Here is a 72,089-nt window from a genome sequence, read left to right on the forward strand (position 1 = left end):
ATGAAGATGATGTACAAGTCATTAACCAACCTTCTTCATCAAATGTACCACAAGATGGTGAAAAAGATGAGAGAGTAGAAAATGAAGATACTCATATCTCCCATGAGCAAATGGTGGTACAAGCACAAGATGTTGATGCTCCACAACCTCCTCCTCAAGTGGTCAATAGAAGAAATACACCTCTACTACAAGATCATCCACAAGATCTCATCATAGGGAGTCCATCAAAGGGTGTAATGACTCGATCTCAAAAACTTACTTCATTTATTGCTCATCACTCTTTTGTCTCTTGCTATGAGCCTACCAAGGTAGAAGAAGCTCTTAAAGATCCGGATTGGATCAATGCCATGCATGAAGAGTTGAACAACTTCACTCACAATGAAGTTTGGACTCTTAAAGAGCGACCAAAAGGTGCAAAAGTCATTGGAACGAAGTGGGTGTTCCGCAACAAGCAAGATGATCAAGGTGTTGTTGTGAGGAACAAGGCAAGACTAGTTGCAAAGGGGTTCTCTCAAGTTGAAGGCTTGGATTTTGGAGAGACTTTTGCACCGGTTGCAAGATTAGAAGCCATTCGTATCCTACTTGCATATGCATCACATCATGAAATGAAACTATATCAAATGGATGTGAAAAGTGCATTCTTAAATGGCTTTATTAATGAACTAGTCTATGTTGATCAACCTCCCGGGTTTGAAGACCCTAGATATCATAATCATGTTTATAGGTTATCCAAGGCACTATATGGGCTTAAGCAAGCCCCAAGAGCTTGGTATAAGCGCCTTCGGGACTTCCTCATTAAGAAGGGCTTCACCATTGGGAAGGTCGACACTACACTATTCACCAAGAAGCTTGATGGGCATATCTTCATTTGTCAAGTATATGTTGATGATATCATCTTCGGATCATCAAATGAAGACTCATGCAAAGAATTTGGTGAATTGATGTTGAAGGAGTTCGAGATGTCAATGATTGGTGAGCTTACATTCTTTCTTGGTTTTCAAGTCAAGCAAATGAAAGAAGGCATCTTCATCTCTCAAGAGAAATATACAAAAGATCTTCTCAAGAGATTCAAGATGGATAAATGTAAGCCAATCAAGATACCAATGCCTACAAATGGACATCTCGACCTAGATGAGGGAGGTAACCCGGTTGATTAAATTCTCTACCGTTCTATGATTGGTAGCTTGTTATATTTAACCGCATCTAGGCCCGACATCATGTTTAGTGTGTGTATGTATGCTAGATTTTAAGCTAGTCCTAAGAAAACTCATTTAATTACCGTAAAAAGAATCCTTAGGTATCTTAAACACACACCAAGCATTGGCCTTTGGTATCCTAAAGGAGCTTTATTTGAATTAATTGGCTATTCCGATTCGGATTACGCCGGATGCAAAGTTGATAGAAAGAGCACATCCGGAGGGTGCCACTTGCTTGGTAGATCACTTGTGTCTTGGTCCTCCAAGAAACAAAATAGTGTGGCTTTGTCCACCGCCGAAGCGGAATACATTGCCACGGGTGCTTGTTGTGCACAAATATTATACATGAAACAAACTTTGCTAGACTATGGAGTAGTTCTAGAGAAAGTACCTCTTTTGTGCGACAATGAAAGTGCGGTAAAACTTGCAAATAATCCGGTTCAATACTCTCGCACCAAGCATATAGATATCCGCCATCACTTTCTAAGAGATCATGTGGCTAAAAATGATATATCACTAGAAGGTGTTAGATCTGAAGATCAATTAGCAGATATCTTCACTAAACCGCTAGATGAGGCTTCATTTTGTAGATTGCGGAATAAGCTCAATGTACTTGATTTTAGTAACTTCACTAAAAATTGAGCTTGTGTTGTCCCTTGCATTCATTGTAAAATACAACATGCTTAATTTATGGCAATGCATATAGGGCTTGTCTAACATGGTTAAGATAACCGTCGAAAAGCGTGTGAAGAAGTTTAACCTTGGATCAAACTTGACAAGCAACTAGATTTACTTACAAGTATTGCATATGCATGAATGTTGTTTTGTCGTTTTGTTCCATTTGCCCTCTTGTTGCCTATTTTCTTAAAAAGAATTATAGCCTAAGGCAAAATATTTTGAAAATATGAGGGTTTGAGAGAGGTCACTCACATCAGTCCTAATTGGTGTTTATTTGGATCTTATTCAAGTTGGGACTTGATTGGGAATAGGCAGCGGGAAGGAAGTTTGAAGATTTGCTGGAAAAGGTGCACCGGACGCTGCACCGAACGCTGTTGTCCAGCGTCCGGTCAGTTCACAGGAGGTGAACTGCTGCCGATGGAGTGACCGGACGCTGCGTCTGTGCGTCCGGTCAGGAGGGGATCCAGTGTCCAGTCAATCGAAGGTTGCACAAGTTGTACTGACCGGACCCTGCCTGCGTCCGGTCATGGACCACCGGACGCGTCCGGTCCCAATTCCAGAGGATTTGGACCTCTCTAGAATCGACCGGACGCTGGGTGGTAGCGTCCGGTCGCTACCACCGGAGCGTCCGGTCAGTGGATCTCGCGTGTTTTCAGGACTCTTTTTCATTTCCTTCTCTGTCGCGTTCGGGACCCTCATTTAACCACGCCATCGGGCTTGTTTCTCTTTGACCTAATCCAAATAGCTCCCAGCGCCGCCGCATCCTGCCGTGCCCTAGCCTGAGCCGCCGCCAAATCGCGCCACTGTAGCCTCGCGGCGCCGCCGCCTAGCTAGCTCCGCCCGAGCCTTCCCGCGTGCCACCGCGCCAGCATAGCCTACGCCAACGCCGCCATCCAGCATGGCGCGCCGCCGTAGCCTAGCCCGCAGCCGAGCTCTGTGCCCCGGCCACGCACGCCACCGCGCTCAGCCCCCTCGCCAGCCGCGCGCCGCCGTAGCTCGCCAGAGTCGCCCTGTCCACGCCCCTGCTCTGCCTCTTGCCGGAGTCGTCTAGCCCTAACCCTTGGTAAGCCCTTTTTCTGCCGATTCATCAGGCTACTCATCTTTTGCGCTGCAACCTGAATTTCGTCATTGTCACTGATCCACAGCAAATTCCTCACAGTGCTTCGAATACACTAACCCTAGCTCGGTTCTGAGGATCCCCCACCTGACATCTCATCTTTTCTCGGATCGCTGTTCGTCAGGTAGAAAGCCATTCGATTCAAGTTCGCATCTACATTGCTTTCTCTATTAGGGTTTCGCATCTATTAGAAATATTGTATTTATTTGTATATCTATCTATTCTATTGTGCAGCGTGTCGTGCCACTGAGTTTCGTGTGTCAGTTGTCAGATAACTCAGGGCCAAGCTCGCGAGTACGGACCGAGGCCAAGCCTCGAAAGCGGCAGTTTGATAGTTGATCTTCATCAGCGGCAGTTCATCATCTTGTCAGTTCAGATGGCTCGCACCAAGAACGTTGGTGGTGGCCCAGGTGATGATGATCGGAGGCCCCCGCCTCGCTAGCCAGCCGGATCTAAGGGCAAGTCAACCAAGCAGGTGACATCCAAGAAGCGGAAGTACCCCGACGCAGAGACAACGAAAGCAGCAGCTGTTGTAGTGGCCGCAGAGCGTGCCGAGAGAGGTGGTGCCTGCAGTGGAGTTGTCATTGCAGATCAGCTGGTTTCACCAGCAGTCAGAGCTGCGATTGAGGAGGTTGAGCGTCGTCACGGTAGTCCAGCTGGGACTACCACGTTTGCAGGATGACGGGTTGCCATTGAGGAAGGCCCGTCAGCAGAGCAGGAGCCAGTTCAGCAGACTCAGGAGGGCGAGTAGGCACAGCAGACTCAGGAGGCCGAGGAGACAGAGCCAGCACCCTAGCTTCGCCGCTCTAGATGGACCCGTGTACCAGTCTTGCCGAGGCCGCCGACACAGCGGAGGGGATCTCATCCACCACCTAGACCACAGGGTCCACCTCTAGTGGTTCACCTTGACTTGAGGGCCGCCACAGCTAGATAGGTTCAGCAGCTGTGATTTGTAGAGTTTGAGCTTTGGTTTCCTCCAAGGAGGGATGCAAGAGCAGCTGAGGGTTTCTATATGCCACTGTAGGAAGATTTCTACAATGCTTATCTCAACAATGGGGCAGTGTTCAGATCTCAGAGAGTCTATCAGATAGAGTCTATTGTGGCAGCCGCCGGAGAGCACATTCGGCCTTACTTATCATATTTGCCAGGACTGACAGATTTGATTGGACGGATGGGGATATATGTACCATCTTGGGTTCGTCAATTTTATGCTTCACTCTTCATCGATCCACATCATAGATTCATTCACTTTGCTTTCAGAGGCAAAGACTATAGAGTGACGAGTGGCAGGGCCAGAGAGATACTGAGGCTACAGGAGCAGCCTATCAAGATGCATGAGGTTTGTTATGGACAGCAGGAGCCTCCCAGACATCCTCATGGAGGGCAGGTGCCCCCTACAGATTTAGTGCGATATTGCTTCAAGGAGCCCTTTGGTGAGGGGTCGAGCAGGAACCCCAGTGACTTGACTCCAACAAGCAAGAGTGCTAGAGGCCATCATCAGGAGGACACTGCTTCCCAGGTTGGGATACAGGGAGGGCCTGACTCGCTTACAGCTCTGGCTTCTTAATGCCCTGATGCAGCAGATAGTATTTGATATCTGGGACCTCCTTCTTTCAGAGATGGAGGATACTATAGCTGAGGGATTCAAGGGTCGCAAGCAGCTTCCCTATGCTCACTGGATCACATTCCTCATCCGCAGAGTAGTGCTTGATAAGCCCCCTAGTATGATGGATGAGTATACAGGTGCCACCACAGAGTTCCCAGCTTACAACCTGTCATAGAGGATCAGACACACCACTCCTTAGGCACCTAGACAGCCTAGCCGCCGTCCCGATGTTCCAGAGTCCGCTGCTCAGCAGGATGAGATCATCAGAGGGATTGCAGCCACTGAGGAGGAGCTAGAGGCACAGCAGGAGGTGAGCGAGTACAGTGATAGTTCTAACGACGACTACCTGCCTATTCCTCAGATGCCTCCACGCAGACATGATGCAGAGGCCGGTAGCTCTAGTTCTGCTCCACCTGCTCCGCAGACAGACCCTGCTCTCATTGCTATTCTTGAGCGGATGTAGCTGACCCAGGATAGACAGGCACAAGAGACAGCTGCTACTTTTGCCCAGTTTCAGACTCGACAGGACGAGTTCCAGAGGCAGCAGCAGGCCATACAGCAGCAGCAGCAGCAGATACTCTTGCAGCAGTAGCTTATGGGTTTCATGCAGCACGTAGTGATAGCTCTTGGGGCCCCACAGCCACAGACTTCGCCTCAGCTTGCTCACCCTGCTTCCACCACGATGACTCCAGCTATATAGCCCAGCGGGCTTCAGGGTCAGGGACAGCCTCCAGCTCAGTTTGCTTCACCTCTTGTACAGGTGTCCTAGTGGTTAGCCTCACCTGTGGTAGCCCCGCAGTTCACTCCACTTCAGACGGGTTTCACACCAGAGCAGTCTTCCTCGCTATTTGTGCTTAACACGTCAGTCTCCAGGAGTCTTGAAGCATCCTTCAGCGAGTTGACCGGCATGCCTACTCTGCCTCACATGCATACCGCCGGTCCATCTACAGCAGCCCCAGTCATTGTGACTACTCAGAGGCTCCTCTCATCTGTTGCCTCGTCAGATCCTACGACACATATACTAGTAGCTTCACAGGCAGCACTAGCCCTAGCTCAGACCCAGACCGCTTCAGCAACACTTCCTGCCACAGAGGGTCAGTCAGTTCAGAGCTCAGGGTCAGATGATGATGGTGCTCAGTTCCAGCTTGCTCCACGCACTTCAGCGCCCGGCTCGTTCGCTGCAGCCCCGCCGACCGATCCTTAGGTTTTGGTGTTTGACGCCAAAGGGGGAGAGGGAGTTCGAGTATGTAGTCTCAGGGGGAGCTACATTTAGGGGGAGCTACATTTAGGGAGAGCTAGTTATCTAGTATTAGCTTATTATATACATTTCGAGTTGAGGGAGTTCGAGTATGTAGTCTCAGGGGAAGCTACATTTAGGGAGAGCTACATTTAGGGAGAGCTAGTTATCTAGTATTAGCTTATTATATACATTTGGAGTTTTATTTGTGTGATACACTATTACTTATGTATTCGTGTGTTTACTTTCATGCATACCATTATATATATGTGATAGTGCTATCTACGTGATTGTGGTATATGACTTGTGTGATTTCTACTTTGCATTATCTATATGTCATATCACTTGTGTAATGCTCATTTGCTTTTGCTTCCACATTTATACTCCGATGCAAATGAGCTTTGATAATCGTACTCATGCTTAATTCACATCCTTTGAGTACATTGAGTTGGCTTGGGTCATATAAGCTTGCTTAACTCTTTTGTTCTTATCGACAAAAGCTTATATGAATCAAGCCCGTCAAAAACCTCACTCATTCACATACTCGAGGTGATATTGTCATCAATCACCAAAAAAGGGGAGATTGAAAGCATCTAGGCCCCTAGTTGGATTTCAGTGATTAATGTCAATACAAGATTACTATGACTAACGTGTGTTTTGCAGAGGTAATTAAGTTAGGTCATGGTAATAGAGATCGATTGGGCAATCGAGGTTGTCATGCCCCTACGATGGAAATCATTTCGGTTTTTCAAAGGATTGACGACAAGGTTAAGGACGACTAGTTCTAAGTGTCGATTGGAGTTGGAGAGACACATAGAGTAGTTTAGGACTTTGTTTTTCCTTTGGCCGTACTATTAAGGGGGGTATGGACGGGTAGCTTGACCTAGTTGAGTGTAGTGAGTTAGGTGTGGTGCACACTTGTTAAAACTAGCTCTAGGTAGCTCCTATGAATGCCTAAGATCCTTTGGAGCAAACTTCATTCACAAATGATCGAGAGTTGGAAGTGAATGGAGGGTCAAATACTGACCGGACGCTGGCTCCGGTGCGACCGGACGCTGGCCGTAGGGTCCGGTCAGTTCATTTGACCGAGGAGACCAAGTCTGGTGTGACCGGACGCTGAAAGGTCATTGTGACTGGTCGCTGAGGGCCAGCGTTCGGTCGACTCCAGTAAGGGTCCAGACTTGAGAAAGTGTGACCGGACGCGTCCGGTCAGTGCTGACCGGACCTTGAGTATCCAGCATTCGGTCGAGTCCAGTAAGCATCCAGTGAGGGTTTCATGCGACCGGACGCGTCCGGTCAGTGGTGACCAGACCCTGTCAGCGTCCGGTCAACACAGTTTCGCTGGTTCGCGGGTTGAACTGACCGGAGCGTCCGGTCAACATGACCGGAGCATCCGGTCACCCCGCAGAAGCTCATAACGGTTCGTTTTTTAGGCTGCCTTATAAATAGAAGCTCCACTCGTGTGTGGAGGAACTTTTGCTCATTCTAACAGCTGAGAAACATGTTTGTGAGTGTCAAGAAGAGCAAGGTCCTAGTGAGGTGTTTGTGATTTGAGAATCCAGGAGAGTAGCCTCACTAGCAAATCAAGAGTAGCAAAGTGTGCATCCATCTTCTCATTAGGCTTCGTGTGGTCAAGTGAGAGTTCGTGCTTGTTACTCTTGGTGATCGCCATCACCTAGACGGCTTGGTGGTGATTGGGAGCTTGGTGATCACCTGGCGGAGCTTGTGGGTGACCCAACTCAAGTTGTGAGCGGCTTTGGGTGATTCGCCGCGACGGAGTGTCGAAGAATCAACCCGTAGAGAGCACTTGATCCTTGCGCGGATCAAGGGGGAGCTACACCCTTGCGCGGGTGCTCCAACGAGGACTAGTGGGGAGTGGCGACTCTCCGATACCTCGGCAAAATATCGCCGCGTTTCTCTCTCTCTATTTACTTTGAGCATTTACTTGGAGTATTTACTTTGAGTAATTCAATACTTGTTTTTACATCCTTAGAATTGCATGCTAGAGTAAGTTTGGAACATAGGTTGCAAGTCCGTTGTGCGTTAATTTGATAGAAACACTTTTCTAGGCACAAGGGGTTAATTGGGCTATTCATAGGATTTGATTATTGCAAGAGAATTTAGAATTAGCCCAATTCACCCCTCCTCTTGGGCATCTTGATCCTTTCAGGGGGCTCGGGGGCTACACCCGCAGGTGCGCTCGCGCGCACCCGCCAGCAAAACAAAAATTCCCCCGGACGATTCGGCTCGAATCGCCCGGGGGCTCGGGGGCTCCTGTCGGATTCATAAACCCGGGGTCCCTCGAGGACCGGCTTCCGCGCCCGGGCTCGGCCCAGGAAAACAACGTATAATTCATGGGCCGGCCCAAAAATCTAAAACACAGCGGGCTAGAAGGGTAGTCCGGTCACCGACCGGAAGGTCTACCCTTAAGAACAAATGCCCGTTCGTCAACTTCTTCGATCCACCTCTCCGACCGGAGCACTCGCTTCAGGCATCAGTCGTCTCCAAGCAGTCTCTCCAATCGGAAGGCCTGGCCCAAAACGCTGCTTCTGACTTCGACCCCGCGACCGGGGCTCGTGGAAACCCTGCTCATCGCTCTTCTCCGACCGGTGCATTGAGAGACGACTGGGGCAATCCGACCGAAGACACCCCGCTCGGAAGGAACCAGAAGACGTGCGGAGAAAGGCAAGGCATGGCTCACAAGTCAAAACCACTGTACCAGGGATCATACCGTGCATAAAACAGTGCTCTGCAGCCACCCTGACACAAAGTATTGTAGGGGGCGCTAGAAACTCCCATATGGTAAGCCCCTCGCGTGTCTCTGGACATCGATCGCAGTATGGGCTCCAGGATCTGCCATGCCGGGTAAACATAGCACGGCTCCTCACATGCCACTAGGCATCAAGAAGTATTTTTACAGGTACCGGCGTCATCCTTCCTGAAGAAGATAGCTCGACCTCTTGTGCACATCTGACATCCTACAGCGACATCGACAGTATTGGGGGGCGTCGACCATTATCCAGTTTTCATCACCGTAGGCAGCAAGGCTTAGAAACATACGTACTCTCTCCCCCTCACCTGTAAAGCCACCACCTTCATCTATAAAAGGGGATGCGCTCCCTCCAAAAAGAGGAGATCGACTTCTTCAAGCTCAAACCCACTAGATCGACATCAGCACTACCAACCGCAGGACCACCCAGTTCCGACCGCAACCCTTTCGGTCGGAGCCAACCGAACCTCTTGTACACCCCTCCTTTCTCCTTCTCGTTTATAACCCCACAACAGACTTCGAGCACCTGAGCTCAGAAATAAAGTCACCGACCGACCCCGACTGGACGTAGGGCACGTTGCCTGAACCAGTATAAATCCTGTGTCATTGAGTGCTAGACCACCTCCGATCGCAACGTACAGTAAAACTATAAATATTTACTAGTTGGTCACTTTCTGCACCGACGGAAATGAAAAAGTCCTCTCCTTGTTATAATTGCTAAGTTGGCAATGGAGAAAATACTTGCCATGCTCGCGAAAAAAGAAGTTGGCAACGGAGTCAGAGGCTCAACGGCTGTTGCAACAGATTGCTGCAACTGTTTCAAATACGGACGAGTTGGACCTGCTTGTGTGAACATGTTGCGTTCGGTATCACCAAATTAAAGGCACGGTTCTGTTGGCGTATTTGGTTTCAGTACTCGTAGTCGTTGGCTTCGGGCCCTTATAACAAATCGGCCAGCGTACTTATGCTAAAGATCCAGGAGATCATCGTAAATAAACGTTGGCAATTGGCTTGATCTTCACATGGCCAAGGTGAGAGAGCTTTAACCCACTAACAGAAGAGCCTGCTTCATGTAAAAAAAAAGGGTACAATTCTGCTTTCCAGATTGACATAATCTTGCTATGTAAATTCACCCTGAGGTTGTCTTCAACAGGAGACCCATTGCGGAACCCAAATCCAAAATGAGCCTCTAACACAATACTTATAGCCTCCAACAGAGTACCTATATGGAAGACTCATTTTGGGTGCCAGAAGAGATATAACTCAAATCTGAGTATCCTCTCTCATGGAGACTCATTTGTAGAAAGAGTTGTCTTTTTGATCTTGTTGTTGGAGAATACAAAAAATAGGTATTGAACTCTTTGTCTGTAGCGCTACCCAAAGAATGAATGGGTCTTGTATTTTAGGTTGTGGTTGTTGGAGACGGTCCGAATTGTGTCATAGAATACGGTAACTTATCATAAAGTTCAAAATGTGATTACTAAACTGGTGTTTAGAGCAGAAAGTCACACCACATATTGTAACTTGAACTCTGTTATTGGGGCGTTTGGCACACAGCCACACCCAGCCACGTCCGACGGTGGCGGTGCCTAAGATGTGTCGGCAAAATTCTACGCCGCAGTTGTGGCAGGAATTTGCACTGCAAAAGCATGTGGCTGCCACAGGTTTCGTGTGGTGTGCCACAGGTTAAGTGTGGCATAGTGCGGCGGGGAACAAACACCCTGAAAATGTTATGAATATGTACCAAAACTGTCGTCTTCTTCCTTCTTTCAGAACGTCCTTTGTGACGCTAGCTCCTGTGGAGTGGAGTTTCCTCGTGCCTCTTTCGTTCCGAAATTGTGGTCTCGTTTTACGCTTAACAGCGAGCCATCCATTTTCTTTTCCTAGTACTTTTCTTTGTGCTGCTGAATTCTGCTCCTTTGTTTTTCGTTTCCGTCATTCGGTAGTTCCTAGAAACAATTTGGACCGCATACATTCATCATAGGGATACCGCAATCAAAGCATCTATCATGAACAGTACATTTATGTTGGCTAGCCGATTGCCAGGTCAGCACTTGCCACCTCAGTTCATCAGCAGCTTCCATTTCTCTGTCAGCAGTCAGCACCTTAACTACGCGCTTCAGAAATCAGACAGACCAACGACCTTTCCATCGTCTGCACTGCACATGCAATGCAGACCCTGCTGAAAGATTAAGCTTTTCCTGCTTTTACCCACCTTGATCATTGGCAAAACAAGCTCAAACAACATGCTCGATTTCCTTATGTTATCTCCTACTAGTCGAAAGGCCCCCCACGCACGCACAGGCACAAAGACGTTGGTTCAGCTATGCCTATCGCCCTTCCACTAAATCTTATCGAATTCGACGCCTTTCTGCAAAAAGATTTACGGACATCACCGAGCACCAATCCACCATGCTTCCCATCCATCCTGGAAACTGCACAAGAGCAATTAGACCAGGGGTAAAGTCCAATTTACACCCTCCAACTTTCGCTAAAGTCCGGATTTCAACCTTGAACTTCGAAACCGGATAACTTTGCCCCTCCGACTCTGAAAAAAGTTGGGTTGTTTTGGCGATAAACAGTAGCTTTTGATATTTTTGGAGGCGCCGAAATTTTATATTATTTTTTAAGCATCTTAACGTCCTCAAATGAAAAAACTTAAAACTACAAATTGTAGATCTCATTGAAAGCTACAACTTTGGTATAAAAAGAACAGTAACTTTTGATATTTTTGGAGGCGCCGAAATTTTATATTATTTTTTTAAGCATCTTAACGTCCTCAAATGAAAAAACTCAAAACTACAAAGTTATAGATCTCATTGAGAGCTACAACTTTGGTATAAAAAGTATTTTTATTTAACTCCATACAAATAATATATTAGTGCTCTAATGCGGCAAGCGCTATTATGGTGCTGAAATTTTATATTATTTTTTCGAGCATCTTACTGTCCTCAAATGAAAAAAAATTAAAACTATAAAGTTGTAGATCTTATCGAGGTCTATAATTTACATATAAAAATTATCTTCATCCGACATCGTATTGAAGGGTTTTCTATTTTTTGAAATTTGAGTCTCATCACGCGACAAAATTGATGAGACTCAAATTTCAAAAAATAGAAAACCCTTCAATACGATGTCGGATGAAGATAATTTTTATATGTAAATTTTAGACCTCGATGAGATCTACATCTTTATAGTTTTAATTTTTTTTTCATTTGAGGACAGTAAGATGCTCGAAAAAATAATATAAAATTTCAGCATCATAATAGCGCTTGCCGCATTAGAGTACTAATATATTATTTGTATGGAGTTAAATGAAAATACTTTTTATACCAAAGTTGTAGCTCTCAATGAGATCTACAACTTTATAATTTTGAGTTTTTTCATTTGAGGACGTTAAGATGTTTAAAAAAATAATATAAAATTTCGGCGCCTATAAAAATATCAAAAGTTACTGTTCATCGTCAAAACCGCCCACGCGGTTGAAAGTTGAACTTTTTTAAGAGTTGGAGAGCCAAAGTTATCCGGGTTTGAAGTTCAAGGTTGAAATCCGGACTTTGACGAAAATTGGAGGACGTAAATTGGACTTTACCCTTAGACCAGAGCTACGCGCTATACCGCAAATTGCAGGAGAAAAGAGCATCTGAATTCAATCAGGCCGTCTTCCTTCCGTGCTTTCACTTTACTGAAGAAAGCATGATTATACCGGGCGGAAAGCGAGTTAGTAAACTGCCTCCCTTGCGCTATAAGTGTAGTGCAAGAGGGAGTGCTCGGATTCCCCCTCTTCTCTCCACCTCTCTTCTTGATTTCCTGATAGTCTATGCGTGGTCGCTCCTCCGTCTCTCCCAGTGCAGCAGTCGTCTTCTCTACCTTCCTCGCCTATCCTGTGCTCCTCTCTAACCACTGTGCTAAAACTAGCAGTACCTGAGCAAGACTGCTTCTACTTGTACATAGCCTGTACCTGTACCTGTACCTGTACTGTGCTGACATTATATACAACCCCTTGTTGCTCGTGCCAATTGCCATTGCCAACCACCACGTAGAGCTGCATTGCTGTTGCTTCGAGGCCATGGGAATTGCAACAAGAGTTTGCTTCGTAGTTCTTGTTCTGATCTGTACATTTCTCAGAGGTAACAATTCGATCGTTGGAGACTACTTACTGTATTTGGTTGCTTTGGTGATTGTTTGACGGAATTCTTGTAAGGGATGGCGAGAGCTGATCAAATTGACGACGTCTTTGGTTCTTGGTCGCAGAAGGGAGAGCTGCGACATTCACGTTCGTCAACAGGTGCACGGGGACGGTGTGGCCGGGCATCCAGTCGAACGCGGGAAGCTCTCGGATGGACCCGACGGGCTTCGTCCTGCCGCCGGGCACGTCGCGCGCGGTCCAGGCGCCGTCGGGGTGGTCCGGCCGTGCCTGGGCGCGCACCGGCTGCGTGCAGGACGCCACCGGGAAGGTCGTATGCGCCACGGGCGACTGCGGTTCGGGCTCCCTGGAGTGCAACGGCCAGAACGCGGCGACGCCCGCGACGCTGGCCGAGTTCACGCTGGCCGCCGGCGGCGGCGACGACTTCTACGACGTGAGCCTCGTGGACGGCTACAATCTCCCGATCCTGGTGGAGCCCGCGGGCGGCGCCACGGGCGCCACGACGTGCGCCGCGGCCGGGTGCAGTGCGGACCTCAACGAGCGGTGCCCCGCGGAGCTGCGCACCGAGGGCGGCGCCGGCTGCCGCAGCGCGTGCGATGCCTTCGGCAAGCCCGAGTACTGCTGCAGCGGCGCCTACGCCAACCCAAACACCTGCCGCCCCACCGCCTACTCGCAGCTCTTCAAGTCGGCGTGCCCCAAGTCGTACAGCTACGCCTATGACGACCCCACCAGCACCTTCACCTGCGCCGGCGGCCGCGACTACACCATCACCTTCTGCCCCGTCGCCACCCCAAGGTACACATCTTCATCCACGCTACCCTCGTAGTAATTGACTTTTCCCAACCATCCAAGGTTAATTTTATTCTAGGTTTGCTTTGGCGTGCCGTCTTGATTAACGATTAGAACGTGGTTAGTCATAAATGCTCTCGAGATTTGCATGCAGAGTACACAGTACACTTGCTGCACCTAGCTATCGTGTGCCGGTAGCGGTTGGTGCATGATCAAGAGTGAGTGACCCAGCACTGAGCGCGCCATATCACCTTATCTGTCTTGTTTAAATGCATAGAAAACGGGTGCAGGTATGCCATATACTTCTAAAACTCTGGAATGGATTAGTAGAATGGGACAGTGATGGCGAGAGGTTTGGAAGATTGCAGTGTGATGTAATGATTGGCCTGGACCAAGTACGCTCTGTATCTTGCCATTTCTGTTGGTGCTTAAGTGCTTCTTAACATTAGGATTAGCTTGTTGCAAGAGGTTTGACCCCCCGTGCCCGTGCGGACCTTTTTACCGCTGTCGGTTTACACGTCCACGTCATGGGCGGGCCAGGCCAGTCGGTTTCTTATCTAGTGATGTCAGCGTACAAAGGGAGCGTAAACAACAGCCACCCCTGCTAGCCTGCTATGCTACATCACGACGTCAGTACTCAGTAGCAGTAAATAAATATTTAACGTAGAAAGGATAGTAGTAAAAAGCAAGCAGAAGAATCGCTTTCATTAGATTAATTCACCGGGCGTTCTTTTCCACTAATTGCTGGTGCCCTTTTTGTGTGACGGAAAACGTGCAGTCTGAAATCGTCGAGTGGCCCTGGAGCAACGACGGCGGCACCGACAGGCCCGACGCCGACGCTGCCGGGTGCGACGCCGCAGATGCCGCGGTCGGCAGGTGGGCAAGACGGGCAGGGCGTGATGCTGGGCGACAACTCCTGGCTCGCCAGCCTCGCCACGGGCGACGCGTCGTCCGCGCCGTCGTTGCCGCCGGCGCTCTGGGCCTCGCCCCTCGCGCCGCTCCTGCTCGGCGGCCTGCTGCTGGTGGTGCTATAGTCCCAGGCAACCAACCGACCCCGTCACAGGTGTGTGAGGCGAAAGTTTTTGGTGGGTCAAAGAAAGAAGCGGGCGCGCACGGCACGGGGCACACAGGCGCAAAAAGTGAAGCGGTGCGCTTGTCTTGCCGCCGTGCCGACGCGGACGCCGAGCTGCGCCCATGGAAGGGTGGTGGTTGGTGTTGCGCGGTGGGGCTGTCCGCCTGTCCGTGCTGGGGAGATGATATGGTTTCATTTGACCAGGATCGGATCCCGCCATTGTAAAATCCGCCATTTTCTTGTTCTTCTTCTTCTTCTCCTTCTTCTTATTGGGTTTGTACCGTTGTGTCCAACAAAAGAAAGAAATGTACAAGATTGTTTCGCAGATAACGAAAGACTAGAACAAATGATTATGCACGCACTCAGCAGTCCGGCCGGCGTCCCGGCCATCAGAAGACGCTAGTAGTGGCGAACCAACTACTAACATTTGCGCACAAACGGGTCAGGCTTACATCATTCTGAACGGGCGGAACATATACCTGCTACTGCGTTACAATAATGTCTCTCCCTTCAAACTGCCCTGTCCTCACCAACGTGGCAGGTGCACTATCCTGTCTCGGACAGCCTACCGAACGTTCCTGCTGCATTTGAAGGCAAATCCTAGTCATGGTGCAGGCGTGCAGCGGACGATTTTGACGGCTAAGCCGAACGCGTGCCCCAATCAACAGCTAAAGGTGGCTGCAGCATGGACGGAGACACTAGAATACTAGTAGTGCTGATGGTATAGTACGGCTGCCACTTTAAAGTAGTGTACATACAGACACTGTGCAGCTGATGACGCGTCCTCTGGTGATTGTTGGCACATGGGAGGGAGAAGATGTTACCATGCCATCTGATCTGCACTGCACTTGCGGATCAATCAAATACTCCTACGTATATACAGGCGCGGGCGTGGTGGGGAGGACATGGGCGGGCGCGGTGGATGAGATGATGCCCACTCATCTGGTCCTCTGCTTTTGAGTGAAGCCAAAGGAAGGAAGGATCGGTGCCGGGCGTTCCTGCCTGCCTGCCTGCAGCCTGCCTATCATCGTTTCTGGCTGCGTCGTATCACCCCCAGGATCGCCTTTTAGTGCCAACGTATTGGCATGCTTTGTACAGATCACGGTTAGTTGATGCGATCTGCGGCTGAGCACGGTACATCTGAATCTATTGCTGCTTCTCAGATTCATCCACATTCACTCGACCCGTCGACCATGCACTAAGCTTGTCTTCTAACCAAGAGAAGAAGCACTGTCAGTTCAGCAGTTAGTTAGTACGCTTGCACTGCTACTGACACGGACCTCAGAGGGCAGCGCTAGCCGCTAGGAGATGGCATATACACGTATTTCACCCGTTTCTGTCAAATGTCAATGCATGTTTTGGTTAGGTGCAGCGTGTACAGTCCCATCGCGAGCGATATACGAATGTGATGCGTACCTAGACAGTTTGACCTGCCGAATATATCAAATCACACTCTCTGCTGGCCTCGTGATCTTGCTTAAGAAGTCAGTTAAAGGCAGCTAGTTCCAGGGCGGCTCATACCAAACATCCCGTTCCTGCACTCAGGAATCACAAACCAAACGCCATTGCTGAACTCTCGCATAGTAGAATAGAAACCTCTCCATCCGCTTTCGGATCGATGCGACCCCGTAGTTGCCTGCAGAAGAAAAGGATGTGACGGGCACGCTCAGCATGGGGATCAGCAGTCTTTTCCATCCCAGACTGACCAGTTTCTGCTAGCAGCAGTGTAACAATGACAGGCATGTTCACCGTAACCGCCGGAGATTTGGCAAGGACTTCGCGATGCCAAGGCCGCATGTGACTTCCAGTGACCGACTGACCGCGACGCTGATCGGCCACCTACTGGTCGTTTTCAGTTTTCTCCCTCACAACAGGGGAAGGTCCTGCCAGAGTGCCAATTCTGATACGCGACGGTGCCGCAGCCCTCAGGTCTCTGATTAGAATACAAGCACAGCTACAACAGCATCTGGGCCTCAGTTAGCTAGTACCTAGTAGAAAAGAAACGCCAGGAGGCACTGCATTGCCTGAACCAAAAGGAGCTTTCTGGTTTATGTATAATTCAGCATTAGTTGTAAGGCAGCAGGATTGTCGCATTTCTGTTTATGTATGATTCAGCATTACCTTTCTGGTTTATGTATGTATGCCATTGCTTCTGCTAGTGATTGTCCATTGGGCACCGCAGTCCTCAGGACTGTGGTTGCCCGCCCGGTTGCACCCTCGTGAACCAAAGGCTTCACCTTTTCGTTGACTGCTAGTCGGTTAGCAACTGAAGCTCTGGAAGTAGGACGGGTTTATTAGCTGTGATTTGGGTTTGTTAAACCGGATGGAGGAATCTTGAGTCAAAAGTTGAGTGCACTGACAACAATCCTGCGAGAAAAGATGCTAAAAGAAAATCCTTTTAGGAACGCTGAGGGATGCTTGTAAAGAGAAAAGGTGAACGGAGAAGGGCGAAAAGGAATGGAACTGTTGGTACATGCCGACCACAGTTAGCAGAAGCTACCTTCGATTGGTCCGTCGTTAAGGAATGGAACATGCCCTGCTGGCCTGCTCTGCATCGGTGTCCCACATGCTTAGCAATAGCCTACTACTACAACTTTGCTCTTATTATTAGATTATGGATGTAATTGTAGTACTAAAATGATAGACTGATACACATATGCGGCCATTTTCAGTGAATTCTGTGATGCATAAATATGTAGTTTGGGGTAGAAGAGAATGCAGACATTCTCCTAGCATGAGTTGAAATTCAGAAACAAGACAAGAATCCTTCGTCACATCTTTAGCTGCTCCATGGACATTCTATTATTTTGTAGTAGAACAGTTCACCCTAAATTTCTATTTTCAGTTCAGAAAGATAAGGATATTTTACAGAGCATATTGGATATTTTTATAAGAAAGAGTGTGATGATCATAATTATTTTGTAGTAGAACAGTTCACCCTAAATTTCTATTTTCAGTTCAGAAAGATAAGGATATTTTACAGAGCATATTGGATATTTTTATAAGAAAGAGTGTGATGATCATATTTTGGACAGCTCATATAAGCTCGCACGTGGCGTCAGCAACACACAGAAGAAAACGATTTTGTTGGAGGCTTTTCTTGTATTGGCGTACGCTTTTCTTGTATTGGCGTACTCGCAATGGACGAGCAAAAAAGGAGCTGCTGCTTTGGATAGTGTGAATATGTTCTTGGAAGTATCACACACATACACATTCATCAAGAAAATATCCATTGATCCTACGGTAACCCTACAAAGTTCATCGATGGTGATTGACAAGAACAATGCACCTAACGAGGTGGTTCATAAAGAAATGAATTAAAGCAAGTGCATACGATAGCATCAATGGAAAATGGACCGGACCACCCAGCAAACTGACAAAAGGCTTACTGGGACGACTACATCTTGACAACCCTTCTAAAAGTTTATCAATTATCTCACCGTATCTGGTATTGCTGATAGTTGTTCATGAGCATTCTGACATGCGCCTATTATCTGAACCAAGATAAGGTGGGGAAGTGAAAACTACTGTGCATCCACTCATGAATAAACTCAGATGCAGAAGGATATGTGGATCATGCACCTTGCTGGCATAGCAAAGTACAAGAGCATTATCAGCCATGAGTTATCCATGAAACCTTGCTAACATCTGCAAAAAGTGATTTCATCCAGTCAGCAACCATGAAGATACCCAAACAGCCGTTTTGATAGGAGCCAGTTGAAGTATGAAGAAATTAGTCATACAGACAGCAGTAACATCAGCTAATAAACCAATGTGGGTGCCATGATGCAGCAAACACTAGATTGAGATAACACATGTCTTCAATCATCGTTTGTCAAGACGTCAGCTTATCAATCGTTGTTAGTCAAGACGTCAGCCTAGCAGATGCAAAGTCATAGAAAGCGGCAACAAATAACATTACTTTCAACCTGCAACCAGTAATCTACTTAGATAAACAAGCAACGATTAAGCATAGATAGCTGTCAAAGCACCAAAGAAAAATAAAATATATTCCACTGCCAACTCATGCATGCTACTGCAGTTGCAGTTGTTGAAACGCCAGAATGACGAAGGGTGCACTGCAAGCATCAATAGCCAATAGGCACTTGTACTGTGCAAAGCTTGATAGCTAGACAAGCTTGAGTAACAGCTCTATGTAAGGGGGTCTAATAATCATCTTACTCAAAAGTTTGGCTACTTGAGGGACAAATGATAATGTTTTAAGTTACAAGAAAATCATTTCAAAATTTGAATTATGTACAGCCATCAGTATTCATTGGCACATGAAGTAAAGGTAATATATGTACCCACATCAGTTAAGACATAAGATAATAACTTGAGTAACCATTTTGGATAAGACAGCAAAAATGAGGGACCAAAAGTGCTAGTCATTGTCCAACTGCTAAGAAATCCAGGTTTATTCTTTCTGGAACACACATGAGAGATGGGCATCATTTTTTTAAGAAGAAGAAAAGGTTTATTAGATTACAAGCCAGCTTGTGAGTGCCCAGCCAATTGTTTGAAGATCATGAATCCCTAGGCCTCCATATTGAATCGGCAGGCAAACACAGGACCAAGAAACCAAACAATTATCCCCATTAGTTGTTCTCTACCTTCCCAACGAAATCCACGTGTAATTTTGCCTATTTCCTTGATGATCCATTTAGGAAGGTCCATTGCAATCATGAGATAGATAAGGGCAGCCTTAACCATAGTTAGTCTTCCAACTTTGTTCATAAGGGCAACCATCCATTCAGAGAGGTAACAACATATCTTACCAAGGAGAGTTCCAAGGCTCCTTGGTTAGGCTTCCTAACCGATAAATGGGAGTCACAGATAAATGCATGGAAATTCACCACACAAGACATGGGTTCAGTGTTCATGAGTGACCGCTATGTCTTCTTCCTGGCATTGAATAGGATGGCCGAGCATTTAGACATTGCTTTAAGGTCTGAAGCTAAACCAAAACAATGTAGCAACTCCTTAATGAATGCATGATCCAAAGCTATGGGACAGAGGAACAGCACCATATCATCCGCATAGATGGAAACCCGATGATTAAAACCAGATGTGTTGGATGGAAATCCGGTATATGTACTAGACATTCAGGATTTGGAAGAACAATAAAAGAGGTGTTGTAAAATCATCATGAGGAATTGAATACACTGCAACATAATGGCATATCATCTTATGAAAAATAATGCATACTGTTCCATGTCACACTGTCACAGATGCGCTGTATCAGTTATGTCATGGAAGCCTGTCAGACAAGGGAAGGTGAGTTTGCAAGTGAATGCCTCTGAACTGCCTTGTTGGTACTTCCATAGAAAAGGGAGGAACTTTCAGAAATGTTTAGCCAAGATCCACCTCCAGGTTTACACTATCGTGCTGGATGGAATAGATAAAAAAAAAGGATATAGCTAATGCACATTATAAATGGATCGTCCAAGATCAAACAGAATGTAAGAAAACTAGAACTCACTAAAATAGCTAATTCTAACCAGAAGAGGGTAGCAATGCTCCTTGTCATAATTAGGCCAGGTTCTATCCTCACCAGCCACATATTTTTTGTGCAGATTCCAGACAGTAGGATCATAATTCTCTATCAACTCACAACGCAGACCATTCTCTTTAATAATTCCCAGGAATTTGTCTAGAGAATCACCTCTCTTGGGACTCAGGAAGATGGCTTGTGAGGTTGCCGAATGCTTCAGCAAGGATTTTACTGTTCCGGCAAGGCCCTCATGGAATTGCTTGAAAAATGTGCTGCAAGGAAGGCAAAATGTGAATAAGAAAGTTCTAATGGAACTTATTGACCTGATAACAATTTCATTACTAGTAAAGATGCGTGTTGTAATCAGAGTACATATGAAACCAACCAACAGCCACGAGACATAGCTTTTGACTAAATAAAAAACACTTGCTGATTAAATGTGTTACTTAATGCCAAGTACAAACCTCACAAGCATATCATTGACACGTGACAAAACAGTAAGGAGGTACAGGATTGAAAAGATAATCAGTATTCAAGAATAGCAAAGAATCAAGTGGGTCAAACGTACCAGTCACTTGCAACAATGATGTCAAAAGTATTCAATATTTCTGAAGCTTGCTCTTTGTCCCAATGCAGTATCATAGATTTAACCTTTGTCTCACCAAAAGTCTCAGTGTTGATGGATATGTTCTTCTGAATGTCTACGGGTTAATGGTTTACAAAGGCCAAAGAATGTGTTTTTGAAATAATAGAAGTACAAAACAAAGCCATAAAGGGTTAAATTTTGGAATGATCTAATCTGTATTTTTTTTCTATTTACAATATTAGCAAACACCCCATTGTGCATACATTAAATTAAGAAGGATACACCCAGCTACTTGTGGGTTGCCATCAGAAATAACAACCTCGTCAGCATTTGTACTGGCTGCAATAACAAGTCCAGCCAATCCATAACCAGATCCAAGCTCAAGCACTTTCTTGGACCTGTAATGAACTAAATATTCAATTAATCAGATAAATATAATAGAAACTGAACTTAGTTAGGCCCCCTTTGGAATGTGGGATTTCTTCCTGTTTCCTGTGTTTTTCATGTGAAAATGAACTGATTCTTGTAGCAATGAACTACTGTCATGGCAAACGTTTTCAACAAACTACTATTGTGAAAAGGCTTTGCCTTGAAGGTAATGTGGGCAATGGAATTAGACTATTGACATAGGTTCATATGACTAACAACAGGTACATGCTGAAAAAGATCATGAACTAATGTAGCACTCGCCAAAGGATGGCTAGTCCAGTTGGTTAACTGAGATATGCTAGTCACTCCGGCGGCACCCTCCAGGTCCTGAGTTCGACTCCCAGTGGGAGCGAATTTCAAGCTGGGGGTTAAAAAAATCCCCTCGCCGGTCCCGGGTGCCAAAGCACGGGTTTAAAGGAGACGGCCCATCTCACGGGTTACGTCTCCCAGAGTCCCAGTGTCGGGCCGGGGCCGGGGTTCGGGGGTTTTCTCGGCCTGTGTGAGAAGGCCTTCTTCTTACGTATAATGCCCGGGGGGCGGCTTGCCCCTCGCAGGTCGAGTTTTTTTTTTTAATGTGGCACTCAGATATCTGTTCATTTTCTGCTTTTGATCTCATCAAGAAAATATGATGAAAAATAGCATGGACAGAAAACTAGTACAAGAGTGTAACTATAAAACTCAGGTGACATACACAGCTCAAACCTACCAAGGATTTATTTCTCATGCTACAGTAAACAGCTTTTGAAAATATTAACAGGAACAAGGACCTATATATCATTATTGTATATTTGTCTTACATGTTGTACTAGAAGGACACACTACCACTCTATGCTGTGAGTGTGTGACACAATAATGCACCCTATGATCCTGTTTGGTTCAACATACAAGCCAAGCCAGCCTATTTTCTTTCCTAAAACACAATGCTTGTTGAATACGCAATTCACTTAGGTCCTTGAATCCTGATAAAAAGTTTTAAGCCAACAATGTAGAGTACTTAAGTTTTTGGGCTTAAACTGAAGCATTTGGGGATCCCATGCAAGTTACTCAATCACACAAATGCATGACTCCATGCTAGGACAAATCAGCTAAGGTTCAATGTTTCATCTTAGCACAACAATCCATACTGATGCAGCTATGCAGGAATGTCACATGTTTAATAAATCTCACAAGCCACAGTTCACAACAGACCTGAACATATCCGAGTGGTTAATACAGTAGTAGGCAAGGACCTCTTCTGATGGCCAACAACCTTCAGGGAGGAAAACACATGTTAACTTGAAACTGAACTGACTTTTATTGAAGATACACCCTCCATTCCAAATTATAGTTCACTCTAGCTTTGTCCTAAGTCAAATTTTTCTAACTTTGACCGAGTTTATAGAAAAATGCATCAACATCTACAATATCAAATTTGTTTCATTAAATTCCCCATGAAATATGTCGTGATAGTGCATTTATTATTTTATTTAACTTATAGATGCTAATATTTTTTGGGGGCTCTTGTGTTCTTGCCCCTACTTTGATGTGCAATTGTGATTTTGCCCTCGTTTTTCTGACTTTGTGATTTTGCCCTTAACTGTTCACAAGTCAACGCGATTTTGCCCCTGGTCAACAGTAAAAACAGGGGCAAATTCGCGTTGACCAGGGGCAAAATCGCATTGACTTGTGAATAGTTAAGGGCAAAATCACAAAGTTAGAAAAACGAGGGCAAAATCACAATTGCACATCTGTGTAAGGGGCAAGAACACCATTTTCCCTATTTTTTTCATAAAAAACTTGATCAAAGTTAAATAATTTTGGCTTACAAGTATAAAGTAAACTATAACTTGGAACGGAGAGAGTATCATGGAAGGGTTAAACATGCAAAAGTGGAAGAACAAAATGAAATTCAGAATAGCATATTATCAGTAGACAGCACTGCACTTTCAACTCTTTTACCGATCTTTCAATTCTATATTGATTTTTTTCCTACTTCTAAAGGCCATATGCAAGCTTAAGTGATCACTGACCGGAGGGAATAGTCTGTGATGCAAGTATAAGAAACTTTGTATTAGTAGGTCTGTGGGATCACAATTCTTAGTCCAAGAAGGAAAAATTGCCACGCATAGAAGGCTTGTGTGCCACATTCTGAAAAGTGGCCAAGACACAATAGTGTACATAACACACATGTTTACATTTATTTTCCACACAAGTGCCTTCCTATTATCATAGCAAAAGGCACAAACAAACCTGGCAGGTACTAACAGACAGCAACTGAAAGATGCCATGAACATGACCATACACATGAACTGATGCAGACAGATGGAATCATATGTATTTCAACAACAAAAATAAACTTGCTTGAACAAAACTTACATACTAGTCCAGTAGTGTCGATATTGTATTTGTTCGAAGCCTCAATGTCATTGAGTTCAAGGGAATCCTCTTTTCTATATCTGGAATCATGCACTAAAATAATAACCAACTGAAAAAATAGCATGTCAACCTTTCTAGTTGGTTGAACAATTCATGATGGCTAAATCTTTAGTCACAAACAGAGCTTACTGTAGGGAAAACAACATGTTCCCAATTATGTCAGGGACAGAAATAAGGAAAACTATATTCAGTGTGCCAGAGAACTAGGGGCAAATAATAGACTACTTACACCAGATCAAGTTTAGAGGAATCTCTACAGGGCAGCTTGTAACATACATAAACATCCTTCTGGCCAAAATCATTTTCATTTCCATTTAATGAATTCCCAAATGATTTAGCTAGCTGTGAAATCGGCAATGAATGGCATTCGATCAGGTTAAAGCCACGTGAAGCCTTTCTTGAAATGTTGTTGGTACCATCTTTAATCTGGTGGTCACTAGAAATTCCCTCTGCATGGAAATGTAACATAAAAAAACAAATTAACATGGCATGGTTATATAAAAACAATTAGCAAATGTGAACTGTTTGAGCAGTATAAACGTGAAATTTCATGCTGATTATTACAACTGCCATGTTTAAATAGAAGATACATTAACAAAGATATGCGGTTACATTTCTGTGCGCCAAATGCAGAAGTAACATTGGGAATGGGAAACTACAATTGTCTTTTAGCATAATAAGAAAACTAATATGATAAAACAAATCAGCAGCCCTACCTTTAATAGTCCGGCAGTGCTGCGATATGGAATAAAGGATCCAAAACAAATCATTAAAACATAGACTGAAGTGGAGTTTTTGTGTACACATCAGCGGATCAGCACACGCAAGCCTATATACCCACACTCACTTACGGACCACCAAATGGAGTTTGTCCTTGAAGTGGTAAAAATTAAAAGGGACCATATTAGACTGAACTTTGTTGCAATTATAATGAAATTTGGCTGGTTAAATGTTCATGCTCACTTTCATGGTAAACACTGATTTTAAATGTGAAATACCATAATTTCCCAGAGTATATATATTGAATCAATAACACTAAACACATCTCATTGAAGCAAGGTACTCACTCCAAATCAGACTGTACTAACTCCCTAAAGTCTTCAACACAGCTAACCCATCAACGTGACATGCCACAATAGGCCTGAGCATTCAAAACCATTGGATCATAATTGTTCAAGCACAGTGCACAGGAGCTAAAGGCTGAAATCGCGCACTACTTCACGGGTTTTGCTTTCACCGTGCTTGTCCGAGCTTCTGAAAAATCAAGCAGGCGGGCTCAAAATGCCAATGTTCCCATCATCATCAGTAGTCCCAAATTCAATTTTCTCGTAGTAGCGGGGCAACAGCTCAAATCGCAACACAGAAACTAATCGCCTTGAACTAAAATCCACAGCACAAAGAGCAGCGTTTGGGCCTTCCTTGTTTGCACGAGCAAGCTGCCTTCTGCCCTATCATCTAGGCAGGAGGCCTTCTCGTCTCTTTGAACCGCTCGGCGAAGGCAGATGAAGCGGAAACGAATGAACGGCAAAACCAAGCGGACGCAAGTGTTGGCATGGGTAAACAAGGAAGGGAATCGGCGGAACCTTGGGCGCGCGCGGAGGAGGAACGAGCAAGCAGCGCGCGGCGAAGGATGCTCCACCGCTGGGTTGCATTAGAGGCGCCACGGGATCCACTGGGTGCTGGCGACGGGGATGGGGGCGGAGAGGAAGAGTCCATCGAAGCTCGAGATGCGTCACGTTTGTTTGTGGCGAAGCACCAGAGACTCGGAGAGAGCGCCGCCTTCTTTGGCGGATCGAGCTCGGCTTCTCTCGGCTCACATCGCCAGAGGCGCAGCCGCCGAGCATTGGCATCGGGCTACCAGGAGTTTTTTGGGCCTATAAATCTTACGGGCTGGGCCCAAAAGTGTTGTGCTAAGTTGAATTATGAAAGGGCCCATAGTCGGTGGCCTGTTAGTTGCTACCACCGTGCATTCTGCCTATGGCCCTGTTTGATCTTAGCAGCCATGTCCAGTTGCCGTTCCCGTTCTTGGGGTATCATTTTATAACATTGGAACGGGAAGGTTTCCGTTCCGGGAACGTGGAACATGGGAACTAGAACATGGGTCATGTTCCCATTCCCAGGCTACTAAGGTTTGGATCGGCTTATCTCGCCATGTCGGCGACGGGAATTGAAGAATTCCGCCAAATGTCTCGTCATAACCGTGATTTTGCTGACCGCCGCAAGGAGAAAAATTGAGAAATGAGCTACGATTCCTCGTATCGGGGCTACGAGGATGCGGGTGAGCTACCGCACCACACGGTCGGAGACCGCAGTTCCAGGCAGGGCCTATGCCTGACGACACTAAGGTGGGGGCTTGTATGATTGTAGATAACTAGAATCATGAAGGAGACTTAAAGTTGGGGTCTAGAAACCTTTTGTTTGTTTTGTAGAAGTGAGTTTAGTGGACTTCTTGGCAGAGGCGGAACCAGGGGGCCAGTGGGGGCTATGCCCCCTGTCGATACAGGACCCATGGGATACCCCATAGGGAAGGGAGAAGATATAGTCTAACTAGGATTCTTTTCATGTAATCTTAGTAGTAGTATTATTCTATAATGCTACTAGGAACTCTTATTGTAAACCGACTAGGACTCTGGCCTTCTGACTATATAAAGGAGGGCGGAATTCCTGGAGAAGAGAGTTAGAGATAACACTTTACAATCAATCCAACGCAAAGGCTAACGCCGACTGGACGTAGGGCTATTACTCGATCACGGTCGAGGGCCCGAACCAGGATAAATCGACTGTCTCTTGCGTTTACCGTCGAGTTCTACATACGCTGAAGCCCGAACAAACTGCCCCTAGTACCCCCGTGGCGGGCTATCGGTGGTGAAACATCGACAGCTGGCGCGTCAGGTAGGGGCTTTCGGCGAATTTGCATCCGAGAGCTCGACGGACCTCGACAACGTGATCTTCTCGATGGGATCAACCTTCATCTTCGGTTCATGGATCTGCGAGGCAGACAACGATGGCAAGCTCCAAAGCCGTCTCCTCAAAAAATCGGATCACCATGAAGACCTTTCTACTTCGACGACTACGACAGATCAACTCGCCGAAAGATTCGCGCAGCTCGTGATGTCCGATCCAACTCAGATTTCGCGGCTTTGCGCATCCGATTCAAACTCATGCTCCACATCCGAGATGGAGTCTTACCTGAGTTCTTTCGAGAAACCAAGTTCTTTTTTGGTAGGGTTCCAGAATGCGGCTTCAGCCTATCAAGAATACAACTCGGAGTACACTCAGAATCCTTTCAAGAAGTTGGGTCCTTTTCCGTTCGGACTCCACAACATGGCAAAATCTTATTAGGCACGGCCCAAAGGATCCCTCGATCCGGTGCTTAGGATGCCACTAAAAGGAGCTCAGGAAGGTCTCGTACTAACTATAACATCTCAAGACTGCATCGTCCACTGGCCAGGTTCTGTTCCTGAGGATAGCGGAACCCGACTAGTCAGCACGATGACAACAACAATTCTACCCTACCAAGAAGGAGACTCGATCTGCGACCTTGAAGCCTCTACTAAAGTTATCAACGACTACGATAGTGTGGAAACCGACGCCGATAACAGAACAATTCATGCACGAGAAGTACTCATGGTTCGACGTCCTCGATCACCATTGGTCCCCCTAGAAGCACCCAACATCAGGTCATCAGATGAATCTGAGTCCAACATATCACCCTTTATCCAGGGGCATGATGGTGAGACCAAGAATCAGAAGCAAGTCAGAGAAAGAAGAAACAAATTAAAACAAGGACGCCAACGCCGTGCCAGGCAGCGCAAGGAAGCTTGGCTCAGATATGAATCAGATCTGGCCAAGTACAATAGAAGAAAATCAGAACAAGAAGTCGAAGAAAGACGCGCGGCGAATACACCCTACAATAGGATCCGAGAAGCAATAGAAGAACTCGAAGCGACCTCACATGCCAGTGAAAAATAGGAACAACTCTGGGACTTTCTCCGGACAACGGCCCTAAGGGCACACGACGGAAGGACCCGCTCAAGACTACCTGCTAGGTCAACATCTCATGGGCAGGAAGATCAAAATCAAAGGAAGTCCGCTTTCGAGAGACTCAGACCAAGTGGAAGTCACAACAGAGAAAGTAGAAGGGACCATAGTCAAAACTATCGAGTCGAACAACCAAAAAAGACCAGAAGCAAAGTACCTATTCAGACAGCCTCACAGAACTACTCTCACCAAGACAACAGTTGGCTAGAAGGAGATGCTGAATCAGAATACACAAAAGCCAGAACGCACGATAGATTCCCCTGTTTTGCAAACAGACTTGCTTCAATACGACTACATCACAAGTTCAAGCCATCCAACCACTCTAAATATGATGGCAAGACCAAACCAAGGCATTGGCTCAGGATTTACTCGTAGTCGATTGAACTAGCCGAAGGAGACGACGATATCAAGACCTTGTTCTTTCCCATGACCCTAGAAACCATGCCCCTCCAATGGTTCGGCAAATTAAATTTAGGGTCAATCAGAAATTGGGAGGACTTGCAAAGAGTTTTCTGTGAAAATTTTGCTGGTATCATTACGCACCCCATCACCCACGTAGAATTAAAAGGAATCAAGCAGAAAGGAGGCGAAAGTCTCAAAAATTACTATCGACGATTTGGCGAACAACGTGCTCAAGTACATGACATCACCGAACGAGAAGTAATCGAAGCTTTCTCTCGCGGAATCATGGCTAGATAGCAATTTCAGGACTTCTGCAAAGAAAACCCGAGAAACAGTGAAGAATTCAGACACACAGTAGAAAAAGATGATTACTGCAGAGGAGAAGACATGAGAAAGGTTTCCGGCTAGAAACAACCAAGACAACTCGGACAAGCAAAATCATTGAAACATCAGACATCAGGAAATAAAACATGGACCAGACAACACCATAGCGGTGGCTGACAAATCAAGGAAGTTTCCCAAACCCAGAAGGTATGACAACATTGAAAACATGCATTGCATCTGGCACCCTAAAGGAAATCACACCATCAGAAATTGCTACACCTTCAACGATCGATACACAATAAAAGATAATAAGGTAAACACTAAAGAAGACAATAAAAAAAAGATGAAGACAACCATGAAGACAAGGGATTCCAAAAATCTAGGGGGACAGTAGCAGTGATCTTCGTTGGGGCCTCAGATTCCAGAAGCAAACATCAAGAAAAGCTAGCTCTACGAACCATCATGGCAGCAGAACCGGCTATTCCAAGATATCTCAATTGGTCATAGTATCCAATCCAGTTTTCAAGAGAAGACCAATGGACTAGCGTGGGAAACGCATACCATTATCCACTGGTTCTAGATCTAACTATCGCCGGTATAACTGTCGCCAAAGTACTAATCGATGAGGGAGCTGGACTCAACATTATTTTTTTAGAAACACTAAGGAAGATGGGATTACAACTCACCGGGATGATTACACCAATGAGCACCCGTTTTTATGGGATAGTACGCGGCAAGGCAACCATGCCACTTGGACAAATCACTCTACCGGTTACTTTTGGAACTCCCTCAAACTACCGAATAGAGTTCATCAAGTTTAAAGTTGCAGACTTCGATTCATCGTATCACGCAATCCTTGGGAGCCTAGCACTAACAAAATTCATGGCGATACCACATTACCCATACCTATTGCTTAAGATGCCAGGGCCTAACGGTGCCCTTTCCCTTCGAAGTGATTTGAAGCGCGCTTTTGACTGCGACGTTCAGGCAATTCAAATTGCAGCCAAAGCACAAGCCGCCAATGGTAAAAAAGAAATAGCCACTATTGCCACAGAAATGAGCCCAGAAGAACTAGAGATACCGGCTAAAAAGCCCAGCATCCTCACACCACCAAAAGAAGCCGACGTCAAGCAAATCAACCTGGGCACCGGTGATCCCTCCAAAACGGCAACCATCAGCGCCCACCTCTCGGCAAAATAGAAACTCACGCTCACCAACTTTCTTTGGGACAACAAAGATATCTTCGCTTGGAAGCCGGCCAACATGCCAGGTGTCCCAAGAGAGTTGGCTGAGCACAAAATTGATATCAATGAAGGCTTCAAGCCTATGAAGCAACGGCTACGATGATTCTCACCCGACAAGAAAGCAGCAATTAAAAAAGAAATCACAAAGCTAATGGCAGCCGGATTCATCAGAGAAATTCTTCATCCAAATTGGCTAGCAAACCCAGTTCTAGTACAAAAAAAAGAATACGGACGAGTGGCGCATGTGCGTCGACTACATAGATCTCAATAAACACTGCCCGAAAGATCCATTCGGGCTACCATGCATTGATCAGATAGTTGATTCAACAGCAGGATCTGCCCTCTTATCCTTTCTTAATTGCTATTTAGGATATCACCAGATCGTATTAAAGGAACAAGACCAGAGCAAGACATCTTTCATCACTCCGTTCGGAGCCTACTACTACAAGACCATGTCGTTTGAACTCAAGAACGCTGGTGCCACATACCAAAGAGCTATCCAAATGTGCCTTGGTAATCAGATCGGCAAAAACGTAGAGGCATACATGGATGATGTAGTAGTAAAAATAAAGAACCCGGACACACTAATTGAAGACTTAAAGCAAACCTTCAAAAATCTGAAAAAGGTGGAGGTGGAAATTGAACCCAAACAAGTGTGTATTCAGAGTTCCTTTAGGATAACTACTCAGATTCTTGGTCAGTCATCATGGAATTGAAGTCAGCGCCAAGCAAATTCGAGCCATAACAGAGATGGGCCCTCCTCGGAGTATCAAAGATGTGCAGAAACTAACAGGCTACATAGCGGCCCTCAATTGTTTCATATCAAGACTCGGCGAAAAAGGGTTACCTTTCTTTAAACTACTAAAGAAGACAGACAAGTTTGAGTGGACAGAAGAAGCCAATGAAGCTTTCAAAAAACTTAAGGCATACCTCACATGCTCGCCCGTTCTCACACCTCCAAAGAAATACGAAGACATGACACTGTACATTGCGGTAACTTCTACTGTGATCAGCACAATGATAGTCGTAGAAAGAGAAGAAGAAGGACACATATATAAAGTACAACACCCAGTATACTACATTAGTGAAGTACTATTAGAATAAAAAATCTGGTACCCGCATGTGCAAAAATTACTCTACGCCCTCCTAATCACTTCACGCAAGCTTAGCCACTATTTTGAAAGCCACAAGATTACCGTGGTGATAGATTTCTCACTCAGAGACATCCTACACAATAGAGACGCAATATGACGCATATCTAAGTGGGCAGTTGAACTTGGTGCTCTCAATATCGATTTCATCCCACAGAAGGCAATTAAACCTCAAGCCCTTGCCGATTTTGTTGTCGAGTGGACAGAAATTCAACAACCTATGTCAAATACCATCCTTGACCATTGGAAGATGTACTTTGATGGATCGCTCAAGCTAGGCGGAGCCGGTGCTGGCATTCTCTTCATTTCTCCAGATGAAAAACAACTCAAGTATGTCCTTTGGATATTATGGCAAGCTACAAACAATGAAGCAGAATACGAAGCCCTCATCCATGGGCTCCGAGTAGCAATTACCCTCGGAATCAAGCGATTACTCATATACGGCGATTCGGCAGTAGTCATCAACCAAGTCAACAAAGATTGGGACTACACCAAAGAAAACATGGGCGCTTACTGTGCTAAAATACGAAAACTCGAAAAACATTTTCAAGGATTGGAAATTCTACATGTCCTGCGTGATTCTAATATTGTGGCAGACGTCCTCGCCAAGCTCGGATCAGATAGGGCGAAGGTCCCACCCGGTGTATTCATAGAGGAGTTATCAGCTCCCTCTATCAAACAACCCGGTGAGATAACCCCTGAACTCCCAGCTAAAGGCACCTAGATTTTGGTAATCGCCACCTCATGGACCTAGGTTTTTATTGATTATATCAAAGAGAATAAGTTGCCAGCAGAAAAAGAGGAGGCTACCCGGGTTGTTCGCACAAACAAGAACTATGTCCTAGTAGGGGACAAGCTGTACAGAAGAGCCGCACCATCAGGAGTACTCCTAAAGTGTGTCTCATTTAAAAAAGGCAAAGAGATCTTAGACGAAATACACTCATGTTGCTGTGGAAATCATGCCACTTCAAGAACACTAGTCGGCAAAGCATTCCGTAATGGATTCTACTAGCCAACTGCTTTGAAAGACGCAGAAGAACTTGTCAGAAAATGCAAAGGTTGTCAAATATTCGCAAGACAAGCTCATGTACCAGCTCACAATCTCATCTGCATCCCACCCGCTTAGCCTTTCTCCTGCTGGGGCCTATATCAAGTAGGACCTCTCAAGAAAGCAAAGGATGGTTTCAAGTACATCTTTGTAGCAATTGACAAGTTCACCAAGTGGATTGAATACAAACCACTCGCAAAATACAGCGCAGCCAAAGCAGTCGAGTTCACCCAAGACATTATGCACTGCTTCGGCATGCCTAATCGAATCATCACAGATTTGGGTTCTCCCTTCACAGCTACAAAATTCAAAAGTTGGGCACAGGATTGCGGCTTCGGCATAGATTACGCATCAGTCGCACATCCAGAAGCCAACAGATAGGTAGAAAGGGCTAGCGGACTCATACTAGCCAGATTAAAACCAAGATTATATGAAGAACTAGTGGACTATGGATCCAAATGGATTAAAGAATTACCCAAAGTAGTATGGGGGCTACGAACTCAAATAAGCAGAGCCATCGGATACTCACATTTCTTCCTAGTTTACGGATCAGAAGCTGTACTACCTGCCGACTTAATCTGGACGTCACCAAGGATAGAACAATATGACGAAGGAGAAGCAGAACACACCCAAAGATTAGAACTCAACAATACAGAAGAAGTCAGAGTAAACACCATCCTTCAATTAGCAAGATACCTCCAAGGTTTAAGACGCCACTACAACAAGAATACCTAGCTGAAAGGTCCTTGTGTGGTTTTGGTAATTGAGTGACAACCTAGGTAGACTAATTGTGTTTATGTGAGATACATAGGTGATTAGTCCACAGGTACATATGTGTGAACAACATATGCTATGAAGGTCAAAATGACTTGGAGATGTTGCAAAGCTCACACATGTGATGATGAAGGAGTTCATTGCACATGAGACATGACATTGAGTCATGTGATCAAGGTGGAGAAGATCAAGATAAGACTTAGCTTGATCGACCGGTTGCAAGCGTGAAGGGCAAGTGGGAGGCTTTGGAGCGATGGGCCACGTGGTGGTGAAGCTTGAGCAAGACTTGGCGCCGATGGACGAAGGCAACGGTGAAAACCAAGTGAAGTCAAGATCGATGAACCAATATGATCACGTGATGATATGAAGTGGATCATATCATTGTTGATCGTGTTGGTGCATGTGTTGCATCGATATTGGAGGAGATGGAATGGAATGCGCAAGGCAAAGGTATAACCTAGGGCATTTCATTTCACCGGTCATAGGTGTGTAGAGAAGTTTATGACCGGGCTTAGGATAGATGGCCGTACTATCAAGAGGGGTAAACTTGTTTGCATATTGGTCATCTAGTGCCACTCGAGTGATCTAACTTTGCATCGTCGCTAGGATCGAGTGGCGTGGTAAGTTGAGTGGCTAACACCCTTGAAAATGTTTGTGAAAATATGCTAACACATATGCACAACGTGATACACTTGGTGGTTGGCACATTTGAGCAAGGGTGAAGAAGATAGAGTTGAAAATGAGTTAGTCGCGCTGGTGACAGAGCTATCGGACGCGTCCGGTATGGTGACCGGACACATCCGGTATTTGGTGACGTACTCAGCGACCGGACGCGTCTAGTGTGAATCCAAAAACATAGTGTTTGGCAGTATAGTCGATCGGACGTGTCCAGTCGTCAGTGGGTGCTTACTGTACTCGATCGGATGCTGAGGATCAGCGTTTGGTCAGTTTCTAACAGATGTGTTCGGTCGGCCCTGGAGGCTTACTGGACTCGATCGGACGCAGCGGCTGAGCGTTCGGTCGTTTCATGCTGAGCGTCCGGTCGACTTGTCAGAGAGCCATTGGAGGCAACGGTTGGACATGTGGTGGTCTGACAACTATCAGACATGTCCAGTATAGCGACCAGACACATCTAGTATTCACGATCGGTGCGTCCGGTGCAGTGTCTAGTGCTGCGTCCGGTCGACCCGAAAAACGCCCAGTGAAGGGGTAACGACTCTATTTGTTCGTGGGGTTATAAATAGAAGTCGTGGTTGGCCTTTGGCCGGGAGCTTGCAGGAGCTGAGCACACTAGAGCCTTGGTGGCTTGTGTGGTAGTGCTTGGGAGCCCTCCATCTCACACATACTTGATACTGATCATCCGATTGTGTGAGTGAGCGATTCTAGTGTGATTGCATCGTGAGGTTGCATCGAGTGGCACTAGGTGATCGAGTTGCAAGCCGGTGGTGCTTATTACTCTTGGAGGTTGCCACCTCCTAGATGGCTTGGTGGTGGTCTCTATCGAAGCCCGCAAGAAGCTTGTGTAGTGCTCCTGAGAAGTGCTTTGTGAGGGGCATTATGCTCACCCCACGGGAGCCGTGAAGAGCAACTTTAGTAAAGCATGTCATTGAGCTACCCTCACTTTCAGGGTAGGTTCTTGCGGCGCCCAACGTGCGGGCTTAGCGGATGATGCCAATTAGCCGCCGAACCACCAAGTGAGCGGTCGACACAATGGGGACTAGCGTGTTGGCAAACACGTGAACCTCGGGAAAAAAATCATCGTGTCAACCTTGTTCTTCCTGTTGGTTTGCATCCCCGTTACACAAGCTTGCGAATATTTTCATATACATTAAGCTTGTGTTGTTGCTCTTATAATTAGTTAGCTTATGTAGCTTACTAGTTACCTTCTTGCTTATGTAGCATAGAAGTAGCTCCCTTGCGTGGCTAATTTGGTTTGTGTAACCTTGTTAGTCACATTGCTTAGTTTGTGTAGCTAAGTAATTGCGCTCTCTAATTTGGCATTGGTTGCCTTGTTATTGAGCATTGCTAGTGAGCATTAGGTGGCTTCATGCTTTTGCTTACTAGCATATGTAGGAGCTCCCTTGTTGCTTAGAGTACTAGTGGCATAGGTTTGTGTGACCTTGCTCCTAGAATTGGTTAGGTGAGCTTTAGCTAGCCCGACACCTTTGTTGCTTGATTAGTATCTTTGGAAGGTGCTAGAGAACATAGATAGAGGGATGTAGTCTTGGCTAGACCGATAGTTATAATTCCGTACTTGTTTCGGTTAGCCGACACAATTAATTTTAGAAAGGACTATTCACCCCCCTCTAGTCCGCCATCTCGACCCTTCAAGTGATATCAGAGATAGGTCTCTCATTTGTGATCTTCACCGTCCCGAGAGGATGGCGGCTTATGAGCTAGATGTTGATTGTCCATACATTTTTTATGGCACACACTTTACACGATGGAAAAATTGGATGATATACAATTTTAAGTTTATTTGCCCTCAAATGTGGTGGATGGTAGATGTAGGCTTTTCTCATGTGTTGGATGAAGATAATCTAACTCAAGCATAAGAGAAATGCCTAGATCTCGACATCCATGCTACTAATATCATGTATAGATCTTTGCATGATTGTATATTTGGAGAAATCATTGACATGAAAACCACCCATGAGATTTGGAGTTATCTCAATGAGAAATATGGGATGGTCTCCGATGATGATGATGAGCCCAAGAAGGAGGCGCATGAGTGTGTCGAGCATGATCACAATTTGGTGATTGTGAAAGATTGCTCCACCTCATGGTCGAGTGATGATGATGATGATCGATCTACTACAAGTTCACTTGACAAGGTTGATGATGATGCCACAAGTGTTGCAAGTGATGATGCTACCCCATGCACACTTGATGGTGATGATGGTTCATGCTCAAGCCATGATGAAGATGCTACTACAAGCTCTCCAACTACATCACCACATTGCTTCATGTCACAAGGTGACACCAAGGTAACAAATGATAATGTGGTTGATCATGTTGATTCATATGATGAGCTTGTTAGTAGACTTGCTAGCATGGCCATGTCTTTAGAAAATAAGAAAGCTAAAACATTGAAATTAGAAAATGAAAACTCATTTCTAAAGAACTCTTGTGAAGAACATAAGAAATTGCTTGATGCTTATAAATCTTTACATGATGAGCTTAAATTGAATCATGAGACACTACTTGCATCTCATTATGAATTATTAGAATAACATGCTTCTCTTATTAAAATGTTTACCAAGAAACTTAAAAATAATGAGAGTTCATCACATGGGTCAATTGATCAATCACATATTATTGCTAACCCTTGTGATGTAGGCAAGAAACATATATCCACCTCTTGTGATGATTTATTAGATATGCCATGCTCTTCACATATAGATGATTGTTCTACTTCTATGTCTTGTGAGACTAACCTTTTGAAGAAGAACAATGAGCTAAATGAACAAGTGAAGAAATTGAGCAACAAGTTAGAGAGGTGCTACAACTCTCAAGTCACCTTTGAGCATATGTTGAAGACTCAAAGAAACTTTGGTGACAAGAGTGGAGTCGGCTTCATGACTAGCAAAGTCAATCATCAAGAAAGCCGCAATGACATAAGTGGCATTGGCTTCAACAAGAGCAAGATCAAGGGCAAAAGATGGGGCAAGAGAAGATATGAAAGAGAAATGAAGAAGCAAGAATAAGAGAAGCTCTCTCATTTCATGTGCTTCAAGTGCCATGAAGTGGGACATCTTGCAAATAGTTGCCCCAATGAAGAAAAGCTCAAGTTGAAGAAAGAAGAAGAGAGGCTAAGGCATGTGAAGTGCTTCAAGTGCCGCACTTGGGGTCATCTTACCTCAATGTGCCCAACCAAGCAATTGGTGAAGCAACAAGTGAAGCCTCAACCAAAGCCACAAGTTGAGCAAGAAAAAACACCCCAAGTTCAAATCAAGATCAACCATAAAGATGGTGGTGATTTGATGATAAAGAAGAAGAAAACAAGAAGGGGTGGAAAGGCAAGGCATCCAATGCAAACTCAAGATGCCAAGATAATAATCAAGAATGAAGATAATAAGAAAGATTATGCTCACATCAAGTGCTTCAAGTGTGGAAATATGGGACACTTTGCCTCTAAGTGTCCTGCCAAGCTTGAGAAGAAGGCTCAAACAATCTATGAGAGGCAAGGCAATGAGAAGCACCATATGACCAAAGAAGAGAAGGCTCAAGCAAAGAGAAAGTGCTACTCATGCCGGGAAAGGAGACACATGTCATATTCATATCCTCTAGGTGACATTTCTAAGCCCATTTCAATTGTTGATAATTCTATGCTTAGGAAGGATGGCAATGATACCTCATTGGTTGCAATTGCAAAACATTCCGCTATTCATACTAAGGCTATGCCTAAGTATATTGCTCCTAACTTAAGAGGACCCAAACTAGTTTGGGTACCATCAAAAAGTGGATGATTGCTTGTAGGTACCAACGGCATTGGAGGCTTGGTTCAAATGATATTCATCTTATTGATCATGTAGTTGAGCCAAGTATTGCTAAGTGATGATCATTATCCCAATGCCATGACAAATTGAGTGAAGTCCAAATGTGCTACAACATACAAGTGTCAATTTCAAGTTGTTGGTGATTCATTGGATATATTTGATGACTTGCAAATAATTAAGTTGAAGCTTGCTAGTTGGATGATCATGAGCTAACCAAGGTATATCTCTTGTTGATCATTTCATTTGGGTGCATATGAGTTGATTGAATTAGATAAATATGCAATGTTGCTTGCTATGAGATGATTGAATGGATAATTGATTAGTAGTCAAGTTTGAATTGATTTGTGTTGGATTAATTCATGAGATGACTTTTAGTAAGTAATTTGAATGGATATATGTCTTATGGAAGTATTCAAACAAGTTAGTTTCAAGTTTGATTCATACATGATGAAGTATAGCTCAATTGTTGAAATCTGTCCTATAATTGAGAATCTGAGCTAGCTGTGATCTTAGCTATGTTTGAGTGATCAAAACTTATTGGCTTGGCATAAAAATTGGTATACATGCTCTAGACTTATGGTATAAGATGTTGTACAATTTTCATGAGAATTGGATAAGAAATGCTTCAGTTTTAGAGTGGATCTTGTCAGCTATAGTGCAGCTGTTTTCAGCATGTAGCAGTGGTGGAAGAATTGATATATGGCAGCAATCTAGAAATCAATTGAAGCTCAAATTTTTACAGCTGCTAGATAACTTAGTAAAGAACATCTCCACCAAATTTCGTGATATTTGGATTTGTACTTTGGGAAATATTCTTATTTCTTTGAAGGGTACAAAATATATCAGAAAAATGACAAATGTTGGATTGATCTAAAGTCACTTTGATTGAAAGGTCCTCAAGTTGGAAACATGTTTACAAGTGTTTGAGATACCTAAGTTTGGTTTTGAGATGATCTAGAAGCATGACAAGCAAAGAGTACAAGGCTATTTGATTGTGGAGTGTCCTTTGCATATGTTTGGTACTCAAATTGGAAGATCAAGATCAAACTCAAGATAAAGTTGAAGGTTAAGTTCTAGTGACTATTGGAAATCATTTGGTAGAAAGAAAATAACTTAAACAAGAAGAAAGAAAAGGACTTAAAGAAGGAATCAAGGTTACTCATCAAGTTAAGTCCATCACTTGGATCAATCAATCAAGTCATTTCAAGTGAGTATCAAGAATGATTCTTAGAGAAAGGTCACTTCTCCCTAGTGTAGGGGCTTGCCACCTATGTGTAGGTAAACCAAGTGTGGTACTTGGAAGGTTAACATGGAAGTGGTGATCCGAGAAACATTTGAGATGCTTAGTTGAAGCAATCAAAAGGGTTGATCAAGAAAAGCAAGCAACACCCAAAAGAGAGCTAATCATGATATTTCGAGTAGTATTCTCAAATTGATACTCTCATGCAAGCAAAGATCAAAAGATAAAGCAAGTCAACCACAACAAGAAAGTATACTTGATCATAAGTGGTATTCATTTCATATGGGTGAAGAATGAAATTCAACATGGTATCTATTGGTCTTCACCAAGCTTATAATTGGACTTCACATTGCTATTGGAGTAATGAATTGGAATCTATATGACTATCCTCTACTCCAACATAGCAAAGGTATCATTGTAATGTGCATGATCATTTCATACCTTACTAGTATACGGTTAGTGCATATAGTACATGCTTCATAGGATCATGCATAACAAATGAAATGTTTACATTCATAGCCTATCACTATTATTTGAATGATTACTTGATCTAGTGGTTAGCATATGAATTTGTTCATAAGCTAGTGATCCCAAGTACTTGATCTAATTTGGATTGCTAACAAGTGACAAGTACAAAATTAGCAAGATAACCCTTGCAAGAGGTGTGAAGAAGCTTGTCATTGGTTCAAACCGGACTTGAAAGCTTAGGCAAATCAATTTAGTTCAAGTCAATCATAGAAGCTCATGATAGTGATAAGAGTACAAGCACAAGACAATAATACAAATGGATATCTAGTTTGTATGTTTCAAATGGTATCTAGACTCAAGTATTTTATCAAGAATCTACAAATAATGTCTAGATCAACTCACAAGTGATGTCCTATAAGTGGTACTCATGAAGATAGCAATGTTCAAGAAATGGTCCTTATTGATAAATCAAACAAGTGGTTCCATACTAGAAGATTCTTTCAAATGGTATTCACTTCCTACAAGTGGTATCTATACATAGTATCAATCATGTAAGATGATGGTTCCACAAGTGATCCTCAACTTTAAGTGATCATCAAATGAAGAATGCATCCCTCAACTACAAGAGCTCAAGTGTATCAAATGGATGACCCATGCTATCACATAGGGGGAGATATACCACAAATTGATATCAAGATCAAAGATCCTATGTGGGGTATCTCAAGAAGCCCTACACAAGATACAAGTGGTACAAGCTACGAGTGGTATTTACCAGATAGTGTCATTCCAACAATCAAGTGATGTCCATAAAAAATGCAAGATTCAAGCCTCAACCATCTACCCCAAACGTATACCTTTGCATCAATGAGAAGCTCACCTTTTATGGAAATTGATGACAAAGGGGGAGAGATTGTACAAAGATATGAAAGCTTTGAGATTGAGATTGTACAAGGGGGAGAGATAAGATATAAAAGCTCAAAGAAGTAGAGGTTGGACATGGACATGGACAAAGAGGGAGTAACATTGAAGAAAAGAGATGGATCAAAATTCTTGGACAAGAGAAGCACACAAGTAGGGAGAGCAAGCTCATGAACTATGATTGATTGCATTTGATATGTGCATATTCATGTGCTTGCTTGCATTGCATAAGCTTTCAAAATTCAATATGCATGCTTGTGTGGTGTATGCTAGTTGTAGAACTTGAATGATGATTTGATAACTAGCATGCATAGGATGATAGCTAGACACTTGGTATGCTTTTTAAGTAATACTAGTACCTTGCTTTTTATATTGATCTCACAAGGTATCTAGTGCTTTTATTGCCAAGTGATGTCGAGCTAACTATGGTGCTAAGGATGAACTTTAAGGTGCAACTCCGATTAGTATCACACTTCAAAGGTTTACTCTATACACCTTAGCATCATCCGGTAGTAATTACTCTCTCACAATTTTAATCTATGCATATGTGCGAGCTTCAAATCAAACATTCTAGCACATATGTAGGGGGAGCTAATACTACCATTTTGGGTTTGTGGTACTTGTCCAAAATCATTTTCACATAGTAAAATTGCTTGGGCAAGCAAACATAAATCCAAAAGAACTTAATTTCCATATCTTTGCAGAGTTGTCATCAATTACCAAAAAGGGGGAGATTAAAAGGTCCTTGTGTGGTTTTGGTAATTGAGTGACAACCTAGGTGGACTAATTGTGTTTATGTGAGATACATAGGTGATTAGTCCACAGGTACATATGTGTGAGCAACATATGCCATGAAGGTGAAAATGGCTTGGAGATGTTGCAAAGCTCACACATGTGATGATGAAGGAGCTCATTGCACATGAGACATGACATTGAGTCATGTGATCAAGGTGGAGAAGATCAAGACAAGACTTAGCTTGATGGACCGGTTGCAAGCGTGAAGGGCAAGTCGGAGGCTTTGGAGCGATGGGCCGCGTGGCGGTAAAGCTTGAGCAAGACTTGGCACCGATGGACGAAGGCAACGGTGAAAAGCAAGTGAAGTCAAGATCGATGAACCAATATGATCACGTGATGATATGAAGTGGATCATATCATTGTTGATCGTGTTGGTGCATGTGTTGCATCGACATTGGAGGAGATGGAATGGAATGCGCAAGGCAAATGTATAACCTAGGGCATTTCATTTCACCGGTCATAGGTATGTAGAGAAGTTTATGATCGGGTTTAGAATAGATGGCCGTACTATTAAAAGGGGCAAACTTGTTTGCATATCGGTCATCTAGTTCCACTTGAGTGATCTAACTTTGCATCGTCGCTAGGATCGAGTGGCGTGGTAAGTTGAGTGGCTAACACCCTTGAAAATGTTTGTGAAAATATGCTAACACATGTGCGCAAGGTGATACACTTGGTGGTTGGCATATTTGAGCAAGGGTGAAGAAGATAGAGTTGAAAATGAGTTAGTCGTGCTGGTGACAGAGCTACCGGACGCGTTCGGTAAGGTGACCGGACACGTCCAGTATTTGGCGACGTACTCAGCGATCGGACGCGGACACGTCTGGTGTGAATCCAAAAACACAGTGTTCGGTAGTATAGTCGATCAGACACGTCTGGTCATCAGTGGGTGCTTACTGTACTCGACCGGACGCTGAGGCTCAGCGTCCGGTCAGTTTTTAACAGATGCGTCCGGTCGGCCCTGGAGGCTTACTGGACTCGATCGGACGCAGCGGCTGAGCATCCGGTCAACTTGTTAGAGAGCCGTTGGAGGCAACGGTTGGACACGTGGTAGTCTGGCAGCTACCGAACACGTCCGGTATAGCGACCGGACACATCCGGTATTCACGATCGGTGCATCCGGTGCTGCGTCCGATCGACCCGAAAAACACCCAGTGAAGAGGTAACGGCTCTATTTGTTCATAGGGTTATAAATAGAAGCCGTGGTTGACCTTTGGCCGGGAGCTTGTAGGAGCTGAGCACACTAGAGCCTTGGTGGCTTGTGTGATAGTGCTCGGGAGCCCTCCATCTCACACTTACTTGATAGTGATCATCCGATTGTGTGAGTGAGCGATTCTAGTGCGATTGCATCGTGAGGTTGCATCGAGTGGCACTAGGTGGTCGAGTTGCAAGCCGGTGGTGCTTGTTACTCTTGGAGGTTGCCACCTCCTAGATGGCTTGGTGGTGGTCTCCGTCGAAGCCCGCAAGAAGCTTGTGCGGCGCTCCAGAGAAGTGCTTTGTGAGGGGCATTGTGCTCGCCCCGCGGGAGCCGCGAAGAGCAACTTTAGTAAAGCATGTCATTGAGCTACCCTCACTTTCAGGGTAGGTTCTTGTGGCGCCCGATGTGTGGGCTTGGCGGGTGATGCCAATTAGCCGCCAAACCACCAAGTGAGCGGTCGACACAACGGGGACTAGTGTGTTGGCAAACACATGAACCTCGGAAGAAAAATCATCATGTCAACCTTGTTCTTCCCGTTGGTTTGCATCCCCGTTACACAAGCTTGCGATTATTTTCATATACATTAAGCTTATGTTGTTGCTCTTGTAATTAGTTAGCTTGTGTAGCTTACTAGTTACCTTCTTGCTTGTGTAGCATAGAAGTAGCTCTCTTGTGTGGCTAATTTGGTTTGTGTAACCTTGTTAGTCACATTGCTTAGTTTGTGTAGCTATGTAATTGCGCTCTCTAATTTGGCATTGGTTGCCTTGTTATTGAGCATTGCTAGTGAGCATTAGGTGGCTTCGTGCTTTTGCTTACTAGCATGTGTAGGAGCTCCCTTATTGCTTAGAGTACTAGTGGCATAGGTTTGTGTGACCTTACTCCTAGAATTGGTTAGGTGAGCTTTAGCTAGCCCGGCACCTTTGTTGTTTGATTAGTATCTTTGGAAGGTGCTAGAGAACATAGATAGAGGGGTGTAGTCTTGGCTAGACCGATAGTTATAATTCCATACTTGTTTCGGTTAGCCGACGTAATTAATTTTAGAAAGGACTATTCACCCCCTCTAGTCTGCCATCTCGACCCTTCACCAGCCTTGATCACTCCAAATTGGAGACCTAGTACTAAGAAGAATACAAAAAACTAACAGACGCCATAAACTACTCAGTCCATGGGAAGGTCCTTTTATTGTCGCAAAAGTCACCGGACCAGGCACGTACAAGTTGATAACTAAAGATGAAAAAGAAGTCAACAATACATGGCCTATCAGCCAACTAAGAAGATTCTACGCATGAAAACAACTCAAGGAAGAATATATATACAAGCCACAAGAGATCAATGTTCATGATCAATAAAGATGGTGTTCCTCAACAACATATGTCTTATTATGGTTTTCCCAAAGTTGTTTTCACTAAGCATATCAACGTTCATGATCAATAAAGATGGTGTTCCTCGAAAACATGTCTTATTATGACTTTTCCCGAGTTGTTTTCACTAAACACACCGGCCGAGAGCAAAAGAGCTGAAAAGATGCTTGAGCCCGCCGATGAGGGTAGATAATAAGCTAACACCCGAACCAAAAAGCAAAATGGCTAAAATTATGCCTGAACATACCAGCCGAGAGCAAAAGAGCTAAAAAGATGCTTGAGCCCGCCGATGAGGGTAGCTAATTAGCTAACACCCGAACCAAAAAGCAAAATGGCTGAAATTATGCCTGAGCATATCGGCTAAGAGCAAAAGAGCTGAAAAGATGCTTGAGCCCGCCAATGAGGGTAGCTAATAAGCTAACACCCGATCCAAAAAGCAAAATGGCTAAAATTATGCCTGAGCATACCGGCTGAGAGCAAAAGAGCTAAAAAGATGCTTGAGCCCGCCGATAAGGGTAGCTAATAAGCTAACACCCGAACCAAAAAGTAAAATGGCTGAAATTATGCCTGAGCATACCGGCTGAGAGCGAAAGAGCTAAAAAGATGCTTGAGCCCACCGATAAGGGTAGCTAATAAGCTAACACCCGATCCAAAAAGTAAAATGGCTAAAATTATGCCTGAGCATACTGACTGAGAGCAAAAGAGCTGAAAAGATGCTTGAGCCCGCCGATGAGGGTAGCTAATAAGCTAACACCCGATCCAAAAAAGCAAAATGGCTGAAATTATGCCTAAGCATACCGGTCGAGAGCAAAAGAGCTGAAAAGATGCTTGAGCCTGCCATGAGGGTAGCTAATAAGCTAACACCTGAACCAAAAAGCAAAATAGCTGAAATTATGCCTAAGCATACCAACCGAGAGTAAAAGAGTTGAAAATATGCTTGAGCCCGCCAATGAGGGTAGCTAATAAGCTAACACCCGAAACCAAAAAGGAAAATGGCTGAAACTATGCCTAAGCATACCGGCCGAGAGCAAAAAAGCTAAAAAGATGCTTGAGCCCGCTGAGGAGGGTAGCTAATAAGCTAACACCCGAACTGATCCTAAGATGTTTTTACAACTAGGGAAAGAGCCATATGCTGGCCACATCTCGAGTTAAGCAAAAAGCTAAAAAGAAGAAGCTGAAGATGCTTGAGATCGCTGGTCCTAAGTCTTTTCAGTACTAACAAGAACAAAAAGGTTGTAAAGACAAAGATCTACTTACCCCGAGTTGTTTACACGGCAGCCAGATAAGCACTCAACAAATCAAGAAAGTTTGTCAAGACAACGATCTACAAATACCGAGTTGTTTACACGGCGTAGATGAAAGCATGACAAGCACTTGACAAAATCAAAGACATCCAGGCAAAGAAGAAATCAACAAAAAATAAAGAATCTTCATTCAAAAAGAAGTATAATATCATATTACAGAGGCTAGAGTACAAAGGTCAATTACATCAAGCATCGTCATCAGGAGAAGAAATATCAATACTAAGATTATCCACAATCCTCCTGGCTAAATCTTCAACCTTAGGCTCCACCTTTTCAACGACATCCAGATATTCTTGACTCTCGGCTTCCTCTACAATCTTGGACAAAGGCACCTCTGGAGCAAGAACCTAGACCTGGGCAAGAACATTTCTATTCTCAGTAGCCGTCGCCAACTTACCAGTCAAGACTTCAATAGTTTTTTGGACCTGCACAAGATCTCTGTCAGCTCCACGCCTAATCAACTTGGCAAGCGCGAGTTCTTCTTTAGCACAAGTAATTACCTCCTCAGCCCTGTTGTGACTATTGCGAACAAGTATTTTCATTTCCTCAATACCCTCCGAGAGCTTCTGCTTTTCAACTTGGAGAGCTAGACCAGGCACCAAAAAACAAGTCAGCAGAAAGGAAAATTTGAATACAAGAGGAAACAAAAAGAACCCTCAATACCATTGCACTCATTCTTCATGGCCTCCACATTCTTCAAGGCCTCCTAGACAGCAGCATCCCTCCGCTTTTCTGCCTTAACCACCCGAACACGGAGAGCCTGTTCCTCCCTTTGGTGCGTTTGACGCTCGGTCTCCATCTCTGCCCGACAGAGGTCAAGCTCTGTTTTTAGGGCACTAACCTCAGAAGACAACTTTTTCTTGGTTTCAGACGAGAAAAAAGCCGGTATGATCCCGAGAAAAAGACTGAACAAAGAGAGAGAGAGAGAAAAAAACAAGACATAAGAATAGAAGAAAGACAAATATCCAAAGAAAGAACTTTAGAAAAAACTTACCTGGAGTTTTTCCCTAAAAGAAGTCACAAAGGTTCCCCAGGCAGCGGTCAGCTCTGACAACCGATGAGTGGCATCAAATTGTTGCACCACATCATCATCCAAACACTGACCACCAATAGTAAGAGGAGCAGAGGGAGAAGCCGTCCGATGCGAGGAAGGCAAGACCAGAGCCGTATCCTAGGAAGCCCTGGCTACCTCCTCAGATGGATCCATTGCCACGGCCACGGTCACCCTCGGAACCAGAAAATCAGCAGCGGCGTGATCACCAGGGAACCCTGTCTCCCTCACAGCCACCTCATCGACCGTACATTTCGGGTCCTGAGACTCAGTACACAGGGGTGCACCAGAAGACTGATAAGAGGTTGACTGAGGGTTAAGAGAAGGCAACGGTCTGCAAGATGATAAGGAAACTCAATGATAAGAATATGAATCTGAAAAAAGGAAAACAGAAGCGAAGAAACATAACCAGGATTCACTCACTTAGCTATCTTCTTCTTCATAAAACCCTCAAGACGAATAGAAGACCTTAGAGGGGGAACTATAGTAGCAAAAATATCACCACTACTCTATGACAAGAGTGGCGTGGTCGGTACCGGAGCCCCAGAAGAACTCGAGCTCGACGACCGCTTACTACAAGAGAACAAGGACAAAGTTACAACAAAAAGAGGTGTTCAACAACAGAAAAATAAGAAAACAACTCACCGACGCATGACAAGGGCAGCATCATCAGCCTCGTCTACCTCACTCTCAAACAAGCCAACCACAGCGCCACCTGAAAAAAAAGAAAAGTACTTGGTCAAAGGCACAAACAAACAACAAAAAAGACAACATATTAATATGCTCACCTAGGAGCACGCTACCTACAACTTGAGTACCTAGACGAGTACTCGACTGGTGAGACTTCTTGGTAGCAGACAAACCAAAAGAAGAACAATCCGCTCGACCCTTTTTTCCGACACTACAAGGAGCTCGAGGAACTAGACGAGGAACATACTCTACATATGCGTCAAGAACTGCGAAAGAAACACTAGGAAACATCGTGGTGGTTTGAAACTTACTGGTGAAAGATGCCCTAGCAAGATTCTCCCTAGTCTCCACCATGGCAGGACAATCATCAAGGGGGATCGGATCAACGAAGTTATACCCCAATTCCTATAAAAGAGTAAAACAACCAGACTGAGAAAGATTAAACAAAAAACAGAGATAGCAAAGGAAATACAAAAAGTACCCGCATAAGAAAAAACAACTCACGGCAGGAGGCGGGTTGTTAGCACAATACTCAGGGACTAGCATACGGGACGATGCTTACTCCTTTCAACATCTTCTGAAGGCGCTCGAGCACCTCCTCATCAGTCAACTTCAAGGGCAGGGACCATATGAGAAGGGTCCTCCGCCCCTAGAGTACTCAAAACCATAATTCTCTCGCTCCTTCAAAGGTTGAACATGGTGGCAAATAAAACTGGAAACGATCCCAAAGCCGGTCAAGCCTTGTTGTTTTAGAGTACATATCCTCTCAAGAAATGGCTTGATCGCCTAGGAGCTCATCCATCGTAAGGAGATTTTTATCCCATCGATCGTTAACCACGGGACCAGAACCAGAATGAACAGCAAGAAGAGGAATCATATTGGCGGCATAAAACTAGTCAGCACGCCAATCCCTCACAGAATCGACTAAGTCATAATCAAAGAATTTACTATTATGACCCTGACAAAACTGAATCCCAGCAGCCACCAAGAACATGGGTGTCATCGCTGCGGGGTTGGGGCTTCAGACGGAAGAAGTAACGAAAGAGAGAAAGAGAAGGAGGAATCCCAAGAAAAGTTTCATAAAGATGAACAAAAACAGAAAGATAAAGGACAACATTAGGAGTAAGATGATTTAAGCTAATCCCAAAATAACTGAGAAATCAATGAAGAAAAGCAGAAGCAGGAAGGCAGAGTCCAGCACGGATAAAGGAGACAAAAAGAACAATCTCACTAGGGCCTAGGGTTGAGACCCAATGCTGGCCTGAAGCTTTCCATTCAACAATCTCCTTGTCCTGGATCAGGCAATCACTGACAAGCTCGCTGCAACTGATCCTCAGTCGTAGTCGGAGCCGGCCAGATCTTCTGAGTAGCCCTCATGGCCATGAATTCTTGATTTTCAATCACAGAAAGCGATGCCTCCTCATCTACAAAGGTTGCCTAGGACTTGCTTGCTGATTTCTTCCTACCCGTATACTAGCGAAAGCAATAAAGCACTATGAAACGATGATGCTTAGACAGCGGCGCTCAGATGACTGACGACAATAGCGACTGGTAGAGTTTTGAAGACTAGGGTTTCAAGGCAAAAGCAGGGCAGCAAAGAAAAAGAAGAAAGCAGGCATTTAAATAGATTTTTATAGCAATAAAAACGTGGCCCACTAGGCCCGTTTAAACACGACTATGAGAACGCAACGATCCATTTCCCAACACAACTGACACAGCTGAAATGACGGACGTCACACTTATACACAAAGGTATAGTCAACGGGTAGATTTTAGACTTATCCATCTAGCACCACGGTAGAGTTATCATATTGCTACAAAAAGAACTCATCAACAATGAAGCAACGAAGGGTTACCTCATAGGGAACACAAGAACTCGGTTCTTATAGAAAGAACTCAGGAATCTCATAAACAACCAGGACATCACCAGAAAAAAGAATAACAACTCACAAGACAAGATTCTTTCCATTATAAATGGCTTCAAAAAATACAAGATTACACATCTTACAAGACTCAACGAACTCGATACTACGACGAGCAAGGTAGCAAAAAGGAACCCGGACAAACCTAGGCTCTAGAACGACTACGTGTTCCAAATTGCTACTCGGTAGAACAAACCGCACTCGGCTACACTATTTTCTTCAAAGGACGAACGCAGTACATCCGAGGCGGAAGTCAGCAGCACAGCGAGACAACATGGACCAGGGAAGGCCTGTAGGCATCTATCTACCCAAGTCCGATGTGATGCCGGATCAGGCGTTGATCTGCACCAGACAGTCGCAGGGCAAGCAAGGGGGATCTACCCAGAACTGCTGGATGAAGAAATGTATCCCACATCATAAGACTTTCTCCAACTACCGCCATGTACCTCCTGGTACAATGTCGCTGCGAGATTAGTCTACCTCTAATCTCTATCACAAGACTCCCTCTAGCTACGCCAAGATATACAAGAACTACAAGATACGTCCGGGGGCTGCTCTACTTCACAAACTATCATATTCATGACTATAGAGATTTCAGACCACACAACAAAATGCTCGATGAATCAAAACAGCACACCAGGAGGGTATTTATAGACCAAAGAAGCGGTGCACATGGACCTGGGAGCACCAACGGAACAAAACTAACAAAGGACACAGTGAAAAGACAGAAATCAATGAAAGATGACTTCAGGCGTGAAGGAACAGTACTCAAGGACGAGCATATTCAAAAGGATATACCAACACTATACAACTTATGAATAAACATCATTTACACTCAACCACCACCATACAACTATATCTGACAACAGTAGACTACCAGAGAATATACCAAGACCCTGCATCCGAGTTCTTTTTTAATAAAAGAACCCGGATATACGCTCAGGGGCTGCAACAGGAGAGGTTTTCAGTTCTATGAACAACTCAGATTCAAGACCCTCTAACTCTTTGTTCCAAATAGCAAGAGGCTCGGGGGCTACACTCAGTGAGTGCACTTTTTTTAAAAAAAAGCGCACATCACTTAGAAGACTTCTTCAAGACAATAGTTTTCAAACAACATAAGATTCAAGACCCTCCAACTTTTTATTCCAAATAGCAAGAGGCTCGGGGGCTACACTCAGTGAGTGCACTTTTTTCTTCGAACAAGCACACGTCACCAAGAAGACTTCTTCAAGATAGACCACTTCAAGGCCTCACGACAAAAAGTACCCAGACTGAACTATATCCGAGTTCTTTTTGATAAATAACCCGGGTATATGCTCGGGAGCCCTTCGACGAAGAATCAGAACAATTTCAAGACATGACCCTCCAGCTCCTTGTTCCAAATAGCAAGAGGCTCAGGGGCTACACCCAGATGGATGTACTTTTTCTTCAAAAAAAAGCACACACCACTCGAAGATCCCAAGAAGCGCTACACGGTTTCACTCAGAAAAGCACTCGGACGATGCTTGTTCCTGCTTGGCAAGACCTGAAGGAACAAGATGAGGCTTCCAGAGCTCAGCCATGAAGTTCTCGGGGGCTTATCGATACGGGACCCACAGGGATACCCCACAGGGAAGGGAGAAGCATTTAGTCTAACTATGATTCTTTCCTATGTAATCTTAGTAGTAGTATTATTCTGTAATTCTACTAGAAACTCTCATTGTAAACCTGACTATGACTCTGGCCTCCTGACTATATAAAGGAGGGTGGAGTTCCTAGAGAAGGGAGTTAGAGACAACACTTTACAATCAATTCAACGCAAAGGCTAACGCCGACTGGACGTAGGGCTATTACTCGATCACGGTCGAGGGCTCGAACCAGGATAAATCGACTGTCTCTTGCGTTTACCGTTGAGTTCTGCATACGCTGAAGCCCAAACAAACTGCCCTGGGTATCCCCGTGGCAGGCTATCGGTGGTGAAACATCGACACCCCCCCTCCAAACAGTGAATTTTTTAATACCCTTATTAATAATATAGTACAAAGCATATTTAGCTCATTTTAACTCGTATTTTATCATAATGTTGTGATTTTTGATGAACACTAACTACATATGTAGAAGCATAGAAAAAATATGTTGAAATGTACACTTACATATTTATCACATATGCGATATGTCATTATGGCCCCGTTCGCTTGTCTTAAAAATGGCTTGTTCGGCTTCTTTTTTCAGCTGGAACAATGTTTTTCTCTCACAACAATTCAGCCGGAATAGTGTTTTTCAGCCAGTTTCAGACCAGCGAACGGGGGCCATATGTTTGTTCGGCCCCCCTTAATCAAAGTTGATGGTTCCGCCTCTGCTTCTTGGGGAGGTAATTAAGTGAGAATTATGCTTTTAGTAAGATGAATACATCCCCACCGCCTATCATAATTTATCATATAATTTTTCAAAAACTCCATGTCGGATAGCAGATATGAAGACACTAAAAGACAGGCAAGAAACTCGAGACATAAAAAAAAGAGCCAAACAAAAGGGCGTGAAGATTTTAACTCAGAAGGGCAAAGGAGAGAACGTCATAGAAAGCACCGGAGCTTTCTTTTTTTGTGACTTAAAGCACTAGAGCTTTCTTGCGTCACTGTAGCTATCCGGTGGGAGGAGTCCGAGGCAGAGTTGGAAGATGCCACGACATATGCTTGGTGGAGGAGGAGAAGAAGAGAGACACCATATGATGTTTCGGTGGTCGAACTAGAGTTTGGCACTAGAGAGATAAACAATGCTTGGTGGAGGAGGAGAAGAAGAGACACCATATGATGTACCGGAGTTTAGGTGCTGACCTAAGAAGCCAAAACAGTGCACAAGAACTATTCGGTGGGTGCGGTGAAGAAAGCACCGGAGCTTCACTCTAGAGACACATGCACATGCGTTGTGCGCCGGATTTGTCCAATGGCGCACTAAAGAAACCAGAGAGAGGATTCAATGGTCAGCAACAGTTTGTTGAAGTAGAAGGGAGCACTGGATTTCTCCGGTGTGGCCACAGGAGAATTTTAGTGCACCCTACCGAGACAACCCTTGTTTCCAATTGCTAGTTGGTTGTGTTGGGGCTATATATACCTCCACCTCATTTGAAGTGTGTTAGAGCTTGCTAAAACTATAGTTGAGTTGAGTTGAGTCTCATTACTTTATGCTCTAGCCACCATATGTGCTTAAGAGAAGATTAGGCTATTAGCAAAAGTGCTAAATGCTACTCTAGCCCTTACTCTAGGTTTAGACATAGTGTTTAGTAAGGTTTATGTACCTCCTTATTATCGGTGCTTGCGCGCAACAAGTTTTGTAGTCCTTCGGGCTTTGTAAGTCTTGTGAAACTCTCCAACCAAGCTTGTGGAGTGGCCCTCGGTGGTGTGCGAGGGACATGAGGTCCTTCTCGTTTTGACCGAAGCTCACATAGTGGAGACGATTATTATGAGTTTTTTTCCTCATGCGTCTCATGAAGATTAATGTTAAGTCTTATTTAAAATCTCTTGTTAGTAACATTAAGATGGATCAGTGACGGAACCAGAGGGCAGGCAGGGGCCGTGCCCACAACACCCCCCCCCCCCCCCCCCGCCCCCCGCACAGTACATTTCATATATTACCTATATAAATATTTGAATTTATAGCATAAAAATATCAATTTCCACTCATTTTGTATTAAACTAGTATTGTTTTGGTTATAAACAGTGTAGAAGTTTTTAAAAAGTTGTTGAAACATATAATTATGTATATTTTATCACACTAAAAAGTGCGATCATGTTTGTCCGGCCCCTCTTAATCAAAATCGTTGATCATGTTTGTCCGGCCCCTCTTAATCAAAATCGTTGGTTCTTGTCTGTGAGATGGATCATTAAACGTGGCCATATGTTGCACATGCCAGCTGTTGGATACCAGATTGTACACTAAATTTCACACAGGACAGTAAGAAACATAGATTGGCTGTGCGCTCTTCTTCCACGACAATCACACTACATCAGCTAGTAATAGTATAAGCAGTGGCAAGCACTACGCGCCCCGTATGTGACACGGGACAAGGGAGTCAGGAGAGGAGCCCAATGCAAAACAACACAAGGGCACTGGCAGTTATACCACCCACCGATCGTCACGGACTCGCGGTCACATCTGAACGTTGATGTGCCTGGTCTCGTCTCCCGGCGACAGCGAGAAGGTGGACTGCGTCGTCCTGTTGTTGTAGCTCACCGTGAGGACGTACTCCCCCAGGTAGCCGCTGAAGCTGTAGGCGCCGTGCGCAGTCGGTCTGGCCGCCCGCCTGCAGAGTCCGCCACTCGTTCAGCAGGCGGTCGACCACGTCCCCCGTGGGCAGGTTGCTGAGGTTCCAGTCCGTGAGGCACATCTGGTAGCAGCCGCTGGGGTGCAGCGCCGTCCACAGCATGACGCCGCTGACGGCCGGGTGCGAGTAGGCCTCCCGCAGCACCTGCTCCAGGTACGCGGCCTGCGTCTGCGCGTCGAACTTGTTGCTGATGTCGATCTCAGTGAACCAGATGGGCAGCCCCAGGGTGGCGAGCTTGTCGAGTATAGCCCGCATCAGCGGGATGTTGGGCTTGGAGAAGTGGCCCTCCAGGCCGATCCCCTCCAGGATGGCGCCGCCGGACCGGAGCTCCTTGAGCTTGGCCACGTACGTGTCGACGGTGGAGAAAGGGTCGTCGCAGGTCTCGATGACGTTGTACTCGTTCATGAACAGCGTGGCCAGCGGGTCGGCGTCCTGCGCGACGCTGAAGAACTCCATGGACGCGTTGGGCCCCAGGCGCTGCTCGTAGAAGTTGTAGTGCAGCATCTCGTTGTTGACGTCCCAGTGCGCGAACTCGCCGCGGTAGCGGGTCATGAGGCTCTGGATGCGCGTGTTCACGGCGGCGCGGAGGTCGTCCGCCGTCAGGTTCTTCACCCACCGGGGCGTCGCGTCCTGGTTCTCCCAGAAGATGTTGTGGCCGCGCACCATCACCCGGTGCGACCGCACGAACGCCAGCATCTGGTCGGGCACGTCGAAGCGCAGCAGCCCCGACATGGGCTCCGTGGAGTACCACTTGAGCTCGTCCTCGAACACCGCCGCGTTGAAGCGATCCACGAACCACTGCTGGTACGACTGGTTCCCCAGGATGGTGGAGGCGATCGCCGACCCGATCGGGAAATCCTTGGCCGTCTGCTGCACCGACACGGACGCGCCCACCACGCGGGCGCCTTGCGGGTCGGCGACGTGGATGGTCGCCACACGCTTCCTCCTCTGCTCCGGTCAATGCAAACAATATGAGATTCAGATTAGTCGCATCGCACGCAACAACACTTCTTTTGTTTTTTGGACACACCACGTCGGCCTCGACGAAACGTTACCTTCCGTATGGTATCCTGCTGGTGCATCGCCCACTGATCTGTCGTGAACGGCTGCAGCGACCCGCTCGCGACGGTGATCTTCATGGGGGTCTTGTCAGCATTCTGCAGGCGCGCATGAACAATGAGCACTACTTCTGAAGAAAACTTTAGTAATTTGCGAAGCGCATCCGATAGAGAGAAAAAAACTGCGTACCTGAAAGAAGATAACCGAGGTCTGCGTTGGCCAGTCCAGGACGAAGCCGCCCTTGACGAAGGCCCAGCAGTCGCTCCTGGCAAGAACCGTGGCGATGCACCTGGCGCCGGTGTTGTCCGGCGCCAGCCTCGCAGTGATCAAAGCCGAGTACGCGCCTTCCAGCTTCACCCAGCCTGCATGACATGACATACAACGAGAATGAACTATTGAAGCTCACATGACATGAGTGCAGCAGTTGGACTCACATATATAGTCACATGACTGGAATTGGATAGGGGAGGGAGGGGAGGGGCAGGGCAGGGGCGGTCTCGAGAGCTCACATGAGAAGGTGTACATGGTGGTTTTGTTGAGGTTGTACACCACGAACGCCGGGGAGAAGACGCCGGTCTCCGTCGTGCGGTACCCGTCCGGGTCGTCGCCGCTGTTGCCGTACTTGAGAATGCCTCCGTTGTACAGCGCCGGCTCCGGCTGGCCTCTGCACTGGACGCCATGCAAATTCGCAGTTAGCAGTTTAGCACACACGGCTCGACTGCATGCGCAGATACCCTGGCCTCGCCCATAATTTATTCTATCAAAGCTTATTTATTTAAGCGGCATATGATAACTGTGGAGGTGACAGCGACAGATAGCACGCGACACACAGAAAAAAACGCATCTAATAAGCGTACAACTAATACGCGGTAAGCAAAGAGGGCTCACTATTGCCGGCCGCGTTAGTTGGTCACTTGGTCGGCCCAAAAAAAACGCATGCATGTTAGCCGCGTGCAGAGTTTGGCCCTGCCGCTTGGCGCCTTGCTTGCAGAGCTTAGCTTCCAAGAAGAGAGCATCAAATAAACATGATGACCCGATGCATGATCACGATACTCCCAACCATTTTCAGAGCTTAGTGGAGGTCGATACTATAATACTATCGAGAAGTGTAGTATAGTGTTTTGTCACTTGTTCCGTGTGATAATGTCTATTGGCTGCTAGCAGCTGGTAGGTACTGGTGTGGGGCTGAGGTGTCCCAGCGCACGCACGCATGGGAACAAAACTGGAGTAACCGGCCGGAGAGACTGAGGCCTGAGGGAGGATCATGTGCGTTGTGGCCTTGTGGGGAGGAAGCATTTGTGGTCCAACAATGGCTTTGGGCTTCGTCATCTTCCCCGGCTCCTATTCGATCCTCTGCCTAGTTCTCTGCCGCATTGGTTATTTGGTGGTCACCCAGGTGAAAAAATGGTCTTTGATAAAGATGCAAGAACCACAAGCGACAGGCAGACACGCCACAGATATATAGCAAAGCGGTTAATAATTAACGAGCTTGCATTGTTGTGAGTTGTTACTCATGCATGACGACGTGCAGATAAAGCTAGCTTGCTAATTCTGGAAGAAAGAATGCTTCAGTGGAGACTTACGTCGGTGTAGGCGGAGTAATCGTACCAGCCATCTGCATGTCACCAGGAAGTTCAAACGATGTCACATGCATACTCGTATAGGAGAGAAGGATAGCAAGGGAATGGGCGCAGCACTGACCTGGAGGCACCGCTGCTGCGAGCTCGCTTCCGCAATGCAGCAGCATCCACAGCACGAGAAACCCCGGGCCACGCAGAGCGAAGCGATGCATCTTCATCGCCGCTTCCTCTGTTCAAGCTCCTCACTGTAGTGTCACCTGTGTGTGTAGAGACTAGAGAGACGGCAGCCGGGTATGGAGGGGAAGCTAGCAGCTAGCTAATGAGGACTGCAGGGCGCAATGAAGAGAGTGCTACAATCAGAGGAAGGGAGCTGTGCATCGCTATATATAGCCGGTCACATCACATGACACCATTCGTTCCCGCACTTCAGAGAGCTGAGAGCGCGCCCTTTTGGCACTTGGCAAGGTGCCACTGGCCGGCGAGTCACGGGCCGCCGTGGGCGCCCACCACGTAATCACGTACACCTGGTCCTCGGAGGCTGCATGCTGCCGCCGCAAGTAAGCGCTGGCTGTTCGTTTGGTGTAGTGGGCTAGTGGCCTTCTGTTCTGGTGCTCCTGCACCGGGCCTAGCCAACACTAGCGCCTGTCTGTTCCCCCCAGTTCACATGCGATGCGTTGCGAGCGACAGAGTGATATAGGCAGGCACGGGGTGAGGTACTGAAGTGGAGTGACTGCTGCAGTGTAGGTGTAGCATGGCATGGCGGTACCGGTGAGATCAGGGTCCTGTGAATAACCGTCGCCTTATTCTGTGACCTCGTGTGCATGGGTCGCCCGCGCGCGTCACGCCATGGGAACTGTACAGCGGACCTCGAAGTTTCTTCTGTTGTTTTCTTCCCGGCATTGAAGAATCGGAGGGCCGGCGCAGATGGGTCGGTGTACCGTGTACGTATTAAAGCCGTAGGGGGTAGTATACTAGACCGTGGTCACGGTAGCCTGTCACGTATTCACGTGTTGCTGGGGGCGCCGTGCCCGGCTGAGTGAATGATTCCCGGCAAAAAAAAAGTGCACAGTACAAATAATTGTTCTGCATGGCTTGAGGTCGTTCATCAGCGAGGATAATCATACATTCCATGAATGAAGTGGTGCAAAGTTGCTCGATCAGTGATGATGTCACGAGTTTCCTTTTTTTCCCTCGCCTGCCTGTACTCATACAGCTAAATAGTAGTACATGTACACCCAATATTTAATACGTGGGTGCTACACAGCCTACCGCATTGTGAAACACATAAGACTGTCTCCAAAAGCTTACCCATATAACGACCCATACCCAAAATATAACACGCCCACGGAAAGAACGGCGTCTAACAGAGTACGCATTCCGAGTAGCTATTTTACGTAGAAGGAGAGAGAGCAGCCAAATCTGCGTCTTCCCTCCGTCTTCTCTCTCCTCAACCCAAATCTCCGGCGCTGCGAGGCGGGTCTGCGTCGGGGTGCGGCCGGCTCGGCGAGGCGTGCCCACGGCGAGGTGGTTCCGCGGTGGAGCGCGGTTAGGCGGACCACAGGCGGGGAGGACTCCTCCTTCGAGCCGGCGGCTACGGCTGCTCCTCCACTGTGGGCCCCAAATACGGGATGCCTTGGCCTGGCGGCGACCTCCTAGGCTCGCGGCGCAAGAGCGGCGGCAGCAGCGCGAGACTATGCCGGTGAAAGAGCAGCGGGCGGGCGAGCCTGTGCCGTGGCGACGGCGGCGAGGCGCAGGCAACAAAGGGCTGGGGAAGGACGGGGCGCTCACCTAGATTCATGAGCGGCGGCGACAAAAGGCCGGCAGAGATGCCGCCGGCCACAAACTGCTTCGGCTCCGCCGCCGGCTCCAGCAGCGGCTCCTCTCCTCCGTCGCGTAGGTAGCGCTCACGGCCGCGCTCGTCTGCGGCGCTGGCGGCCCCGCTGCCGTCGTCGTTCCGGACGCCGCTCATGCCGTCCCGTTTGTCCGTCCTCCTCCGCTGCAGGGCTGCGGCGCGGCGGGTCCATGGCGGCTCGGGCGCTCCTCCGCTGCAGGGCTGCGGCGCGGGTGCTCCTTTCTTTTTCAGTTGGCTGTTGGAGAAGAGACGTTTTGGGTACATGACATTTTGTCTGTAGGGGACTCAAATCATAGTATAGGTCTGGTATTTGGGTCGGCGTTGTTGGAGATAGTCTAACATAGGATACATGCATCACTTGGTTTGCTAATTGCTTCCACTTACGCCATTTCTGTAAGCAGCAGCAGCACCAATTTGCCAAAAGCAGCCACTTTTTATAAACTTACAACCTTGTACTTTATGCAGCTACAACCTACCGCTGCCTTTTCCTTTTGCGTATCGATAAGATAAATCTATGCGACCGGAGCATCTTCTTATTATCTTCCCTTTGCTTTCTTCACCAAACGAAAAGGAGAGTTTAAACCCATCTTTTCCACAGGGAATGAAATTGGTCCAAACTCCAAAGGCACCGCACGCCGCAGCGGTTGGTACACTAGAATTCGACCATAACCGGCCAAAGTATTGCCTGCATTCTCCTCTGGAAGTCGGAATTATTGTCTGCCTTTCGGAAGTGGGTTTCTAAAGCCGCTTGCCGGCCAAAAAGGAATAATCCCCTTTGCAAACACGGGCCATGCAATGCATGCATGCGGTTGCTAGAACGCTTCAGTCCTTTGCCCCAAAATACACACAAACACTAGGCAACTCGCGGAGTATATCTTTTGTTCCGTAGCCGACCTTGCCGTGTACAGAGGGCTACAAGCTACACAAATCCGCGGAGTGGGGCGCTCGCACGCGCGCTAATCCCACGTTCACAAAAGCATTCTATTCTATTTTATTGTAGGCGCCACCACCACCACAGGGTCTCAGGGAAAAGCGCATCGATCGCCGCTCGCCGTGGCGGACTGGCGGGCAGCAGCGACCTCGCGATGGCTGGGCTGGCTCACGTTTGGGCGGCAGCCGAGACGCGCTGCCCGCTTGGTTTGGCGCGGCTCGCCGGCCTCGGTAGCCGGTAGGCGAGGGGTACGCCTCGGCGGATTCACGGGCGTGCGCGAGCCCGAGCCCGGCCAGGCGGCGGCCACGGGGTATGTTTGACTAGCGGTGGAAAGACGACGCCGGATAGGGCTGGGCGCCAGGGGCGAGGGCTTCGGCGGCACGGTCACGGACCCTGCTCGCGCGCGGGCGGACACTTGCTGCAGGATTCGCAGCCGCGGGCGTTGGACAAGTACAGCTCGGCTACCGTGCCCGTGCTCTTGTGGGTCATGTGAATCGGGCAGTTCGTGGCCGGAGATTAACTAGACACGGCTTACGGTGCGGTCGACGCCAATTTCATCGGGCCTTTCTGGCCTAGAACGTACTCCACCGGTTGTGTCGTCGGACGACCCGTGCCAAGTATTTCTCTGGTGGAGCCTACGTGTGTTCCACTTTTTGCTCGCCTCTCTCCATCACCAGGCGCGGCTGGCGCTGTTCTGATCCAGGCGTCCGGCCAAGCCTCAGGACTTTGCTGGCCTCACGAGTCCATTCTGCTCCGGAAAATGGTAGGATGAGGATGACCGCGACACGTAACGTGCATTATCAGTGTCGCGGTGTCAGCCTCAAGAATCTGAAGCGCTTCCTGATTCCTGAACCATTCAGATGAAGATATACCGTGAGAAAAGTTTTTTCGATAACATAGCAGCCCTACTATGCACTCCAAATCGGACGAATTCAGCAATTTGGAATTAGACAAGTCTTACCTGAACCGCTTAAATTCTTCGTTCCAAACTACGCGGTAACAACAGTTACCACTTATCAGTTACCAGAGGTAACGTTAGTATTGACCACAACCGATGACAAGTCTGCAACTGGCCAAATATACAGGCAGCAGCAGTTACGATATATACAGTCATATACATACACGAACCAACATCATCATAGCACTACCATTAGCACAACCACCACAACTGTACAAATCTAATTTTATGACGAAGGCATCGATAATGGTCTCAGCAATGGGCTGGAATCATTGATGCAAGAATATTTTATCAGTGTCGCCTTCATTCAGCAGGGATATCAGAGCTCTGGCCTGAAAATTTACGGGGATGTCAGAATCGAATGAAGGTGAAAATTGCAACAACCGATCTGCAAGCTAAGAGGGGCTTTCAAATACCCACCTGCATCACAATTCTTTATCGTGTCATAAAAAAAATCCTTTATCGTGTAACACCTGTAAGTTTATATGTTTTTATCGCGTTTTATATGTTTTTAAATACCCTGTATGCACGTCGACGAAGAATCAATATATATAGTTATCACATAGTCACTGATGAGTTGCCTTATCCCCAACAGGAATTCCAAAATGTTTTTGTAGGCTCTGGAGCATCGACCGATTACATTTTTTCTGAGTTTGGGTTCCATCATTGTCATTTATAATTCTCCCAGTTGAGAAAGCTTTGGCAAAAGTATTCATGTGAGAAACATATCTAGCACCTCTTCATGGTATGTGGGACAACATGGGTGAGGGCCATGCTAGAGGCCAAATATTAATTATACCAGCTTTTCAACAGTCACGAGAGGGGAATATGAAAACATATTCAAAATTGCAGGTGCTAGAACGTAACGATTGAGATGTACGTGGGGTTCCTACCCTAACTTGCAAGTGGGGTCCCCAATTTCCCTCGAATAAATCATAAAACATATTAAAGGAGCAGTCAAACACAAACAGAAACCCAAGAAAAAAAAATACTACAATTTCTAAAACCATTGACTTAGGAATAAGGATAATTTCATTTACCGTGATGAATTAAACTAAAACACTGCAATCCAATATTACACTAAGGAAAGAAAATACTATATGTCTGGCATGAGAATTATAATCAGCAACTTTCCAGCTAAATACTGATAGCAAATAGAAAAAAAATAGGTTGCAATTGTTGATCCAATCCATCCAATAGTAATAGCGGCACGATAAATATGTTTTCCTTTCTCTAGGATCAAGATTCAAGAAAAATCCTGCCAGTGTCAAATATATGTGAAGTTACATACCTTTCTTTGGGTTACGGGAAGTTATTGGACGACCTTCACCTATGCTAGAACTATCTTCATTCCTGTAAGAAATTCATCCACAGCAGAAAGTAACGCACAAACCTTTGTATATGCACTTGTTCTAAAAATATTATCGTACTATGTAACATCAGAGCTACAACAATGTACAACAATGATGTGACTAGTGTTCGAACAAACGATGGTAACACAGATTACTTCCCGATTAAAATTGGACTTCATCAAGGGATCAGCCTTAAGCCCGTATCTCTTTGCCTTGGTAATGAATGAGGTTACCAGGAACATACAAGGGGATATCCCTCGGTGTATGTCGTTCGCTGATGATGTAGTGTTAGTGGACGAAAGGCAGGCGGGAGTAAATAGAAAACTAGAGTTATAGCGGCAGACCCTTGAGGCTAAAGGTTTTAGATTGAGCAGAACTAAAACCGAATACATGAGATGCGACTTTGGCGGAGTTGTACAGGAGGAGAGATGTGAGTTTGGAAGGTCAAGTAGTGCATAAGAAGGATACCTTTCGGTATTTGAGATCGATGCTACAGAGAGATGGAGATATTGATACGGACGTTAGCCATAGAATCAAGAGGTGGATCAGGTGGCGACAAACTTCTGGCATTCTCTGTGACAAGAGGGTACCACAAAAGCTAAAGGCAAGTTCTATAGAACGGCGATTAGACCGACTATGTTGTATGGAGAAAAATGTTGGCCTACAAAGATTCGACATGTTCAACAACTGAGTGTTGCAGAAATGCGTATGTTGCGATGGATTTGCGGTCACACAAGAATGGACCGAGTTCGGAACGATGATATACGTAATCGCCTAGAGGTAACACCAATCGAAGAAAAGTTTGTCCAACATCGGTTGAGGTGGTTTGGCCATGTCCAAAGGAGACCTCCAGAGGCGTCAGTGCATTGTGGAGTTCTAAGCCAAGCTAATAATATGAGGAGAGGTAGAGGAAGACCGAAATTGATATTAGAGGGAGGCAATAAAAAGAGATTTGAAAGCTTAGGATATACCTAGGGATCTATGTTTGAATAGGAGTACTTGGAAAGCAGCTATTGAAGTGTCTCTACCGTGACTTAGGGCTCTTAGTGGGTTTCAACTCTAGCCTATCCCGACTTGCTTGGGACTGAAAGGCTATGTTGTTGTTGTTGTTGTTGTAACATCAGAGCTACCATTCGTGACTGGAACATTTTACCAACAAAAGAAACAATACAGAGTGCTGAAAAAATCATTTCAAACAAATTCATACCAGCACCAATCCACACCAGTCAGTATGGCAAGTATGACATTTTTATGGCGACAGTGTTCTTACTGTATCTTACATTACATATTTATGCAATACCACCACCACCAACAACAACAACATAGCCTTTCAGTCACAAGCAAGTTGGGGTAGGCTACCCTGATTAAAAATTATCGGTGTTTTTTAGGATTTCTGCTGGCCAAACTGTTTTAATTTTGACCATAATGTATACCTGGATGGACAATGTAAGATATATGTAGCTAGATTTATCATAAGTTCTTCCAAAATATTGAATTAGCTTTCTCTGAAATGGCATATTTTCATAGAAATTGTTGGTTAAAGCTTCACACTGTACAAAGTGTTGATGTCCTAAATGACACGTATTTTGATCGAAGGGAGTAGTAAATTACCCTTGATTGTTTCGTTGATCACTTGTAGCAGTCATCGTTGTTAAGATAGTCTCCACAGATAAACTGCCAGCGTTCTCTGTGTCCTAGAGTATAACATGCATACACTGTTAACCTTTAAGCACTCTTCTCCAGTAAAAAAAATGGCGTACCCAGTGCAGAGAGCTCCCGCTCTGTGCGGGGTCTGGGGAAGGGTGTTAGTGGCAAGCCTTACCCTCGCCTGTGCAATGCAAGGAGACCGCGACTCGAACCCGAGACCTTTCGGTCACAGGCGGTAAGACTCTACCGCTTGCACCAGGCCTGCCCTTCACTCTTCTCCAGTCAAAGAAGCAGAAAATACTTGTACGGAAACCTAAGTCTACATTTCAAGGGTAGTATATAATAATAAATTACCAAGGTTTCATTCCTCATCCACCCTGGAATTGTTTCTGATAAAAGATCCATGTATTTCTCCATAGCGATCTCAGGGTTCATATTCCCTAACTTCTGCCAAGCAGCCCTGAGAAAACAATAAATGATCATTGATAGTAATCATTATGTATTACCACTCTTTGTGCATATCTTTACAGAATATCTAGACACAGATCAAACCAAGCAGATAATTTCTACAATGTACTATTTCACCATTTCTTTTATGCTTTAAGACACTCAGAATGGTGACAACTGACAACATGTCCAAAAAATAGAAGGATCGCCAATTTTTTTCTCTTATAGGATATCTCATGTCTTTCCTTAACTCTATTTCAGACTTCTATATTACCTGGATTGTTGGGAGTAAAAACACATACACATAGCCATTATACAATTATTACAAGGTTAACTCTAGCTTTACTTGTGGGCATACAAAAATATAATTAGTGGAACATTGACAGTTCTCAAGACGTAAAGAGATACACATCAGTCTACCAGAAATAGGTGCAAGATATCTGTCATGTTACGTCATGTAGACCGGTTAGGTATATTGAATTTTTTATTCAATACTTCTAACCATCAGTCCATATTTTATAGCACATATATTATTCTTCTCACTCCAAGGGATAACTTCGGTAGTTAGATGTATACAACAGGTTGGTTGTAGCCACTTAATTGGTCCAACAAAAAATAAGAATGGGAAATAAGAGAAGCTGTATTGGTGTCCATGTGCAAAACATATTAAGGCATCTTTCTATGCTCGTTGCTCCTGTTCGGTGGCTCATAGCAGAATTTGCTGACACGTCACAACAATAATCCATTCTGAACTCTGAAGGCAAACCAACAGTTAGTGGTTTCTTTGACCAAGATGCTCTTATTTTTTTCCCCTCTAAATGCTATGCTATCTTTGGCCAAAAAAAAAAAGAGGTGGTACTGTACAGATTGCTCATAAACTGATGATTAGCTGGATAAAGCATATCTAAATATAGTGCTCTCATGCACAACAAATTGGCACAGGATATTATCTGGAGTGGCCTCAGAATTCGGCAGGACAAAAACTATTGCAAAATCAGAACAAGGCGCCGCATCAAACAACAACCCTATCTTGAAATGGAATGCGTCACATCAATACATTGCAAGCTCAATATAGAGAAGCATGTTTATATGGACAAACAAGCTTTAACATGTTGATGACACACTGAAGAGATGACTGCTGGGGCAACTGGATGGGAGGCTTTACCTTGGTTACCTATTATATGCAAACTCGTATAGGGACAATTTTTTCCCTGACTACTTAAAGGGCAAAACTTGCTCAGACAGAGGTTGGCAGTGACTAGTTGCTGTCAATTCTGCCTAAACTAAACAAAGAAACACAATTCAGTTGATTCAGGATTGTAATTTCACTCAATCATTGCACCAGATCCACCTACATGATTTTGACTTCTATATTTTGTTTATACATTTTATTCATTACACTTACCTTCATTTGTAGTTTATTCCAAAATTCAAAACATTATCCTATGAACCATGCAGCATCATGGACAAATATTTTTAAGACATAAGACATTCAAAATTTAAAAGGTACTACCATGACCAAATTTGAGAAGGAAGCGTGGATTCTCGTTGTCTCATGCAGGGAAGTGCAATATTCTCTTTGCCACAAAGGAGGCAAGGTATGTATAGCTCCAACTTTATATGCTTCCTTTGCTCTTCTGTAAAGGAGTTATATGCTTCTCTGAAGCTGATGAACCCAATTTCAAGAACCAAGAAGAAAAGAGGAAACCCAAAACTTGAAGTGCAGAATTGTCATAAATCCTATTCCAGCCAGATACCCCAAGCTCGCAAACATAGACACCGCATAACCCTATTATGTCAAATTATACATATCACAGCTTTTGTATTGGCATAAACCTCACATCTGATGAAATCAATAGTCAATGACACTCCAAAATGCAAGTCCTTCAGACCAAAAAGATATTGCACTTATTCATTTCAGTCTTACTTCAGAAAACATGATTTATCACCAAGGGAAACAGATCAATCGCTGATTTGGCTATCAGCAAGGGAAACGGATCAATTGTTATTTACTTCAGTAAGCTTCAATGATTTGAACTTGTTTCCTCAGCTTAGCATCTGGTGGCTTAGAAGCAGAAAGCCAGAGCCTGATGTGCGGTTCACATTGGTCTACCTAAATAGCTGAAACGATGCTGAAGCTGGTGCAAAGGTGGCTTTTGGCCTTCCAAGCAGAGTCATTAACAAACAAGCCTACAAGTGATCTCTGAGCTAGGAAAAAAATATACTAACAGCATTGAAGAATTTGTGCACTATTATAATTAAATCTCCCTATAATTTAACTACTTAAACTGTACCAGATCTCCTGCATACAACTTTTGACAGCTTTGAAATAATGAAGCGCAAACAAGTTAGTTTTGAATAGGATTTTTTATGTGTTGTGATTTCTTCCTATTGAAAAATACTAGTATGCTACTCTTGCTCTGCCTTGATACAAATATAGCAGAGGATCAGTACTCCAGTGTTGATGGCATCCAGGCCAGGGTTTGCTTATCGTTAAGCTATAACCTAACACAATGTAGCAATGATAAATGTAGCCAGGGTAACAGAAAGAAGAAATGAATACCATTTCGCACGAGATGAAGGTCTCAGTGTAAGTGGCTGCGCAGAGTCATAACAGGGACCGTCAATGGCAACCTTGAGGAGACCTTGAAGTTGCAGCTGCACATCACTATTGAGCTTTGACAGGGCAGCCGCCCCAGCCCCACTAGCAGCAAATGCTGCAGCCGCACCAAACCTCTTCTCCACCTCACTCCTCTCGATCCCTTCCCACTCAAACTCCATGTCTGCCTCAGGGTCATCCTTCGGCAGCACTTGCAATGTCACTGCCTCCACAGGCAATTCAGTAACCACTTTATCACTAAAGCTACATTCATAGGCTAACATTCACATCATCAATCGTCCTTGCCACCGACTCCTCTTCAGGAACCAGTTCTTCTTGTTGATCAACTGGATGGGCCTCACATTTAGCTTCCTCCTTGCTCTGCACTTCCTCATGTACCTCGGCAGCTTCTTCAACGGGCTGATGATGTTTAAGCTCTTCCTTCTCTGCCAATGGCACATCGAGAACTGGTTGTGGAGCAGCCCCTGCAGGCAATTCGTGCTCCTTCACTTCAACTACTTGTTCTTCCTTCTTCTCCAATACGACATCAAGAATCTCTTCAAGAGCAGTCTCAGAATCCAATTCATCGGGCCTCACTTCAATAGCTTGCACACTCTTGTCCACCAATCCCACGTCAAGAACATCTTCAGCAGGAGCAACTTCGGCAACCAAATGGTGCTGTTTCACTTCAATAGCTTCTGTTTCCAAGGGAAGCACTTGCGCAACTCCAATAACTTCTACTCCCTGCTTGTCCGGTCCTGCTTCGAGAACTTCAACGGGAGCAAGAGCAACCTCAGCACCCAGATCATGCTGCTTCGCTTCAACATCCTGCACGGTCCGTTCCTCCAACCCCGCCACATCAAAAACCTCCCTAGGCACAACCTCGGCGCCCGACGCCTGCGGGCTCGCCTCAGCACCCGCCGCCGCCACAACAGCTGCAGAGATCAAATCAGACCGCTTCACGCCGCCACCGCCGTCCTCCCCGTCCTCCACACCAGCAGCAAGGCGCACCTCCCGAACAGCCTTCACGGGAACAGCCTTCACGGGAACCCCCTCCTCCTCCTCGGGCAAGCTCTCCGGCTCCTTCGCCTCCGCGACGACTACCGCCGGCGCCTTCTCCGCCTCGACCCACCCCTCCGCCTCCGGCCGCGCCACCGCCGCCCTCCCTTCGCTACGCATCATCACCTCGTCGACCTCGATGATCCTCTCCTCCTCCGCCACCTCCTCGGCGATCGCGGCTGCAGCGCGATCGGTCCGGCGCGGGGGATCATTGGCGGCGAAGAGCGTGGCGAGCAGGAAGGCGGCGAGGAGGGTGACCGCCGCAGTGAGGAGCAGCTCGTAGAACAGCTCCATCTCTCCGGGTGGTGGAAAAGGAAGCCGGTGCGGCTTCTTTTTGCCCCTTCGCTTTCTCGCTCGGCGGGGGGGACAGGGGAGAGAGGAAGGGAAAAAGGCGAAACAGTCAGGAAGGGGAAGAGAGACGAGGTCGAACGAATCGGTGGGTGTGGGGGAGTAAAGGAGGTGGGGCGCCAAAGCAAGGCATATTCGGACGGATACGATCGCCACGAGGGCCGGAGGGCGGGCGACGCCAAAAAAGTCATTTCGTCTGGGGGCTGCTTGGGCCTTGTTTAGATGTAAAAAAATTTGGCAAAATGGACACTGTAGCGTTTTCGTTGTTATTTGGTAATTAGTGTTCAATCATAGTCTAATTAGGCTTAAAAGATTCGTCTCGTGGATTTCGTCTAAACTGTGTAATTAGTTTTATTTTTTATTTATATTTAATGCTTCATGCATGCGTCCAAAGATTCGATGTGATGAGGAATGTGAAAAATTTTGCAAAATTCCTGGGGAACTAAACTGGGCCTTGGAGTTGGAAATGCCCCGTCTGTTGGCTGAGCGCGTTTCACTTCAAAATCTCAAAAAGTGCTACAGTATCTCAGTCTATTTGCTAGTTGTTTCGGCCGGTGTAAACCAGTCAATCAACAGTATTTTTCTCTCACAAAAAACCAACATCAGCCAGCTCAAACCAGCACCAGCACCAACCAGCGAACAGGCCCCCTATCACATTGAATGTTTGCGGTCCGTGCATGGAGCATTAAATGTAGACGAAAAAAAACTAATTGCACAGTTTGGTGGGAAATTACGAGACGAACGTTTTGAGCCTAATTAGTCCATGTTTGAACACTAATTGCCAAATAAAAACAAAAGTGCTACAGTAGCCCAAAATTCTAACTTCCTAGAACTAAACACACTCTGATTGATTTTTGAGCTCATCAGTGTGACTGGTGTTGATTTGTTTTCAGACAAAAATACTGTTGGCTTCGTGTGCTTCCGTGCTGGTTTAGTTCCCAAAAAGATTCTCAAAAAGTGTTACAGTAGCCATTCTATTGAATCTTGCAATACGTGCATGAAGCATTAAATGTAGACGAAAAAACAAACTAATTGTACAGTTTGATTGGAAATTGCGAGACGAATGTTTTAAACCTAATTAGTCCATGATTAAACACTAATTATCAAATAAAAACGAAAGTGCTACAGTAACCAAATTTCCGAAATTCACGAACTAAACGCGGGCTCATGTTAGCATGCTTCCCCTCGGCCTTCCCGGCCTCGCGGCGTAGGGACGAGCTACCGGCACCGAGCAAGGCAGATGGGGCCATGGAGGCACCGAGCGCTTTGCATATGAGCGGCAATGGTTGGGCCTCTGCTTGTCGGTGACGCCGCCTTTCCCTTCGAGCACAAGATGAGTTGCACAAGATACCTCTGTGCGAAATTTACACCAGCTGCGCCTGAGTGCACTCATTGATCACCGCTAACTTGTTAACGAAGAAAACAGTTCATGGCTTGTTTAGTTGGGCCTTGTCAAGTTTTTTCACTCTCTTTTTTTCACATCAAATCTTTGGACCTATGCATGAAGTATTAAATGTAGATAAAAAATAACTAATTACACACTTTGATGGTAAATTATGAGACGAATCTTTTGAGCCTAGTTAGGCCATGATTGGACAATAATTATCAAATACAAACGAAAGTGCTACAGTGCCAAATACTGATTTCTAACCTCAATCTAAACCAGGCCTTGGGCGAAGTTTGGGATTCTGGCTACTGTAGCACTTTCGTTTTTATTTGGCAATTAGTATTTAATCATAGACTAATTAGGCTCAAAACGTTCGTCTCGCGATTTCCAACCAAACTATATAATTAGTTTTTTTCGTCTACATTTAATGCTCCATACACATATCGTAAGATTCGATGTAATAGCTACTGTAGCACTTTTTGGAAAAAAAAAATTTGAAACTAAACAAGGCCTCGGTACCAACAGCCATATATCGTTGTCTTCGTCGTTAGGGTCAATGGCTATGTATTATGTGCCGTACCGTGTAAAAGTACTTCCAGGATAAGTTAATTAAGTCCTAATATACGAGCTAAATTCGTGAAGAGCGCTTGTAGATGATAATGGGACATTAAAACTATTCATCGCATAGTGCAGCAAATAGGAGGCAGCCACATATTTCTTTGTCCTCCTCGAGCCATGTGCCTAGAGACGACCTCTTCATAGACCATGCTACAATGGCACCACCGTTTGCAGCTTGTTCGTTTGGCTCTTCAGCCAGAACAGTATTTCTCTCTCACATAAATTAATCAGTAACCCTCCTTCACAAACCAAGAACGATACGAACCAGCCAACCGAACAGACCGTTGATCCCAACAATGATGCATGTTTAGAGATCACGGGCATGCATGTTTGGATCTTGGATGACTGCTAACCTTTCCTCGCTCAACGAGAAGTCAGAAGAAAAGAAGGGTTTGACCGCTCAGGTAGCATGTCTTGTTTTGTGTTTTTCAATTTTTTCTTGCTCACCTGAGCTAGCCAATTCGGAGGCAAGGCTAGCCCAACATGATGAGGCAAGGCAAGCTGGCAATAAATCCAAACGCTCTAAGCCTAACTTCTAAAGGTCCTATTGGCTTCAATTTATCAGTCATATCGTTTTAACAAAATAATAGTGTTTTTCTCTCATAACAAATCAGCATCAGCATCAGTATCAGTCGTTTTTCCAATTAGCCGAACTGGACCAAAGTCTCTAGCCCATTTAGGACCCATTTGGGTTGTAAAATTTCTAAAGGAGAAGTACAAGAAACAAGATTCCTCTATTTATGTACTGTTCATGTCATTTGGAACATAGGATCGAGCATATCCTTTCCTTTGGAGAAGTACTAAGAGCATGTTGCGATTCTTTAAAAAAATAGGTGATCCATGGGCCTAGTAAAAATGGAAAATACAAAAATAATAACGGCCCACGGTTGCTCAGTGGGCCAAAAGGCCCAATTTGTACTGTAACCTTACTGGACTGCCATGGGCCCAACTAAGCCTAGCCATACTACATCCGTGCACGGAGTAGTGTGTGGTAGGCCCAGTACTGCTGAACCCCGTGGGGGTCGGTGCACGCTGGTGGAGTGCCGGAACTCTCCTATGTCTTGCATGTGCGGGGTGCTGTGGCGGAACCGTCCAAAATAGCACACTTACGGAGGCGCTCGTCTTCCACTACAGACTAAGCACCCCGAAAGCAAGCTATAGCGAGCGGTATCCGTCGGGCACACCCCAAGGGAGAACCCAAAAGATCCACATTTTTCCCAAGGATCTAATAATGAGAACGAGTTACAATACTTATCTATTTCATACATCAGAGTTTCTTAAAAGTACATTATTACAATACCAAATATCAGAGTGCGGAATGATAAACAGCGGAATTTAAAAATAAACATCTAGCGATAGGGACGAGGATCCGTCTGAGCCCACCAGAAGAATCCTCCACACAAGGCACTTCTCATGCATCACCTGCAACAGGGGTAAATAAACCCTGAGTACACAATGTACTCGCAAGACTTATCCGATTAGTGGGAATAATTTCCCGACTCCAAGGAATATGATAAGCTATATGGCTTGCTGGTTTCTTTTGGCAGAAAGCAATACTAATAGTGGGTCCTTAGTTATGTATTATCGTTATCAGCCGTATTAAGTTATCATCTAGCCAGTCTATATAAGCATCTGTTCTACTTTCAAGCAAGAGTTGAGCAATCAGTTCCATTTCTTCTCCTTTCACTTTCAGTTCTTACTACGGTGCTAAACACGAGACAAGCCGTACCGAATCTTCTGGCGATTCGCGAATCAATGTGCCAAGCTAGGTGCCCCGAAAATACACGCCCCGCTTGTACCCCAGGCACAAGCAGGACTAACCCATCACCCTCCTGTCCCGGGTGTCCAGGTCCCCGTCCAAACTTGGACTCCAAGCCCCCACATCCTGAGTCCCGGACTCAGTGTGGTGCAAGGACCTCCACCACCTCCTCTTCCCATCAGTCGGTCCGGAAAGAGCCGGATTCGCGACAAGAGAGCAACAAGTCTTCCCTGCGCCCATACCCAAGTATGCGCTCGGGACAATAAATCTGTGACTTGCCTACGATGCCTTATGCAACGACCAGTCCTTAATCGACACAGACAGGAAAAAAAAGTGTAACCGAGACATGCCCTGTTGGCCGCAGGACACACCCCTTTACACCCACCAATACCCAGACCATATCCCTGCCCGGTCACCATTTATCTTTCCATCATTTTATCATGAGTGTTCATATTTTATCACCTATTTGAGAGTAACGACAGGTTACTCCTGCTACCGATATCCTAAGCATAGCAGCTACTCGACCTGTACTAGTAGGACTCATGGTTAGATATATTTATGCATGTAGTTTCCATACAATCCCTGTAACTTAAATGCACATCACATATATATATTCAGTGATCATAAAAATATGGGTTATGCATCGGGGCTTGCCTTGGGTAGGCAACGGGTCAGCAGGGTCAGCACCAACAAGCTCCTGGGCTCCCTCCTGCACGAGGATCTCCTCCTCGTACTCCTCGATCACCTCGTCGTACTCTGGCTCGTCTACGGGCACGATGTCTACCAGCTCATGATCTACATGCATGAAATGATGATGCGATGCTTAGGAATATAACAACAGTAGCTCTTAAAATAAAAGTACATCAATTAACTACTAAGCTAGTGCTACAGACCACGGTGCTAAGTTATCTATTGCTACCGTCAACAAGTATGAAGCATGGCAATCATCATTATCATAGCAACTACAGATATTCTTACTCCATTTGCTGATTTATGCTATATATGATAAAGCAAGGATAATAGCTACTATATTTGTCATCCTACTCTAGGGCTATAAAATTTACAGCAAGTACATAATAATCTAGCGAGCCTACTGTAAAATTTTCATAGCCGTATCTATCACCAATCTACCACAAAAATTTCTACAATTATTAATCTACATAATACTAAGCTTTTTAATTAGAATTTATGCGCCTACCAACATAATGCAATATAATTGTACTAATAAGTAGATGGTATTTTTGGGAACCTAACAAATTTGGTTTCACTATTTTAGGACATCTACACAATTTACTACGATTTATCGAAGTTTAACTCATAACTAAAATAATTAAGCATTTCTATCTTACCAGAAACTGAAGAATGCAATCACAGCGCGGCCCAACTTGGTGGGCGCAGCCCAGCAATGGGCACGCAGGCGCGGCAGGCCGGCCCACGGCGGGACCCGGCATGGACGCGAGCAAACGCGCGGACGAGAGCAAGCGCGCGGCAGCGGCGGCAGCGGGCCGAGCGCGCGCGGTAGGCCGGCCCACTGCGGGGCGCGGCGCCAGCGCGAGCAAGCCCAGCAGCGAGACGCGGGTGCAGCTGGCCCAGGCACTACGCGCGGCAAGCGCGCGACGCGAGCAGGCCGCGGGCGCGAGCAGTAGCGCAGGAAGCTAGCCCATCGTATTTCTAATGTATTCCGAGCTTTATTTTTCTACATGAAAGCGGCCATAAAACGGTGTGATGCTAGGATGACGTCATGATGATGTCAGCAAGCTAAGATAAACAGTAACGCACCGTCGGCTGCTGTAAGCTTGCTCTGCTCGGGCGAGGTTCCACCGGCCGCAGAGAAGACACAAAACGGTGGTGGAGCTTTGAATGAGGTGGGCAGTGTGATGAGCAGCTGGAGGAGAACTAGCAGTGCGGTGGATTGAAAATGGCAAGCTTTGGTTGTGCGGCATGTCATCTACGCAGACCACCTCGGTCTTATGGAGCAAGCGGAGTGACGATTCCAAAATTAGAGCACAGGGAGACGCTACGATCGGCGAGGTGATGTCAATCGAGCAGCTGGCTGTCTAGCGGAGCCGCGGATGCGACGGATTTCATTAAAGCGCTACGGTCACGGCGAATTGAAAACGAGAGGTCCCGCCGGTCATGGCGACAGCGGAGGCAGTGGCGTTGGCACAACCACGGTCGTCAACGCAAGGTACGCGTGCACATGACGACGGGGAACAGTGAGACGTGCCCAG

General features: G+C 45.6%; 2 protein-coding genes and 2 pseudogenes across 6 annotated transcripts; 1 reads left to right on the forward strand and 3 right to left on the reverse strand.

The window, feature by feature from the left end:
- Window positions 1–12,218: 12,218 nt before the first annotated feature.
- Window positions 12,219–14,947, forward strand: LOC136548930 (thaumatin-like protein 1). Its single transcript, XM_066540285.1, has 3 exons — window positions 12,219–12,734; window positions 12,859–13,546; window positions 14,319–14,947. Exons 1-3 carry the CDS (start codon window positions 12,674–12,676, stop codon window positions 14,572–14,574), a joined length of 1,005 nt encoding a protein of 334 aa, XP_066396382.1. The 5' UTR covers window positions 12,219–12,673; the 3' UTR covers window positions 14,575–14,947.
- Window positions 14,948–15,124: 177 nt separating this feature from the next.
- Window positions 15,125–25,440, reverse strand: LOC136548896 (calmodulin-lysine N-methyltransferase-like). 5 transcript variants are annotated; one of them, XM_066540279.1, is made up of 8 exons: window positions 25,120–25,440; window positions 23,766–23,985; window positions 23,481–23,556; window positions 22,310–22,370; window positions 20,975–21,100; window positions 20,675–20,807; window positions 20,278–20,378; window positions 15,125–18,260 (listed from the first exon to the last, which is right to left on the reverse strand). In XM_066540279.1, exons 1-8 carry the CDS (start codon window positions 25,250–25,252, stop codon window positions 18,226–18,228), a joined length of 885 nt encoding a protein of 294 aa, XP_066396376.1. In that variant the 5' UTR covers window positions 25,253–25,440; the 3' UTR covers window positions 15,125–18,225. The 5 variants fall into 5 exon arrangements, with proteins under 5 accessions (XP_066396376.1, XP_066396357.1, XP_066396362.1 ...); XM_066540260.1 differs by lacking the exon at window positions 15,125–18,260 and adding an exon at window positions 19,764–20,000 and having other exon boundaries at window positions 20,114–20,378; window positions 25,120–25,439; XM_066540265.1 differs by lacking the exon at window positions 15,125–18,260 and adding an exon at window positions 19,764–20,000 and having other exon boundaries at window positions 20,114–20,378; window positions 20,975–21,090; window positions 23,477–23,556; window positions 25,120–25,438.
- Window positions 25,441–51,830: 26,390 nt separating this feature from the next.
- Window positions 51,831–56,122, reverse strand: LOC136503069 (endo-1,4-beta-xylanase 5-like; annotated as a pseudogene).
- A 2,522-nt stretch (window positions 56,123–58,644) lies between these two features.
- On the reverse strand, window positions 58,645–66,176 carry LOC136548939 (acyl-CoA-binding domain-containing protein 5-like; annotated as a pseudogene).
- Window positions 66,177–72,089: the final 5,913 nt, after the last annotated feature.

This window comes from Miscanthus floridulus, chromosome 1 (genome assembly GCF_019320115.1).
Source record: "Miscanthus floridulus cultivar M001 chromosome 1, ASM1932011v1, whole genome shotgun sequence".
Lineage (NCBI taxonomy): Eukaryota > Viridiplantae > Streptophyta > Magnoliopsida > Poales > Poaceae > Miscanthus > Miscanthus floridulus.

What these genes read in the sequence shown, in the direction of transcription:
- LOC136548930 (XM_066540285.1), top strand. Translation starts at nt 12,674, where the DNA reads ATGGGAATTGCAACAAGAGTTTGCTTCGTAGTTCTTGTTCTGATCTGT. An exon ending in GATCTGTACATTTCTCAGAG is followed by an intron (nt 12,735 to 12,858) that starts GTAACAATTCGA and finishes TCTTGGTCGCAG; the next exon opens with AAGGGAGAGCTGCGACATTC. An exon ending in TGCCCCGTCGCCACCCCAAG is followed by an intron (nt 13,547 to 14,318) that starts GTACACATCTTC and finishes GAAAACGTGCAG; the next exon opens with TCTGAAATCGTCGAGTGGCC.
- LOC136548896 (XM_066540260.1), bottom strand. Translation starts at nt 25,252, where the DNA reads ATGGACTCTTCCTCTCCGCCCCCATCCCCGTCGCCAGCACCCAGTGGA. An exon ending in CTCCTCCGCGCGCGCCCAAG is followed by an intron (nt 23,986 to 25,119) that starts GTTCCGCCGATT and finishes ATTTCCATGCAG; the next exon opens with AGGGAATTTCTAGTGACCAC. An exon ending in TCCTCTAAACTTGATCTGGT is followed by an intron (nt 23,557 to 23,765) that starts GTAAGTAGTCTA and finishes GCATGATTCCAG; the next exon opens with ATATAGAAAAGAGGATTCCC.